The sequence below is a fragment of the Papio anubis genome, chromosome 7 (genome assembly GCF_008728515.1).
Source record: "Papio anubis isolate 15944 chromosome 7, Panubis1.0, whole genome shotgun sequence".
In the NCBI taxonomy this organism is placed as follows: domain Eukaryota; kingdom Metazoa; phylum Chordata; class Mammalia; order Primates; family Cercopithecidae; genus Papio; species Papio anubis.
The window spans coordinates 113296446-113368343 of NC_044982.1; the positions used below are offsets into that span (position 1 = coordinate 113296446).

The window sequence follows — 71898 nt, forward strand, 5'->3', positions numbered from 1 at the left end:
CATTTGGAGACAAAAACAGATGCTATTGTTCTCCCTTAGAGAATGTGGCCAGTGGAAACAGGGCACACTGGGAATCAGAGTGAATGTCCTTGCAAGAGGGCCATAGGTCAACAAGTCCAAGCCAAAAGATGCAGAATGCTTTTCCTTAGAAATCTTTGGAAGTGAAGCAGGTTTCAGACACTCCCGTCCCTGCCCCTGCAGCCAGCCCTACTACATTGGTTTAGATCTGGTAGGGTGGGGTGGGGGTGTGGGCGTGGTGGGGGTGGAAGAAAACATCAGATTGCCCATGGTCCCCAGGCTCTTGTCCTGGTCCAGGCCTGGGTGCCATTCTTACACACTCACACTCGTGTGCAAGCTCCCCCCCTCACATCACACACCTTGATGGTCGCACAGTCACAGCCTGGTCTCTCCTCCTGTGGGCCAGTGGCTGGACACCCCTTGGAATGGCTCAAAGGAGTCAGGACTTAGAAGTGGGGACATCAGGGTAGCTGAAGGAAATCCACACACCCAGAGCAGATCGGGGTTCAGACTCTCTGACCTGAGATAGGCTCCCCAGGGGCTGGGAGAGGAGGTGGAGGGAATGGAGGATGGAGCACAGACAGAAGAAAGAAGGAGGAATGCAACGTGCGGGGCGGCCGCCAAGAGTGAATATGGAGGGAAGTGCCATGCAAGTGCTGGAAACAAGCGGGCAGGTGAGAGGAGCCCCATAGCCCCCTCCCTAAAAACGACCACCTCCGGGACTCAGTACTCCTTTGGGGGCAGGCTCCGTCAGCCCTCGGCCACTCAGGGCTCCAGGACCCACGGTCCGAGTGCCTGGGATACACACGGCCGGTTCTGCCACAAGGTCCGATACTCTGGAATCCAGCCCCATTTCCCTCCTGGCCACGTCCGTCCGGCGGCCTCTCACGCCCTATTCAGCTCCTACTCACCTGGGGACCCCGGGCGGAGCGCGAGGGCACCTGCCAGGGGAGGGCCAAAGGGGTCGGGGAAGCCCCCTGATGCCTGCGTCAGGCCAGGACGCTCCGCACCTGCGGCCAGGAGTCATCCACGGGCGCCCGTGGGCGTGCTGACAGTGGTCGTGTTGATGTCACCGATAGTGCTGGGCGCCTCCCTCAGCACATGGTGCATGCGCAGCTTCTGGTCTCCCCGCTGTGCCTGCTCTGTCCACTCCTCCATCAGCATGTTCTGGTTCCCACTCGAGTACAGGCTGGCCAGCAGCTCCAAGAAGATGAACTCCTTGGTCTGAGAGTGGGTAAAGGGGGAAGGAGGTTGGAACCTGATGCCTGTGCTGCTCTGGCCGCCCCACGGGGCCCTGCTGGGAATGTGTGCTGGACTTGGAGCCCCGAGTATGGCTTTTCAGGCGGCTTCTACACCGCTTAGATTGGAAGATCTGCCTGCCCACTGCCCTTTTCTCACTGAGATGAGGACACTGAGGTCCAGAGGAAGAGTCACCTGTCCAAAGTCACAGTTCTGGGAAGGGACTTAGGATCTATCATGCCACCAGGACACCTGTCTACTCAGTTTTTAATTTTTGGAGATAGGATCTCGCTCTGTCACGAGGCTGGAGTACAGTGGGCGAGATCATCGCTCACTGCAGCCTCAACCTCCTGGGGTCAAAGTGATCCTCCAACGTCAGCCTGTCGAGTAGCTAGGACTACAGGCACGTGCCACCACCAAGCCCAGCTATTTAAAAAAAGTTTTTATATAGAGATGAGGTCTTATTATGTTGCCCAGGCTGGTCTCGAACTCATGGGCTCAAGTGATCCTCCCACCTCGGCCTCCCAAAGTGCTGGGATTACAAGCATGAGCCACTGTAATCCCACGTTATATTTCTATGGGACAACTCTGGTCTGGACCGTGCCTCCCTTTCTGAGGTTGGTCCCACAAGGCTGGTCGGCATCTCCCCCAGGCCAACATGGCCACCTGGGTCCCCAGTGCCACAGGAATTCCCTACCCCCATGAGGCGGCACATGCATGTTGTTGATCATGAGGTGGATGATGGTCTTGGGCATGAGGTTCTGCGCGTTCTTGTTGACAATGGCCATGTTCTGAATGGTCTCCACTTGCTGCTCCAGCTGTGGTCCATGGAGTGCATGAAGCTATCGGAGCCATTCCCCTCGGTCTTGCTGGCCTGTCATGAAGAACACAGGGCATCAGGGTACACAGGCCATGTCGCCAGGCTCCAGGCATCTCCTGCAAGGGTACCTGGAACATTGATGCAGAGAGAGAAGCAACTGGCCTAAACAGACACCTAGATCCCCACATGCTCTAAAGGGTTTCAGGTCTCTGCCCATCCCTATATCTCTCAGGACCCCAGACTCCCCTGATTCAGCCTCATCTTGTTTCTGACTGTAGTACCCAGAGTTTGCCTCAATTTCCCAATCCAGAAATGAGAAAACAACATCTGCAGGTCCTTTGCTTAAAGATCTGACCAGAGCTGGTGCCAGGCTGCAGACGCCTGGCAGGAAGCAAGAGAAGGTCACACTCACTTTCTTCTCGTCCTGGGAGGCCCACACACCAACATTGCCACCACTGCTGGCACCAGGGAGCACAGCCAAAGTAGACACACACAGCGGGGAAAAGGGGAGAGGTTGAGTGAAGCTGGGACACTGCACCCCAACTCTAAGGCTCCTCTAGACAGTGCCACAGTGAAATAGGGGAGAAAAGAGAAGGCAGTCACAGGATGAAGGGGTGGCCTACCCCTCCACACCTGTGGGCGTTTCTCATTAGGTGGAACTAGAGACTTGAGAAAAGAAATGAGACACAGAGACAAAGTATAGAGAAAGAAAAAGTAAGGCCGGGCGCGGTGGCTCAAGCCTGTAATCCCAGCACTTTGGGAGGCCGAGACGGGCGGATCACGAGGTCAGGAGATCGAGACCATCCTGGCTAACACGGTGAAACCCCGTCTCTATTAAGAAATACAAAAAACTAGCCGGGCGAGGTGGCGGGCGCCTGTAGTCCCAGCTACTCGGGAGGCTGAGGCCGGAGAATGGCGTGAACCCGGGAGGCGGAGCTTGCAGTGAGCTGAGATCCGGCCACTGCAGTCCAGCCTGGGGGACAGAGCGAGACTCCAACTCAAAAAAAAAAAAAAGAAAAAAAAAAAGAAAAAGTAGGCCCAGGGGACTGGTGCTCAGCATAAGAGGGCACCGGTCTCTGAGTTCCCTAGTATTTATTGATAATTATCTTTACCATCTTAAAGATAAGGGAGTGGCAGGATAATAGGATCATTGTAGGGAGAAAATCAGCAGTAAGACATATGAATAAAGATCTCTGTGACATGAGTAAGTTTAAAGGAAAATGCTGTGCCTTGATATGCATATGCAAACATCTCCATAAACCTTTTAGCAGCATTGCGCCAGCAAGTCCCACCTTTTGCCGTAAGACGGTTTTCTCCTATCTCAGTAAACAGAGCATACAATCGGGTTTTACACCGAGATGTTCCATTGCCCAGGGACGGGCAGGAGACAGATGCTTTTCTCTATCTCAACTGTCAACAACTGCCAAGAGGCCTTCTCTCCTCTTGTACTAGTCCTCCTCAGCACAGACCCTTCACGGGTGTCAGGCTGGAGGACGATCAGGTCTTTCCCTTCCCATGAGGCCATATTTCAGACTATCACATGGGGAGAAACCTGGGACAATACCTAGCTTTCCTAGGCAGAGGTCCCTGTGACCTTTGGCAGTGTAAGTGTCCCTGGGCACTTGAGATTAAGAGAATGGTGATGACTTTTAACCAGCAAGCTGCCTTCAGACACTTGTTTAACAAGGCACATCCTGCACAGCCCAAAATCTATTAAACCTTGAGTCACCACAGCACATGTGTCTTGCAAGGACAAGGTTGGGGGTAGGGTCACAGATTAACAGCATCTCAAATACAGAACAAAATGGAGTCTCTTATGTCTACTTCTTTCTATATAGACACAGTAACAGTCTGATCTTTCTTTCTTTTCCCCACAACAAGAAACCAGTATCATAGAAAGGGCATGCAGGAAATGCCATCTGTGGCAGAGACGGAGACACAAAACTGCCACTGGAGAAGGATGGGAGGACCAGAAAACTTAACTCTGATCTCACCCCCAGAGTAGATAGTGGGGAGGATTCCTGGTTATTTCTGAGTCAAATAAGGGCTCAGAAACATGGCATGACTTGGCATCGCTGTGGATGGTGCCCCAGGGCCCCCTAGTATCAGCAGCTTGCCCCTCCTCTCCTTGCCCTGCTGCTCACCCCAACACACTCAAGGTACACGCCAGCCCTCAGAAAGGAGGACTTCCAGCTCTTCACCTCCTCCTGTGTCTCACGGGCCGGCTCCAGCTGCTGATAATCCTTGTAGAAATTCCTGCAAGACAGGGCAGGCAGTGAGGGCAGATGGGCAAAGCCCCACCCTCCCTGGGGGCTAAGGGTATGCCTGGACTTTGGGGTCATCATACCTGAGGCAAGTCCTGGCTTGCTCATTTCCCAGCTGTGTGATTCTGGGTAAATCCCTTCCTTTCAGCCTCAGTTCCCTTATTGGGAAGATGGGTTAATAATAATTCCTGCCTTGTTATGGTTTGGCTGTGTCCCCATCCAAATCTCAACTTGAATTGTATCTCCCAGAATTCCCACACGTTGTGGGAGGGACCCAAGGAGAGGTAATTGAATCAGGGGGGCTGGTCTTTCCTGTGCTATTCTCATGATAGTGAATAAGTCTCATGAGATATGATGGGTTTATCAGGGGTTTCTCCTTTTGCTTCTCTCATTTTCTTCTGCTGCTGCCAATGTAAGAAGTTCCTTTCACCTCTCGCCATGATTCTGAGGCCTCCCCAGCCATGTGGAGCTATAAGTCCAATTAAACCTCTTTTTCTTCCCAGTCTCAGGTATGTTTTTATCAGAAGTGTGAAAATGGACTAACACATTAAATTGGTACCCTTAGAGTAGGGCATTGCTGAAAAGATACCTGAAAATGTGGATGTGACTTTGGAACTAGGTAACAGGCAAAGGTTGGAACAATTTGGAGGGCTCGGAAGAAAGCAGAAAAATGTGGGAAAGTTTGGAACTTCCTAGAGACTTGTTGAATGGCTTTGCCCCAGAATGCTGATAGTGATATGGACAATAAAATCCAGGCTAAGGTGGTCTCAGATGGAGACAGGGAACTTGTTCGGAAGTGGAGCAAAGGTGACTCATGTTATGTCTTAGCAAAGAGACTGGTGGCATTTTGCCCCGCCCTAAAGATTTGCGGAACTTTGAACTTGAGGGAGAAGATGTAGGGTATCCGGCCGAAGAAATTTTTAAGTAGCAAAGCATTCAAGAGGTGACTTGGGTACTATTAAAGGTATTCAGTTTTATAAGGGAAGCAGAGCATAAGTTTGGAAAATTTGCAGCCTGACTATGCGATAGAAAAGAAAAACCCATTTTCTGGGGAGAAATTCAAGCCAGCTGCAGAAATTTGCATAAGTAGCAGGGAGCCTAATGCTAATCCCCAAGACCATGGGGAAAATGTCTCCAGGCCATGTCAGGGACCTTCATGGCAGACCCTCCCTCTTGGGCCCACAGGCCCAGGAGGAAAAAGTGGTTTTGTGGGTTGGGGCCAGGGACCCCGTGCTGTGTGCAGCCTAGGGTCTTAGTGCCCTATGTCCCAGCCACTTAGCTGTGGCTGAAAGGGGCAAACGTACAGCTCAGGCTGTGGCTTCAGAGGGTGGAAGCCCCAAGCCTTGGCAGCTTCCATGTGGTGTTGAGCCTGTGAGTGCACAGAAGTCAAGAATTGAGGTTTGGGAATCTCCACCTAGATTTCAGAAGATGTATGGAAATGCCTGGATGCCCAGGCAAAAGTTTGCTTTTGGGCCCTCATGGAGAACCTCTGCTAGGGCAGTGCAGAAGGGAAATGTGGGGTCAGAGCCCCCACACGGAGTCCCTCCTGGGGCACTGCCTACTGGAGCTGTGAGAAGAGGACAACTGTCCTCCAGACGCCAGAATGGTAGATCCACTGACAGCTTGCACCATGTGCCTGGAAAAGCTGCAGCACTCAATGGCCAGCCCATGAAAGCAGCTGGAATGGAGGTTGTAACCTGCAAAGCCACAGGGGTGGAGCTGCCCAAGACCATGGGAACCCAACTCTTGCATCAATATGACCTGGATGTGAAACATGGAGTCAAAGGAGATCATTTTGGAGCTTTAAAATTTGACTGTCCTACTGGATTTTGGACTTGCATGGGCCTTGTAACCCCTTTGTTTTGGTCGATTTCTCCCATTTGGAACAGCTGTATTTACCCGATACCTGTACCCTCATTGTATCTAGGAAGTAACTAGTTTGTTTTTGATTTTACAAGCTTATAGGTGAAAGAGACTTCCCTTGTCTCAGATGAGACTTTGGATTGCGGACTTTTTGGGTTAATGCTGAAATGAGTTAAGATTTTGGGGGACTCTTGGGAAGGCATGATTGGTTTTGAAATATGAGGGAGGACATGAGATTTGGAGAGGCCAGGGGTGGAATGATATGGTGTGGCTGTGTCCCCACCTAAATCTCAACTTGAATTGTATCTCCCAGAATTCCCACGTGTTGTGGGAGGGACCCAGGAAGTGGTAACGGAATTGTGGAAGCTGGTCTCTCCCGTACTATTATCATGATAGTCAATAATTCTCATGAGATCTGATGAGTTTATTGGGGTTTCTGCTTTTGCTTCTCTCTCATTTTCTCCTGGCACCACCATGTAAGAAGTGCCTTTTGCCTCCTGCCATGAGTCTGAGGCCTCCCCAGCCATGTGGAGCTATAAGTCCAATTAAACCCCTTTTTCTTCCCAGTCTCAGGTATGTTTTTATCAGCAGTGTGAAAACGGTCTAATACATCCCTCTTCAGATCACTGTGATGATTCAGCCAAACATTATCCTAAAAAAAATAAGTTAAAAGTCTTGCTTAAATATGACAAGCTTATAAAAATCAACAGAAACATTATATTAGAATTTCTAAAGTAATTTCCATTGAAATCAAGAATAAGAAAAACTGCTGCTTTCCCCAGTGTTAGTCAACATTATTTAAAATGTTTAGCTAATTAAACTGAAAAAAAAAACAATTGGTATGTATATTGTACAAAAAAGGTAAAATTGCATATTTTTGTATATAATAGAGAACAGAGAAAATCTAAGATTTTAATAAGATAAATACTACAATAAATAAAATATATGTCAAATATATATATATGTCAAATATATATATACAGCACATAAAAATTAGCCTTTCTCAGTAGGAAGAATAACTAGTCATGGATGTAAATTTATTTTTTAAATAACACATAAAAGCATTATATATTGCTTAGGAATACATATAAAACCATTATCTATTATTTAGAAATGCAAAAATACATTTAAAAAATGTTTAAATGTTTGGGAATTATAAACACTGGCTTCTAGACACTAGTCACATATCTAGAAAGGGGGAAGATGAAAGAATGTCATCACATTCAATAAATATGTCAAAATGTTAAAATCTAGTAAGTATGAGATGAGGGTGCATGTTGCCCGGAATATTATTTTTTATATTTCTCTGTATATTTGAAATATTTAATAACACAATTTTAAATTTGAAATATCTTCTTTAAAATCATGGTAAGGCCAGGCGTGGTGGCTCACGCCTGCAATCCCAGCACTTTGGGAGGCTGAGGTGTGTGGCTCACCTTAGGTCAGACGTTCGAGACCAGCTTGACCAATATGGTGAAACCCGTCTCTACTGAAACTATAAAAATTAGCCAGGCATGGTGGCATGCACCTATAGTCCCAGCTACTTGGGAGGCTGAGGCAGGAGAATTGCTTGAACTTGAGAGGCGGAGGTTGCAGTAAGTCGAGATTGTACCACTGCACTGCAGCCTGGGCAACAGAGCAAGACTCCATCTCAAAAATAAATAAATAAATAAATAAATGTCTGGGTGTGGTGGCTCACGCCTGTAATACCAGCACTTTGGGAGGCCTAGGCAGGCGGATCACGAGTCAGGAGTTTGGGACCATCCTGGCTAACACAGTGAAACCCCATCTCTACTGAAAATACAAAAAAAATTAGCCAGACATGGTGGCGGGTGCCTGTAGTCCCAGCTACTCGGGAGGCTGAGGCAGGAGAATGGCCGTGAACCTGGGAGGTGGAGCTTGCATTGAGCCAAGATTGTGCCACTGCACTCCAGCCTGGGTGACTCCATCTCAAGAAAAATAAAATAAAATAAAAATAAAAATAAAAATCATGATTAAAAACAACAATAGGCCGGGTGCGGTGACTCACACCTATAATCCTAGCACTTTGGGAGGCCAAGGCCGGTGGATTGCCTGAGCTCAGGAGTTTGAAACCAGCCTGGGCAACATGGTGAAACCCTGTCTCTACTAAAATACAAAAACAAAACAAAACACGAAAACAACAACAACAACAATAATGGCTAAGAACGTTTGTATATTAAGTAATTTTTAAAGACAGAAAACAAGATCTAAGCAAGTGGAGAGACATGCTGGTACTCCAGAAAGGATAGTGTTAACGTTAATTCCTAGAAAAATTAATGTATAACTATGATGCAATTCCCACTAGAATCACATTGAATTATGTCTTGGTCCATTTTGGCCACTGTAACAAAATACTATAGATTGGATAGCTACTAAACAACATAAATTGACTTTTCCTAGTTTTGAAGACTGGGAAGTCCAAGATCAAGGCACAGGCAGTTCAGTGTCTGGTGAGAGCCCATTTCATTGTTTATTTATGGTGCTTTTTTGTTATGCCCTCAGCGGGGGAAGGGACAAGCAAGCTCCCTTGGGCCTCTTTTACAAAGGGACTAATCCTGTTTATGGGAGCTCTGCCCTGACATCCTAGCTACCTCCCAAAAGCTCTACCTTTTAATACTGTCACCTTGGGGGTTAGGATTTCAACATAGGAATTTGGGGAGGGCACGAACATTCAAACCATAGCAAGTCATTTTACAAAAGTACATGAAATGAACGTAAAGTTCAAATGAAAAAATAAATGAATAGGCAAGAAAACTATGAAAATAAAAAATAGAAACAAGGAGAATTGCCCTACCAAATATTAACCTATATGATAAAGTCAGTATAATCAAAACAACATTAAAAGATGAATAAAAATGTATCCGTGGATCAGAAATTGATCCCCAAATCAATGTAAGTATATATAAGTATATATATATACTTAGTATATATAATATATAGTATATATAGTATATATAATATATAAAAGTATATATTATATGTAAGTATAATATATATAAGTAACTATATATAGTATATATAAGTATATATAATACATATAAGTATATATAATATATAAGTATATATGTAAGTATATATAAGAACATAAAATATAAAACATAAAGTATATATAAGGACAAAAAATATAAAAAATATTCAGTGGGAAAAGGTTAATTTTTTAAATATAAGCTGGCTATCAATCTGGAAGCAAACACGATCTCATGCCATTCATAAAAATAAGGTTCTGATGGTTTAGAAATTTAAATATAAGGAATAAAGAATATGAACATGGAATGCACGGAAGAGAAACATGTGTTTTATAATATTATGACAATACACTCAATGTCATTAGAACTCAGGAATAAGTGAACTGAATACTTTGTGGTTTTACCAATAACTTGGAATATGATGTAGTTTTTAAAAATATTGATCCAGAGTCTCACTTATTGAGACAGAGAGATGAAAAAACCACATTGCTTAAGTGTGATTTTTTTTTATCAATCATAAAACATACTATACTTGAATATACCACTTTTTATAGGTCTGTACAAGCATAAGGAAAGATATGGACCAAGGGACATCGAGCTGTTACTATTGCTTGTTTATGGGGTGAGGATGGAAGGGACTGCAAGAAGATTATTAACGTTATTCTTATATATATATATGTATATATTTTACTTTTTAAAATAAGTAGACTTGCTGATATAATTTAAAAATAATAATTTTAAATATTTAGGCATATTGAGAAAAGAAAACCAAGGAGGCTTTGCAGACGCCCCCGCCGTCGGGAGCCAGGTACTATCAGCCGTGGCTAACCCCACTGTGTTCTTTGACATCGCCATCGACGGCGAGCCCTTGGGCCATGTCTCCTTCAAGCTGTTTGCAGACAAGTTTCCAAAGACAGCAGAAAACTTTCATGCTCTGAGCACTGGAAAGATAGGATTTGGTTATAAGGGTTCCTGCTTTCACAGAATTATTCCAGGGTTTATGTGTCGGGTGGTGACTTCACATGCCATAATGGCACTGGTGGCAAGTCCATCTTCGGGGAGATATTTGATGATGAGAACTTCATCCTAAAGCCTACAGGTCCTGGCATCTTATCCATGGCAAATGCTGGATCCAACACAAATGGTTCCCAGTCTTTCGTCTGCACTGTCAAGACTGAGTGGTTGGTTGGCAAGCATGTGGTCTTTGGCAAGGTGAAAGAAGGTATGAATATTGTGGAGGCCATGGAGCGCTTTGGGTCCAGGAATGGCAAGACCAGGAAGAAGATCACCATTGCTGACTGTGGACAACTCTAATAAATTTGACTTAGGTTTTATCTTAACCACTAGACCATTCCTTCTGTAGCTCAGGAGAGCACCCTCCACCCCATTTGCTCACAGTATCCTAGAATCTTTGTGCTCTTGCTGCAGTTCCCTTCCATGTTTAGCTGGATTGCAGAGTTGAGTTTATGATTATGAAATAAAAACTAAATAACAACAACAAAAAAAAGAAAAACAAAGGAAAAAAATGAATTGGACTCAAGAGGTATAATGGCTATTATCCTAGAGTGGTGGTAGAAGAAAGGAAAGGATGGAGAGAGATTAAATAAATTAGTTGGTTATTGACACTTTTTTTTTTTTTGAGATGGAGTCTCACCCTGTCACCCAGGTTGGAGTGTAGTGGTATGATCTCGGCTCACTGCAAACTCCACCTCCCAGGTTCAAGCCATTCTCCTGCCTCAGCCTCCTGACTAGCTGGGACTACAGGTGCCTGCCACTAGGCCAAGCTACTTTTTTGTATTTTTAGTATAGACAGGGTTTCACCATGTTGGCCAGGCTGGTCTTGAACTCCTGACCTCAGGTGATCTGCCCACCTCGGCCTCCCAAAGTGCTGGGATTACAGGCCTGAGCCACTACACCCAGCCTGAAACTAGTTAAGCCCAGGCAGAGTTCCTGAGGCCCAGAGGGATACATGAAATATAAGGCACAGACCTTACTCTCTATTGGCATAAAGTCTGATCATGGATGAAATTAAAACACTTGAAACCATTTACATATAATGACACAAGCCCCTCCAAAACTGTCAGGTTATTCATGTTTTATATAATGGTAGTTTCCTTTTCAACAGGTGAAAAATTAAAATTTTATTAACATGTTATAGGGTTGAAAAATTGACATGTATGTTTTAGAATCAGGAGTTGTGGAAATAGGAAAACTTGACGAGACCTGAAGAAATAGATTAAAACCTGTTTGGGGATGTTTTGGAAAGTTCTAGAGCAGATGCTTTACATATGTACCCACTTCGTGGGACAGTGTTTTGCTAAAATATAAATGATTATATTTCTGTAAATGGACTTTTTCCCCGAATTTTAATAATTTAAGTGTTCTTGGCATGAAAATGTGGAGGAATATTAAACTTTGCTTTTAATTTTAGTAGCGTAATCAGAACCAACTCTACAGGAGAGAGGTGAGCTTTATTATGTGGCTGCTTGCATAGAAGCTGGGTTCCCATTGGGATCAGGTGTAAGAAAGGGTGATTGTCAGGATACTTCTCCCTCTGGGAAGCAGAGGTCCAGATAGAATTAGAAACACAGCAGATTTCTTGGGGGAAGTGCCTGTGAAAGATAAAGGACCAAGGGAGCAAAAGCAGGCAGGGAAACCCTTCGGACTGTAAGTCAGGTCTGACGCCTATGAAAGAAACAAGAGAGGGAAGGAGAGAAGGGTGAGAAGAGGCTACTCTCAACCTGTTTTCCTGTGCAGCTGTCAGAAAGTCAGCCTGTTCAAGAAGAAACCACAAAGCAAAGACTTGCCATGAGACGAGTCCTGCGTTAGGCAGGAATGGTCAGGCTCTAGTATCCCTGCCATGCTCAATCTTTTAAGACAGCATGGTTTCAGTGTGTGAGTGTGTGCATGTTGCACAGGATCCAGAAGGTTCTGCAGCTGGAGGCTGTCAGCTAACTACCCTCTATGCAACAGACTCTCTTGAAGGGAGATTTGAATGGCACAAATCCAAGACCACTGCAGTTCACCCCATGTGAACTACTTTCCCCTGCATGATCAGGGAGCTGCTCCTTCACAGTTACTGTGAGCTTTGCTTCCTGGGGAGAAGCTCAGAAGAGGGAGGTCAGATGAACCTCAACCCCCATCTCCTTGGTTAGTTTTGGAGTTGCAACTGGCACTCATTTCCTCTCTTCTCCACTATGTATTCTAACTGCCCTTTACCCTTGGCTATGACCTCTGCAAGTTTTGGATGCTTACTTGGTGACGTGTTCCAGACCACATTACTGCAGGGGCTCAGTCGTGAGTAATCTCTGGCCGAAGTTGCTATACAAAGGGGTCCCTTCACAGTACAGGTGGGTATGGGAATACTAAGAGGCACCCAAGTAGGTCACCTGAGTTCCATATGTACACCATGCCTCTGCCCATTGTATAAAAATGTTCTTACCTTCGCTTGCTGATCAAGATAAATTACTCCTGCCAGGATGGTGACTTCTCTTCTCACTTGCTGGTCTCTGGAGACAAAGAGCCCAAGGTGCCCTGGAAGGCTGCCTTAACCTTGTGTTCAATAGAACTCTGGATTTGCTCCCTGGCTAGAGTGCACCCACTTTGAGGACCAGGAGCTCTAACCCTACAGAGACCACAGTTGTGCAGCCAGGAAGTGAAATGTCCCCTTTGAGTCATTAGAAGGGATGAGAAGATGGTAGAAAGGAAGGCACTCCTGCTCCTGCCCCTTGGTTCCTGGGTCCATGCATTCTTCTCACTGGAGATACAGCTGCATGCGTGAGGACAGGCCTCCCCAGGTCTTTGATTCAGTGCATATGCTGCATCCTGGAATATTTACAGAATATTGTGTCTTTTACAGAATATTGTGTCTGGGCTGGCACTGAAGTTGGGCAGTAAGAAGGTTATTGCAGTGCTCTTTCAGTCTGGCTGCTTCTGGATGGTTGTGGTACAACAAGTTGGCCCTGTGGACATGGGCTTCCTTTAGTGTGAAGTGGGTCTCCTGTTGGATGTTATGTTGTGTGGGATTCTATGCCTATGGATCAGACATTCCATAAGCTTCCAAATAGGGAGCTTAGCAGGCTGAGGCTCCGTGGGCAAGAAATGCAGACTTTTACCAGTATAGCTATCTATTCCAATAAGAATTAATCACTGGCCCTCCAATGAGGAAAGGGAACCAATGTAGTCAATTTGTCACCAAGTGGCAATTTGGTCTCCTCAGGAGATAGCGCCATATTGGAGGGTCAGCGTTGGGATCTATTGCTGGAAGATTGGATGTTCAGAGGCAGCCATAGCTAGATCATGGGAGTTCATGCTGTTGGGCCCAGCTCTGCTTCTGTGGCAGCTTCATTCATGGGCAGGTCATGCTAATTCTGGGGCAACTAATGACAAAGGCTGGATAACACTGGCTGCCCAGGTCATTTTTGCCTACTTGCTTTTTCAGTGCTTCTTCCTTGGAGAATGCTTTCTGTAGGGTCATCACTTTCTTCGTGCTTCCAAGAACCACACAGACATGAATCTGCCTGTCTCCTAAGAGACACGGTGTTAAATCCAGTGTCCTAAGACAGTGTCCCAAGACTATGAAGTCTTGCTCATCTAGTCTTATATTCTGGCCTCTTTGATGTAACACCCTCAACATGAAATCCCAGGAGTTCTTCCCTTGGCTTCTGCCAGTCCATGGTGGCTAATTGTAGCTGTTTTGGGATGTGATCTTTTTCTTCCATCATTAGGCACAGCATGTCCTTAGAAGTGGTATGCTGGGGTTTAGGTCTGTTTATCCATCTGGCACCAGGAGAAGAGGTAGTATTCTGAGGGGACACTTGTTGTATTGAAGAAAAGAGGCCTCTGCAGTGTTCTCCTTCCTGGGCAAAGGTCTCAACTTGTTGTGGGGTGAGGCACTTCTGCAGCCTCTAAGGGCTTGAGAGTTTGCAGAGCCACAGTCTTCAGGGGTCCTTCACCCAGATGTCCTTATCCCATGTTTCAGGGTCCCAGCTTTTCTCAACTAGGGCCTTGACCTTAGCATAGCAGACCTGCCTTGCCTGACCACTCATTGACTTTGTAGTTCTGCAACTCTATGAAATGTTGACTTTATACCGCAGCTATGCCCACTTTGCACTGCTGAACACAAGAATGCTTTGTAAGCTACCAAAAAGGACCTTTGTCTATCATACTTACTTTTTAAATCCAGGTTGATGAAGGTAAAATCTACATAAAATTTAGATGTATACTTTGATCAGTTTTTGACAAATGTATTTATTTGTGTAAGAACCATCACAATTGAGATAGAGAACATAAGCGTCACCCCACAGAATTCCTTTAGGATGCCCCTTTGTAATTAATCTTCTTTCCAACCCCAGCGCTTGGCAACCACTGATCTGATTTCTGTAGCTGTGACTTTTTAGAGGTATCATATAAATGGAATCACTCATGAGGTCTTTTGCACCTTGCTTTCTTCATTTTAACACATTTGAGATTCATTCACGTTGTTGCACGTATCAGTACTTCATTCCCTTTTGTTGTAAATAGTATTCCATTGTATAGATGCATCACAATTTGTTTACCCATTTCCTATTAGGTGGGCATTTGGGTTGTTCCAGTTTTGGATAATTATGAATAAAACTTCTAAAAACTTTCACATTCAGGTCTTAGTGTGAAGCTATGCTTTCATTTATCCTGGGTAAATGGCCAGGAGTGAGATTGTCTTTTTTTTTTTTTTTTTTTTGACAGGGTCTCACTCTGTCACCCAGGCTGGAGTGCAGTGGCACAACCTCGGCTGACCGGGGCAATCTCTGCCTCGCAGGCTCAAGCAATTCTCCTGCCTCAGCCTCCCGCTTAGCCTTACTGCCTGGCTAATTTTTGTATTTTTAGTAGAGACGGAGTTTCGCCATGTTGGCCAGGCTGGTCTTGAACTCCTGACCTCAAACGATCCACCGGCCTCGGCCTCCAAAAGTGCTGGGATTACAGGTGTGAGTCACCGCGCCTAGCCAGACCTTGTCTTTATAAAAAAAGAAAACAAAAAAGAAAGAAAGAAAGACAGAAAGAAAAATGTAAGGTTAAAAAAAGTTAAAAGTTAAAGACAAAGAGGGAAGAGATGTGGCTATAAAAGAATGGCAAGAGGGAGACCCATGATGATGGTCCAGTTTGAGTATCTTGATTAAGGGGGTAGTTTCACAAGGCTACACATGTAATAAAATTGCATAGAACTACACACACATACACACACACATCACACAAATGAGTCTACACTGGTAAAATACGAATAAATTCTATGGCTTGTACCAATGTCAATGTTTTTTTTTCAGATGGAGTCTCACTCTGTCACCCAGGCAGAGTGCAGTGGCGCAATTTCAGTTCACTGCAACCTCTGCCTCCTGGGTTCAAACGACTCTCCTGCCTCAACCTCTTGAGTAGCTGGGATTACAGGCATGTGCCACCATGTCCCGCTAATTTTTCTTTTCCTTTTTTTTTTTTTTTTTTGAGACAGAGTCTTGGCACGATCTTGGCTCACTACAACCTCCACCTCCTGGGTTCAAGCAATTCCTCTGCCTCAGCCTCCCAAGTAGCTGAGACTACAGGTGCACGCCACCACACCCGACTAATTTTTTGTATTTTAGTAGAGACAAAGTTTCACCGTGTTGCCCAGGCTGGTCTTGAACTCCTGAGCTCAGACGATCCACCCACCTCGGCCTCCCAAAATGCTAGGATTACAGGTGTGAGCCACTGCACCCAAACTTTTTTCTTTTTCTTTTTTTTTTATTTTCTCCAGGTGGAGTTTTGCTGTTGTCGCCCAGGCTGGAGTGCAATGGTGTCAACTCGGCTCACTGCAACCTCTGCTTCCCAGTTCAAGGAATTCTGTCTCAGCCTCCCGAGCAGCTGGGATTACAGGCACCCGCCACCATGCCGGCTAATTTTTGTTTTTTCAGTAGAGACAGGGTTTCACCATGTTGGCCAGGCTGGTCTCAAACTCCTAACCTCAGGTGATCCACCTGCCTTGGCCTCCCAAAGTGCTGGGATTACAGGCATGAGCCATCATGCCCGGCCAATTGTCACTATTTTTCTAATTAAAAGTGGTACATCATTGTTTAACATGTGATTAGCAACCACAAAAACCCACTGAATGAATATCAAAGTGAAGGTCCTGCCTGTAGGGATTCAAACAACATAATTTTTTCTTTTTTTTTTTTTTTTGAGATGGAGTGTCGCTCTGTCACCCAGGCTGGAGTGCAGTGGCGCACGGTCTCTGCAAGCTCCGCCTCCCAGGTTCACATTATTCTCCTGCCTCAGCCTCCCAAGTAGCTGGGACTACAGGCGCCCGCCACCACGCCTGGCTAATTTTTTGTATTTTTTTTAGTAGAGATGGGGTTTCACCATGTTAGCCAGGATGGTCTCAATCTCCTGACCTCGTGATCTGCCCGCCTTGGCCTCCCAAAGTGCTGGGATTACAGGCGTGAGCCATGGCGCCCGGCCAATTTTTTCTTTTAATCAGTCTTGGAAGGATAAAGGGAATTTAAAATAAATAATATTTGCACTTAAAACATGGAAAAATCATACATTATTTGCTAAGAGGTTTGGCAATAACTTGACTGTCGTTTGCCTTAAAGGTGCTTGCCAGCCTGCTCTCAGCGGGAAGACCAGGTTAGACCCTTGTGTAGGACAATCAGATTATTTCCTGGGTCTATCTCCTGATCATTAACAATGATTGTTGAATAAGGACTACTCCTTTCCCTCATGATCAGGAAACCCTGAAGATAAATTTGTTCTGCTCTGTTTTCAAGGCTTTGTGCCCACCCAAGCCTTCAAAGAGACTGTGGCAGCCTCAGCTGATGGCTCTTTGCTTCGTATCATAAAATCCCAAGAGAAAGGTGGTGTATAAGCTTAACATTTGCTCATTTCCCTTAAGCAGGCATAATACTAATATTCATGGAGGCCTGCGAAGAGCCACTTGATGCAGAAGCCAGGTGACTATAAGTGATAGAGGAAATTTATCTGAATTGGTTCAAGATGTGTGTTGCTAGGAAACTATGTCCACAGGCGAATAATCATATTGATTCTAGGAAAATGGTGACACTAAGTAAGCAAACAGATAGGTGCAGCCACACAAACTCCATTTAGCCTTTTTATGCTCCTTAGATGAAAGGCTTGCTCTTGTTTTGTATTAAAGTCGATAGATGATCTTGAGGAAAGAGAAGAATAAGGAATGATTATTTTCTATGATCATCATATTATTAGTTAGGTATATTTACCAAGCCCTTTTGCAGACATTATTTCTAAATTTTAAAACAACTTTTCCCTTTTTGCATAGGGAGAGGTTAAGTATTTCCCCAAAGCCATAGGGCAGAGTTAGGATTTGGAAGCCAGGTCTGTCAGATTTCAGCCTGGACTCTTGTTACCACAGCTGCCAAATGATCACATCCTGTGGTCAGAGGAAAATATTAAAATAAAATAAATGGCTGAGAGTGATGGTTCACACCTGTAGTCCCAGCACTTTGAGAGGCTGAGTTGGGAGGATCTCTTGAGGCCAGAAGTTTGATACCAGCCTGGGCAATATAGTGAGACCCTGTCTCTATAAATATTAAATTTAAACAAATAACAAGAAATGTATTTGTGGGGAACAGAAGGATGCTGAACGTGGCCTTAGATTCCATTTTTCAGGAATTGGATTTATGTTTGCAGTGAAAATATTTTCTGGTGTTTTCCTAATACATAATAGAGGAAAATACTTGGCGTCCCAATTAGATTGGGATCACACCTCCCAAGCGTGTGGAGGGCAGAGCCGTATCTCTGTTGTGTCCGTGGTGCCCTATTGTAAAATGGGTATAACAAGGCTTCCAGGTTTGGAGCCAGCAGGCTGTCATTTGTTAATTATAATGACATTGGGGAAATCACTTAGGACATCTGAGCTTCATTGATATCTATATGGGGATCATGGCACCCATGTTGCAGACATGTTTAAGGGGTCTGAATTTTATTGCACAATCCTGGGGGTAAGACTCCCATTATTTTTCTAAATCAAATTTAACCTGACTTCAAACCCTGTATGTCAGGGTGGGGCAATCTTTCCTTTGGGGAGTTGGGGCGCTGCTTTTGGGATGTATGGAAAACAGAGAAAGATCTTTATTATTCAGTCCATCTGATTGCCACTGAGATGCTCGTTGTCTAAGCCAATGTTTACTGGAGTTGTCTCTCTGAAGTTCAGATTCTACTGTCTCACAGCTGCTCCCAAGGCCATGGCTCTTGGTGGCCAGTCCTCTGGTGGCCAGGAATAGCACTGCTCAGGAGTGGGCCAAGAGCTTCCACCACCCAAGGAAATTCCCTTTGAATCCCTTTTCCTCAGTTCAGGGCAACGTTTCCCAGTGTGTAGTTGCCCTGTTATTACTGCATCATAACATGGTTTCAGAGGTATGCTGAGGCAGAGACTTTTTAAATTTCAAGAGTTATATATTTAATGTGTATTAACAATTTGAGCTAATATATTAAACCCATGATCTAGAGCTTCCTTTTAAAATAACTTTAAAATGTCAGTCAATATAAAGTGAAAAATCATAATTTCATAATATTACCATCAGTAATAGCAGATATTGCAAAAATCTTGAAGAGTTACAGGGATTTCTGAGGTCTGGGAAACATTTGTTAGACACGGTGCTGTTCAATAGAAATATCACATGAACCACAAATGCAAACCACCTATGGATATGTACTTAAAAATTTTCTAGGAGCCACATACAAAAGAAACAAGTGATATTAATTTTGATAATATGTTTTATTTAACTTGATATATCCAAAATATTATCATTTAATATGTAACCAATATGAAAATTATTTGAGATATTTTACATTCTTTTTCCTTTAATGCAAAGTTGTTGTTGTTGTTGTTTTTGAGATGCATTCTTGCTCTTGTCACCCAGGCTGGAGTACAGTGGTGTGATCTCTGCTCACTGCAACCTCTGCCTCCTGGGTTCAAGCAATTCTCCTGCCTCAGCCTCCCGAGTAGCTGGGGTTACAGGCACCTGCCACCACGCCCGGCTAATTTTTGTATTTTCAGTAGAGACAGGGTTTCACCATGTTGGCCAGGCGGGTCTACGAACTCCTGGCCTCAGGTGATCCACCCGCCTCAGCCTCCCAAAGTGCTGGGATTATAGGCATGAGCCACCGCACCTGGCCAATGCAAAGTTTTTGAAACCTGGTATACATTTTATATACCTACTGCACATCTCCTTTACACTAATCGTGTCCCAGGCACTCAACAGCCACACATGGCTAGTGGCCACTGTACTGCAAGACGCAGGTTTAGGGAAGTGAGGATAGATTCTGCCACTTAAGCCTCCAAATCCCACAATGGCTGTTGCCAAACATTTTTTGGCTCGGGTACCTCCTAAAGAGTTTTAGAAACCTATGTGCCACCTCCCCACCTTCCTTTGCCTCACAGACACACATTGCTAGATTGATAACTATAAGTTCTATAAGATTAAGTAGTTGTTAAGGGTATAATTTGCAGTCTTGTAAATATTGATTTTAGGCCGGGCATGGTGGCTCATGCCTGTAATCCAAGCACCACTCCAGCCTGGATGACAGAGCAAGACTCTGACTCAAAAAAATAAAATAAATAAAAAATAAATATTGATTTTAAAACAAAACTATAACAGCATTTTTAGAATAGTCAATGGAATGTAAATATCATAGCACTCTGTTCTCTACCATCGTTCAGTTATAGAAATCATTGAGTAAAGTCTTGCTTTTCTTCATTCTTCTTCTTAAAGTTGTATTTCTATTTCTCTTTCCTCTACCTAACTTTATCTAAAGTTCTCTTATTGTCTCAAATGAGCCTCTCTGCAAAAGGAATTTATATATAAATTTAAATTTAAGAACGACTTCCTGTGACCATAAAGCTGTGTTATTTAAACAGTACAATTATATTGGAAACCCTTATCTAAACAACAGAACTGGTCTTGCCTCCCGCTTCGTTCACGTAGCCATGGATGAATATTTCAGGCGGTAACAAAGATCAGACCCTACTTTTACCCTGGGGTGTAAACTAAGCCCAATGAAGGTAATCTTCAGAACTTGTTTAAAGATGTGCTTCTGCTCCTTAATAACTATTTTTGTTCTCAATAGGTAAGGTTTTGGTTTACTCTTGACACATTAGAAGGAGTCAATCTGAGAAGCTTGGATGGGAGGGCAAGGACAGTTAAGAGTCTAGGATGAGTATGTTTCTGGGTAGTCTCTATCCCATTTTGTGAAATCCTCTAATTACTAACATCCCAATAAATGCACACTGAAATCAATAAAATCCTATGCCTAAACTGATTGGAAAGCAGGAACAATGAAAAAAAAAATATATATGTATAAACGAGGACTTCATTTTAAATATCTTCTTCCATGAGTTGCAAGAAGCAGGGCCACTAATCAGGATTTGATGAGATCAACAGGGCTTTGTGTGCCCCAGTTTTTCAATGGGGAAATTACATAGTGGGAATGCAATTTTATTTAAAATGGACACATACAGACCTAAATGGTGGGTGAATCACAGACTAGAGAAAAAAAAGATTTCAGGGCACCTCCAATGGGACACAGGAACTAGGAGGAGGGCTACATAACAGTAAACTTGAGCCTGTTCTCTGTGCCCTCAGATGTTAATCTTCACAGCTTCCAGTTACATCCCTCTCAGATGCGAATAACGGTATTTCTCAAATTCCCATGTGGGCTGTTAATGACATGTTATAGAAGCACAAACTATTGGAAATTTTTTGTTTTGTTTTGTTTTGTTTTGAGACAGAGACTCACTCTGTCACCCAGACTGGAGTGCAGTGGTGCAATCTTAGCACACTGCAACCTCTGCCTCCAAGGTTCAAGCAATTCTCCTGTCTCAGACTCCAGAGTAGCTGGGATTACATGCATGTGCCACCATGCCTGGCTAATTTTTGTATTTTTAGTAGAGAAGGAGGTTTCACCATGTTGGTCAGGCTGGTCTTGAACTCCTGACCTCATGTGATCCACCTGCCTTGGCCTCCTGAAGTGCTGGAATTATAGGTGTGAGCCACCGTGCCTGGCCTGAAAGTTTTAAAATTGGATTTCATTCTTACCGATTTCTCAATTACACATCTTTCAATAGGCTTTGGCATCTAGAGTTAATGACAAATAACAACCGTTATTCACCAAACACCTAGAATCTGTTGGGCACAGTGCTAAGCCATTATATGTGTTATTTCAGCCAGGAGTTTGGATATCAACACCTTGGAGAGAGTTTGGTGCTGAAAACTGGCTCCCACAACCTAAACGCACATGATACTGACTGAGTCTCAACTCAGTGGATTAAGTTTCAATGGGGAACATGCCCTCCCAGTGACGAGAAAAGGGTTGTCCATGAGCCATCCCTCCAACCTGGAGTAATAATCAGAAAGTAGCAGACTGAACATGGAGCCAGGAGAGAGAGGTGGCTGGTGCTGAAGGATCCTTCAACCAGACAGGAGGACAAGTCCCCAAATAGCCTTGTCTGACCCTCTCTTGTTTGCAATTCTTGGGCAGAATGTATGGAGAATGAAACGTGCTGAGATGAGGAGGAAATGCCCAGAATACTCCAGGCTTCGTCTCTGTCATTCCTAGAAGAGCCTGCACTGCTTGGCTCAGCAACCCAAGTGGCCTCTGAGGTATAAAACCAGAGCAGAATGCTTTCAGGGTGCCTCAGCTGTGGTGCTATATTAGTCCAGTTTGTGTTGCTATAAAGGAATATCTGGGTAATTTATACAGAAAAGAGGTTCATTTGTTTTATGGTTTTGCAGGCTGTGCAAGAAGCATGGCACCTGCATCTTCTCAGCTTCTGGTGAGGTCCTCAGGAAGCTTCCACTCATAGTAGAAGGCAAAAGGGGAGCCAGCATGTCACATGACATAAGAGGAGCAAGAGAGAAAGGAGAAGGCGCCAGGTTCTTTTAAACAACCAGATCTCATGTGAACTAATAGCGTGAGAACTCACTCATTACCACGGGGAGGACACGAAGCCATTCATGGGAGCTCTGCCCCCATGACCCTAACACCTCCCACTAGGCCCCACCTCCAACACTGGGGATCACATTTCAACATGAGATTTGGAGGGGACAAATATCCAAACTATATCAGGTGCAAAGTAGGGCACATACAGATAAGTCTGCATCTACCGTGGGCAGCCTCCCTGAGCCTTGGGGGCCAGCACATCATGGATCCTAGACTTGTTTTGGCCCTTGCTGCCTGTCTGGGAGTACTAAGTTGCTTTGCCTGACATGTTGCCCAAGTGCCGTGTCTCACCAACACTGCCAGCTGGGTTTGGGCAAAACCTCCTGCTAGATCTAGAAAACTGCTAGATCTAGGAACCTTAGTAGTAGTAGACGTTGGTGAGTGTTTAGAGTTCTCCCCTGGGATTAATAAGTACACAGAATTCCCCTGCAGGGATTGATACCCATACACAGTATTCTGCTTAACAGAGACCCTGGTGGTGCTGATGAGCACCTACTCCCCACGCTCCACCACACCTTCAGGGAGTCCAGAATATCCATGTCCATCAGAAAGTCAGGCTCTTCTTCGGGACAATATTAGACTCTAAAAATTATTATTATTTTTTCAGACACAGGGTCTCACTCTGTCACCCAGGCTGGAGCGCAGTGGCACAATCATAGCTCACTACGGCCTCCAACTCCTGGACTCAAGTCATCCTGCCTCCTCAGCCCGCTGAGTAGCTAGTACTACGAGTGTGCACCACCAAGCTCAGCTAATTTTTTTTTTTTTTTTGTAGAGAAAGGGCTTCACTATGTTGCCCAGGCTGGTCCCAAACTCCTAGCCTCAAGTGATCCTCCCACCTCAGCCTCCCAAACTGCTGGGATTCCAAGCATGAGCCACCACACCCAGCCCCCTGTAAATTCTTAACTCACAGTCATCTCCATCCTAAATTTGATGAGTTTAGATCTTCTTCCTTGTGTCTTAATCATTCCATCAATTTTTCAACATATTTTTCGTCTTTTCTAAACATGTAGACAGTGTTACGTCATGTACTGACAAATAAGGATTATCAACAGACACACGTAATGCCAAGGATCCCACGGCTTTCCTGGGAAGATGAGTCTCCTGCCCCTTCCTTTGCAATGTCTTCCAGATTTCATCTCCACTGTACTTATAGAAATGATGTTCTCAGCCCTCCACTCATGGCCTCCGACCGATTCTGGCAGTCAGGCCTGCCCCGGGATCCCCACAAATCTGACTGACAGAAATTTGTGTGACCTCTTTGCTAGGTCTCACTGGTTATTAGTGAATATGTGGTGTGTTATCTTCCCTTCTCTTAACTACCTTGTCTTTGGGGGCAAATGCAAAGCAATTCTGTACACCTCACCTCTCTCCATCCAAGTCAAGCCAAGGGCCAGAGTCCCCAGGTGACTATCCTGCCCTGTGGTCAGGCACACCTTCTGGCTCTGCTACAAGGCAAACTTGGTCTTTTTGTTTCTGCTAGCCTGCAAAAAAATTAACAATCAACCATTGCCGAGACCACCTCGGTTGGGGAGACCCTAACCCAGCAATGCTAGAGGAATTAAAGACACACACACAGAAATAACAGAGGTGTGAAGTGGGAAATCAGAGGTCTCGCAGCCTTCAGAGCTGACAGCCTCAAACAGAGATTTACCCATGTATTTATTGACAGCAAGCCAGTGATAAGCATTGTTTCTATAGATTATAGATTAACTAAAAGTATTCCTTACAGGAAACAAAGGGATGGGCCCATAATAAAGGGATGGGTCTGGCTAGTTATCTGCAGTAGGACCATGTCCTTCAGGCACAGAATGCTCATGCTATTGTTTGTGGTTTAAGAACGCCTTTAAGCGGTTTTCCATTTTCCGCCCTGGGTGGGCCAGGTGTTCCTTGCCCTCGTTCTGGTAAATTCACAGCCTTCTAGGGTGGGCGTCATGCCCATCACGAACATGTCACAGTGCTGCAGAGATTTTGTTTATGGCCAGATTTTGGGGGGTCTGTTCCCAACAAACTATCACAACCTTTATACCACATTTATCAATCTTAAAGGGATGCCTGGACTTTGAAAGCTTTTTAGCATGGTTGGCTGCCCAAGAAGTCAAAGACCAGACCAGCCAATTGTGTCAAAGTTGACCTCGTTCTTTAGAGCCATAACTAATACTTGTTTGTTTGTTTGTTTGTTTTGAGACAACATCTCGCTCTGTCACACAGGCTGGAGTGCAGTGGTGCAATCTCAGCTCACTGCTACCCCCGCCTCCGAGGTTTAAGCGATTTTCCTGCCTCAGCCTCCTGAGTAGCTGGGACTACAGGCACACGCCACCACACCTGACTAAATGTTTTGTATTTTTTTTAGTAAAGGCAGGGTTTTGTCATATTGGCCAGCCTGGTCTCGAACTCCTGACCTTAAGTGATCCACCTGCCTCAGCCTTTCAAAGTGCTAGGATTATAGGTGTGAGCCACTGTGCCCAGCCTACATTTTTATTTAATATATTTTAAGTCACTGTGCTCAAATAAGCAGTAAGATTTGGAATCTGATCGACAGTTCTTATTTTGGGGCATCAAGGAAAATTTCCAGCTCAGTGAACAAACAGGCAGTTTAATGTGGTATAGAACAGTGGCTTTCAAACTGGCTTCACGATAAGAAATCCATGTTAAATGATAACCCAGTGCACGCACGTGCACGCGCACGCGTGCGCACACACACACACACACACACACTCCTACATCACTGAAACTGAAGTATCTTCAAGCAGTGCTGCACTAGAGGAAAATGCACATGAAAGTGATTTCTTAGGAAATATTCCCAGGGAAAAGAGAGAAGTGAGAAAGTAGGAGTAGGGATGCCACGTAAGGGTACAACATCAAGTCAAGTCCTACGGAAGGGAATTTTGATTCATTCCCGCAGAGGGCCCAGGGAACATCATAGGTCACACCTCAAAGTCATCCCAGTGAGATGGCAAAAGAGCTGGAGTATGTCTGTCCCCACCCTCATCAGTCATTGGTTAAGGGCTGTGCCGGGAGGGAAGGGACACAAATTCTCAGGCGCTTCTGGCTCTCTTGCACCTTCCAACAGAATGCTGGCTTTTGTGAAAGAATGCACACTGGAATTCAGCTGGTCTACAAAGAGATGGCAGAGGGATCCCAGATGACATAGGTAGAGCAGGGACAGCTTCTGCTACAGCGCCCTATATTGCTTTTGTTTTCTGATATTTTTCACAGCTGCTCTGCTAACTTTGTTACCACTCACGCATCTGCCTTCCATCTTCCAGCATTTTGTTGCTAGTTCTTGTCTGTTGTTGCCTCTTCTGTTCTCTTTATCCTTCCAGTTTTTATAAGATTGTTTTTATTCCTTTTCAGTCATTTCAGAGAGGCTTCAGGATGGAGCTGTGATAAACACATGTGTTCAGTCCACGATGTTTAACAGGGACTGCCTCCTGATTTTTCCATATGAATTACTGAAGAGTAGGTAGCAGACTGTCTTGATGCCCTTCCCCATGTCCCCTGAACTGAGCTGACCTGACCTGCAGCTGCAGTGAACTTAGGAATCCTAAGCATGCTGACGGCTTGCCCACTCAAGCACCTGCCTCATTCTGCTTCTCTGACTGAGGATTTCCTCCAGTACAACAAAAGCTTGCCCAACCTTCACAAGGCATCCTAGAATTGCTGGGGACAGAACACCCCTCAACCCATGAAGGATGAGGATCAGTGGATTAATATCCAACCATCCCATACCTTGGTGGGAGGCATTCTGTGTGGTTCCTCAGAGGTCCCAAATGGGAATGAGCCCAAATTGCCCACAATAATAACCCATTCATCAATTCAGTTTTCTGTTTCACCTCTCTCACTTTCCACACTCACTCACTTGCTCTACCTGGGATCCTCTCCAAGAGAGACTCTTGTATCCAAAGCTTTGTCACAAGGTTTGATTTTGGAAGAACTCAAATTAAGGTAATGGGTACTGGAAGTGACTATAGAAAGTATATTCTCAATGGTATGGTGGCAACAAAAACCCCACTGGTGGTGGTGAGTAAGGTGGTGACAAACCCTGGCACTTCGAAGATTCCATACCTACACTTGACCCATGGTGTACTTGGATGAGGTAAAGGTGAAAGAGAAGCTTAGCTTATGCAGTAGGGCTCATCCTCCTGAAGGATGTGGGGTTGTGATAGTCACAGGAATTGAAGAGTTGTCTTGTTCTTGTTAACTGCCTTAGAAGAATTGGGAAAAAAGAAAGACAGGTTTATATCATCCAATTATCCACTCAGAGCATAGTAGTGAAAGCCAGAAGGCCTCCTTGGAAGGATCTAAAGTGATCTCCATGTCCTTAGCCAGGCGTGGTGGCTCACGCCTGTAATACCAGCACTTTGGGGGGCTGAGGCGGGTGGATCACTTGAGGTTGGGAGTTCACAACCAGCCTGGCCAACATGGTGAAACCCCGTCTCTACTAAAAATACAAAAATTAGCTGGGCATAGTGGTGCACGCCTGTAATCCCAGCTATTCGGGAGGCTGAGGCAGGAGAATTGCTTGAACCCAGGTGGCAGAGGTTGCAGTTGGCCGAGATCATGCCACTGCACTGCAGCCTGGGCAACAGAGAGCCAGATTCCATCTCAAAAAACAAACAAACAAAAAAACTCCATTTCCTACAACCAGGAAAAAATGTTCTAAAAAATGACACTCAGGGGTTCGTTGCAAGAGTAACAGAACTACAAAGCCGACTGAAGGCACAGTCCAAGCAGGCCTCTGATGTAAAAGTCAAAGCCCTAGAGGAAGGAAACGGTCCCTAGAACCACTGGGGTGCAGGCAGGCATCTGGGTAGACATGCTTGAGAACCTTGAACCCCTACATTCCCTGAACCCTCCAGTCTAGAAGTATCTTGCACCCCATTAGTTGAAGAGAACAGCTTCCCACTGCCTAGAGACTCTACACAGTCCTCCTCTGAAGCAGACACCTCCAAGATTGCTTCAAAGTCTGCCACCGCCTGCCCCCATTGCGTCTATTCCAAAAACTAGGAACAAGTCTCAGCAGGCCCCGAGCAGGGCAGCATAGTTCTTGCTGTGAGAGATGTGGCAGGTTGTATTTTCTAAAGAAGGCTGCAACAATATCTCTCATCCCATGGCCTGACAAGGGCAAGGTAATCAAGGCTCAACCACTCAGAATTGAAGGTGCGGTCATTCACTGAGCAAGCAACGATGACTAGTGGAAGTGCTAGCCAAGGATTCGGGAAATCTAGAAGAGGTGGTGGAGCAGAGGGATGATGAGTATAGATTATAGCCTTGGGACTAGTGGCAGCAGTGAAGATTGTAACTTGTTCCACATATTCTTCTATTTTCAATCATTTTTGGAGATTGCAGCCAGCTACAACCCTGAAATGTCAGTAACAAAGCAAACTCAGGGTGGGCATGAAAGGAATGAACATGGTAGTCACTATTGATACCCTGCCCACGGCCCACCTGTTAGTTCCCCTGCAGCTTGCAAACATGTCCATACACACTGACATCTTCATACCACGAGTGCCGTAACTCTGCTTCTCTGCTGAGGCCCTTCTCAGCCCGTGGTGAGAGTAGCCTGGAAGTGCTGAGGGCATAGTGCCCCCAAGGTCAACCTTTAATCAATAAGGTTCAAGAGTTAGAAGATAAACACTCCCAACTTCCCCATCCCTCAGTGAATTCCTCCTGAGGCGTATTCTACTCGGTTTCTCAGAGGCTCCCCAGTGGAAGTGAGCCCCAGTGGCTCAGGAAAATGGAACCTACTAATTAAGGCACCCCCTTCATACTTTTCTCCTTTCTTTCTCTCCCTTTCTTCACTCCATCCCATGAAGTTCCTGGGATCACCAAATAAACCATCTGTAATCAAGTCTTTATCTCAGTCTGCATTTTGGGGAACCCAAACAAAGATGTAAGTTTTCATCATAAGTTTGCCTGTCTACATTTATTTCTTATTTGCTACAAATATTATTGGTAATTTTCTTGACAAAAGTAATATGCTGTCAGTTGATAGGCTTAAATAATACATATTTGTAGTGATACCTGCAGTAAAAATGTGAAGAGCAATTTTAAAAAGTTATTTTCACTAGTTTATGAAAAACGAAGAAATTGAACTTTGAAAAAATGCAGCAGTACATCCTAACACTGTATAAAGAGGAATATTTTCATAACTGTAGAAATGGTTGGCAGGGCTGTCAACTATCCAGGGATGATTTTGAAATTGCTCTCATTGGCCAACTACTATGACCAACAAAATCAACATTTTCACAATGCAGGCAAAATAAACATCATAAGTCAAATTTAATAGGTGTATGTTTTTCCTTTAAAAGTTGTTGAACTATCTAGGATACTCAGCCCTTTATTTTTCATTTTACAGCAGAGTTTTTACATACTCAAATACACATACACACACATTTGCATTCAGACATACATGCACATGTCTTTTTGTATTTTAAATATTTTCAAAGTGTAGCTCTATAGACTCATGTATTTTAACTTTGGTAATGGATGCAGTATTCCCTTTGGAATCCAGCTTATGAAGAAATTCATGCTGAGGGCAAGTATATAGTAATTCTTTATCTCCTGCATATGCTAGGAAACCCTCTAGGAGGGATATTACTAAGACAAATTTAGAAAGACCTCCACATGCAGAGACAAAAATGTCAGTGGCATACTGAGAAAGCCAGTGAGTGGTCAAAAATCAGGAATAAACAAGCTTTGCTCATTTAAAACCATATAAATATTTGTTGATACATCTTGTTTTGTTTTCACTTTTAATGGTATGTTAGTTTGTGAAACCAAATGATATCCAGATTCTTTCTTCCCATAGGCTTATTAATACCAAAATATGGCATATTTGCCTCCATATACAGGCTTTGTTGAACATCAGTTGTTTCTCTCTACCTTTCTCCATTTCAAACATGTGATTCTAGTGCGAACTTCTAATTATGGACCCCTGATCTCTCTGTTCCAGTCATAGGGCAGGAACGTGGTTAATTACCTGCATCAAGCACTGTCTTTAGTGATTGTTCAAAGAGGCTATGACAGCTAAACCAATCAGAGGCCTTCCCCAGAATTCTGAAGTGGAGTTCCACAGGGAGGAAGAGCTTTCTATTCTAGTGATGATGTCTGGAAGCAGCCATGTACCTCCACCACATGGAGAAGGCTGGTATGAAAGAATGAAGTTGAATTGTACAGACACATGATACAAAGTGCCAAGTCCTCAGTTCTAGAGCTGGAGAATCCCACTGGCCAAATCTGTGCCCCCTGTCTTCTGGGGCTTGGTCCTTCTTTCCTCCCACTTTCTGGGAGTGCCTCTTGTATCTCTCCCTTTGTTCCTCTGTGGTGCTCAAAGTAAGCCAACGTGTGTTCCCACTGTTTACAAACGAGAGCTCTGATAAATGTGCTGCATTTACTTTTGTTATTTTTATCAAATAGTTATGAACTCAATTGCTTAATTAGGCAAAGCATTCTGCTGCTTTTCCTTTTTGATATCTCAGTAATTGATTTCTAAGGAATAGATGGCATCTCGCTGGAATTGCTTTCACCTGTTGCTCTTTCACCCAGCCTCACCCAGCTCTGGGGTAAGACATCTCTTTCCTCAAATCTCAACAAGTAGTCCTGCTGAAAAACAAAAAAGAGAACCACAATCACTAAGTAGACTGTCCTAAAGCAATCTAACTCACCAGAGCCAAGGTCAGACCACCAGGTGGTCCTTACATATGCAAACCAACAGATGCTTCCTGTCCCTCTTAAAGGAAAAATGACTTATTCCTGAAAACACCTCCCTCTGTGGTAAGAGAAGTTAAGAAGTATTACAAGTGGCCAGGTGTGGTGGCTCACACCTGTAATCCCAGCACTTTGAGGGGCCGAGGTGGGTAGATCATGAGGTCAGAAGTTCGATACCAGCCTGACCAACATGGCGAAACCCTGTCTCTACTAAAAATACAACAATTAGCTGGGTATGCACCTGTAGTCCCAGCTACTCAGGAGGCTAAGGCAGGAGAATCACTTGAACCTGGGAGGTGGACGTTGCAGTCAGCCAAGACCATGCCACTGTACTCCAGCTTGGTCAATAGAGTGAGACTCGACCTCAAAAAAAAAAAAAAAAAGAATCACAAGCACAAAATATATAGCATTGTTCCTTCCAAAACACCAGAGAAAGTATCAGAAATGCAAAGTCCCCAGAAACCCCGACTGAAATACTAAGGACTCTCCTAAGTCAGCTCCGACTTGCACTGTGTGACCTTGACCTAACATACAACTTAGTCACTCAATCTCAGTGACCACCGAATAAACAGAGATAGTAACACTCATCTTTATATTCTTACAGGGGCATCTTAAGGATTAGCAATGGAGCAGATGTCAAAGCACTTTGAGCTTCATTGGAAGAAAGACAATTATCTCAACTCCATTATTACCTATTTTATGAAGTTTCAGACATGCTCATACATCTCCAATCCAGTCTGGGCCCCTCAGTAATTTATCTTAAAAATGTTAGCTCTAAGTTCTAAATTTATCTTCAAAGAATCAATATGTCAGTATGTTCAATTCTTTGCCTTCTACTTTTAAACTTAACTTCCTTGTAAAGCAACTTTTTTGATTACCTACTCCACCCTGACTCATTCTGATCATCTGCTCCACCCTGACTCATTCAGATTACCTGCTACCTGCTCCACCCTGACTCATTCTCCACCTTGCATAACCATTTTTTTCCCACCAAAGCACTCACCCCCGTCACTCTCTTTAAATCAGCCAATCGGAATTAGTTTAGCCTGTGCGGTCTAACCCTAGCCAATGGGTGAACGACACAGCACCAGGGGCCATGTGTGTCACAGATAAGAACCCCTTCCCCTCCCTTGTCCAAGTGTGTGCTCACCATTGCTCCATCTGTAAGGGCGCACCCTTCTATAGAAGTAACTTGCCTTGCTGAGAATCAAAAAGAAAATTTTATATTCGAGTGCTATGTCTTTTGCGGCATGAAAACTTTATATATAACAACAACAAAAACCCATCTTTGCAAAAAGAAATTTATTTGCAAGGACACAAAACCACATTATTTCTAATTCCAAAAAATTGAGTCCTTAAGAATCCACCAGTAGGGGAATGGTTAATAAACTACGGCACATCCATATAGTAGCATGTATCAGAAACTGTGGTATAATAAAGGCTACCTTTGGGTGGTAATGACAGGGACGGGACTCAAAAGAGTCAACTGGGATGCTGGAAATTTTCGGTATCTTGATTTGGCAATGGTTGCATAAGAACAAACATGAAATTTAAGATCTGTGCATTATACTATATGTATTTTTAAATATTTTAAAAATTATACTCACAAAGATTAATCACTAATGATTTAAGATAATCCTTCTGATATGAAATGAAAATAATGTATAAACACAAAACCAGCAGGGCAGAAAAACCACAGACACAGCAAGTCCCCAATTCCCTTTAAAAATGGACTCACACAGGAAAAAAGAACCAGATGGCAGCTACAAAATACTGAGAGCAGTGGAATTGCAAACGACTTAAAATAAATATTATAAAAGCAATACAAAATTATTTTTAGGCCAGGCACTGTGGTTCATGCCTGTAATTCCAGCACTTTGGGAGGCTGAAGAGGGAAGATGGCTTGAGGCCAGTGTTACAAGAAAGGGGTCCGGATCCAGACCCCAAGAGAGGGTTCTTGAATATCACACAAGGAAGAATTCAGGAAGAGTCCGCAGTGCAAAGTGAAAGCAAGTTTATTAAGAAAGTAAAGGAATAAAATAATGGCTACTCCATAGACAGAGCAGTCCTGAGGGCTGCTGGTTGCCCAATTTTATGGTTATTTTTTGATATGCTAAACAAGGGGTGGATTATTCATGCCTCCCCCTTTCAAGACCACATAGGGTAACTTCCTGATGTTGCCATGGCATTTGTAAACTGTCATGGCACTGGTAGGAATGTAGCAGTGAGGATAACCAGAGGTCACTCTGGTCACCATTTTGGTTTTGGTGGATTTTGGCCGGCTTCTTCACTGCTATCAGGCCCTATCAGCCACTGTGACTGATAAGGCCATAAAGACCTTATCAGCAAGGTCTTTATGAGCCGTATTTTGTGCTGACCTCTTATCTCATCCTGTGACTTAGAATGTCTTAACCATCCGGGAATGCAGCCCAGTAGGTTTCAGCCTCTTTTTACCCAGCTCCTATTCAAGATGGAGTTGCTCTGGTTCACAAGCCTTTGACACCAGGAGTGCAAGACCCGCCTAGGCGACAGCTTGAGACCCTGTCTCTACAAAAAGGAAAAAACTTTTTACAAATTACTACATCATAAAGACTCAGATAACGACCCCCTCAATAAAAAGGGGGGAAAGGTAGGAAAAAAAGGTGAAAAAAAAAGAAAAAAGATGAAGAAAAAGCTAGTGGGAAAACCGAAGCTCTCAACATGTATTTTACTCAAATGACTAGAAGAAACAGTGGCATATGGTGTAAGAGAACCCTTCCTACTTGGGAGCCTAGGAAAACTGCCCGGTCAGCTAATTTGCCGTCTGACTTGGGGCATCACACATCCCTTTTTATTTTTATTTATTTTTATTTTTTTGAGACGGAGTCTCGCTCTGTCGCCCAGGCTGGAGTGCAGTGGCCGGATCTCAGCTCACTGCAAGCTCCGCCTCCTGGGTCTACGCCATTCTCCTGCCTCAGCCTCCCGAGCAGCTGGGACTACAGGCGCCCGCCACCTCGCCCGGCTAGTTTTTAATGTATTTTTAGTAGAGACGGAGTTTCACCGTGTTAGCCAGGATGGTCTCAATCTCCTGACCTTGTGATCCGCCCGTGTCGGCCTCCCAAAGTGCTGGGATTACAGGCTTGAGCCACCGCGCCCGGCCCACACGTCCCTTCTGAACCTCAGTTTCCCCATCTGTAAAACGCGTCGGTTGCGCGGGATGTCGTCGAATGTCCCTTCCCGTCCAAAGTCTGCGCTTCCAGGTAGGAGACGCAAGGAGCTCTCAACCAGGGAGAAGCGTCGGGGACTGTTCGCGGAGCGTAGCCGGGCGCGTAAATCGACGCTGCCCGGGCCCGCGGGACACGAAGTGCGACCCAGATGCCCCAGCCCAAGCAGGGCTGCCGGCAGCTGGCTCCAGGGCCGCTATTCCCTCGCCTCGGGCTACTGAACGGGGTCCGCGCTGCTCAAGGCCTGCCTCTCCGGCTCACCTCTAGGGAGACCACGTCCCGCAGTAGCGGATGCTCTGCGTGCAAAAGCAGCCCCGGCCTCGGCCCGCCCCAAGCATTGCCACTCAAGCCTGTGGGGTACCGAGAACCCTGCGCAGGAGAGGTCCGCCCACCGCCGCGCTCATTTTCTGCCTTTCTATTGGCGGAGACAGCCCCCCCCCCCCGGGGGGGGTGGGAAAGGAGTCTGGGCCCAAGGCATTGTGGGAGACGTAGTCCGCCCGGAGACAAACCCGACCGCGGTCCCCGGAGCGGTCCCCGGGGCAGATAGCCTGGGCAGTGCCCGCAGGCCAGAGGCAGGAAAATCCGCAAACTGGCCGTCAGGACCCCAGTGTTGGCCAGAGCTGTGACCCGAGACAAGCCATTTCACTTCTCTAAGGCCTCTGTATATTCGTCTATAAAAAGTGAAATGTGGAAGGACGGACTGGAAGGTCGTTTTCAGCTGCGAACCCGTGGCAAGGATTATTGTTTGGCGCCCCCGAGCAACTACAGAGGACCCTGGGCAGGAAGGGAATCCATGCAGGAAAAATCCCTCATCGCCCAAGCCCGGCGTCTCTTTTCCAGTTTGCAGCTGTACACATGCACCCGGCCTTCGCACACCGCTTTGTTTTCGCACGCGGTATACCTGCGTTTGGAGAAAAGCTCTGCCCACCTCCTCTGCCGCGGAACTCCCATTCTTTCAGCTCCTCCTTGGTGGAGCCTGCCCTGTCATCACCTCCCTAGGCAGAGACGCTGCTCCAGCACAGCTGTTGGACGTCTTCATTTTATTTAAAAAAAAAACAAAAAAAGAAAGAAATACACACACGCACACATACACACGGAGAGAGTGCGCGAGAGAAACAAGATCTCTCTCTCTATATATATATTTATATCTATCTATCTATCTATCTATCTATCTATCTATCTATCTATAGATATCTATATTTATCTCTCTCCTTGAACTCCTCGCTTGAGCCCAGGGTCTCCTCGAACTCCTGGGCTCAAGGGATCCTCCTTCCTCAGCCTCCCGAAGTGCTGGGATTACAGATTCACCTGGCTGACTCTCCATTTTAGTACCCACCACCATGTTGCTTACTTGTCAGTCTCAACATGGGGTGCCGGAGAGTGGGAGGTTGGCCTGTATCTTGGTGTTCCTAGGACTGGCGCTGTTGAAGAAATGGTTGCCCCAACCCTGCTTGAAAACAGGTGAGAAGCTGCCTAGAAACTCAAGTGGAAAATCTCAGAATGGAGAGAGGCACCCTTCATGGTCTGTGATGGAATAGTTGTATATTTTGCACAGAGCAATTACTGGAGGCACATGCAGTGAAATGACTGCCTTTTTTTTTTTTTTTTTTTTTTTTTTTTTGAGACAGAGTCTTGCTCTGTTGCCCAGGCTAGACTGCAGTGGTGCAATCTCGGCTCACTGCAACCTCCACCTCCCGGGTTCAAGTGATTCTTCTGCCTCAACCTCCCGAGTAGGTGCGATTACAGGCACGTACCACCACGCCCAGCTAATTTTTGTAGTTCAGTAGAGACAGGGTTTCACCATGTTGGCAAGGCTGGTTTCAAACTCCTGACCTCAAGTGATCCGCCCATCTTGGTCTCCCAAATTGCCAGGAGGCATGAGCCACAGTGCCCGGTCCTTTCCCATTTTTAATTGGATTTATTTGTAAGAGCTCTCTGTATATTAAGAAAATTATCTCTTTGTCACAACTGTTGCTACTATTTCTCAGTTTGCTGTTTGTTTTCTGCTATAGAAATTTGAAGTTTTTATGCAGTCAAATTTGTTAATCTTGTCTTTTTTTTTTTTTTTTTTTTTTTTTTTTTGAGACGGAGTCTCGCTCTGTCGCCCAGGCTGGAGTACAGTGGCCGGATCTCAGCTCACTGCAAGCTCCGCCTCCTGGGTTTATGCCATTCTCCTGCCTCAGCCTCCTGAGTAGCTGGGACTACAGGCGCCCGCCACCTCGCCCGGCTAGTTTTTTGTATTTTTTAGTAGAGACGGGGTTTCACCGTGTTAGCCAGGATGGTCTCGATCTCCTGACCTCGTGATCCGCCCGTCTCGGCCTCCCAAAGTGCTGGGATTACAGGCTTGAGCCACCGCGCCCGGCCTAATCTTGTCTTTTTATAGCGTCTGAGTTTTGTGTTAGAAAATCCTCTGCACCGGCCGGGCGCGGTGGCTCAAGCCTGTAATCCCAGCACTTTGGGAGGCCGAGACGGGCGGATCACGAGGTCAGGAGATCAAGACCAGCCTGGCTAACACGGTGAAACCCCGTCTCTACCAAAAAAATACAAAAAACTAGCCGGGCGAGGTGGCGGGCGCCTGTAGTCCCAGCTACTCGGGAGGCTGAGGCAGGAGAATGGCGTAGACCCAGGAGGCGGAGCTTGCAGTGAGCTGAGATCCGGCCACTGCACTCCAGCCTGGGCGACAGAGCGAGACTCTGACTCAAAAAAAAAAAAAAAAAAAAAAAGAAAAAAAAAGAAAATCCTCTGCACCACTCCAAAAGAAGTGGAATTCACCTGTTTTTCACTAATTAACTTCTTTAATCCAAAAAAGAGATGCAAAGTGAAGTTTAGCTAGTGAATCTTATCCACTACCCTGGTAGCATCTTTATTAGTCCAGACTGACCACATGCAAACAGCACCACCTCCAGGTCAGCCTAAGAAGTCTGCACTAAGCAGAACTCCAGGTCATAACCCCTCCAGTGATTTTCTGGGGGTGACATTTTATTAACAAAGATGGGTTTCCCCACATGTCCATCCTTACCAGTAATGGAAATTTACACAAAAGGGAAAAGATACTGGGGAGGTTGGGGATGCACAGCTGGAACTTTCCAGCAGCCCAAGAGTTCATTTACCTCTCTGTTCCTAACCCATGTCAACCCTTGACCACAAGAACTGGCACTAGCTTGTCACTGAAGGGTCCTAGAGAAGCCATCTCCTCTGTGTCTGATTCTGGGAGGTTAGTTCTTGCCAGTGTTAAGGACCTATCCTACATGAGACAGAGAGGAAGTCACACTTAAGATCAATATATGGCATAATGATCCTACTGAGAAGGGCCCTGGTAGCCGAGGCAGTACTCTAAGACCAGCCTGCCACAGTGAGGCAAGCCTGGAAACAAAGCCAAGTTCAAGGTTGCTCCCCCAAGACATTCCTTTCTCTATTGGCCAAACCACAGGGGTGAGAGAGGCTCAGTTCCACCAGGAAGCATTCTTGGTTAAAAGCTTGAGAACTAATCTGGCTAACTTAAGTAAAAGAGACTTATTGAAAGACTGTCAGGGAACTGACAGAATAGAAGGAAGCTGATGGATCAGGCTTGAGAACAGTTAAGAACCGAGAAACAAAGAGGAAGGCCCCAAGAACCACAACAACAGTCTCTTAACAGAAACGGTTCAGCCTGCCCACCCCACGACCTCTGGTGGTATTGCAGCCATCTGTGTTTCCCCGCCCTTCTCACCCAAATGTCCACGTACAAGGAAAGAGCATTTGGTTGGCTGAGTCTAAGTCACATACACACTCCCTGGCTGCAGCAGGGCGAGAGAGGATCTGATCTGGATCCTAGCTTTTCTTACTAAGACCCCACACAAAGGCAGATTCTCCACTCTGGAGACTGAAGGCCTATTAGGCAGAAACAGTGTCACTACTTGTTTTTAGACTCTGAGCAGGAAGGGACTTCACCCCAAAGAATGCTACGCCTAAGGCATCTGGGGGCCCTTACCTCATCTAGAGTTGATGAAAAATGGTGTGTGTGGGGACGGGGAGAACTGCTTCTCCTAACAGTTCTTTCCATAACAGTTTTGATTGTAAGTTTAGTCCATTAACATTCAAGGTTATTATTGATCTGTAAGGACTTACTCTTGCCATTTTGCTATTTGTTTTCTGGTGGTTGTGGTCTTCTCTTTCTTCTTTCCTTCCTTCCTGTCTTTCTTCTTGTGAAGGTGATTTTCTCTGGTGGTATGATTTAATTTGTTGCTTTTGTGTGTGTGTATTAATTGAGTGTGTGTGTTTTTTTTTATTTGAGGTTCCCACAAGGCTTGCAATACTATCTTATCGCCCAGTGTTTTAAACTGTTAACTTTACACTGCTTGCAATAAGGAACAAAGAAATAAACAAGCAAAAAGAAAACTAACCAAAACTCTACACTTTAAATTTGTCCCTCTGCTTTTTAACTTTTTGTTGTTTCTCATTGTACTGTGTCTTGAAAAGTTGTTGTAATTATTATTTTTGTTTGGTTCATCTTTTAGTTTTTGTTGTTGTTTTTTTGAGACAGAGCCTCACTCTGTCACCTAGGCTGGAGTGCAGTAGTGCCATCTCGGTTCGCTGCAACCTCCACCTCCTGGGTTCAAGTGATTCTCCTGCCTCAGCCTCCCAGGTAGGTGGGACTACAGGCACATGACACAACGCCCAGCTAATTTTTTTTTTTTTGTATTTTTAGTAGAGATGGGGTTTCACTGTATTAGCCAAGATGGTCTCAATCACCTGACCTCGTGATCTGCCCGCCTTGGCCTCCCAAAGTGCTGGGATTACCGGCGTGAGCCACTGTGCCCGGCCTCATCTTTTAGTCTTTCTACTTAAGATAAGAGTTGTTTGCACACCACAATTACAGTGTTATAATACTCTGTGTTTTTCTGTGTACTTACTATTACTCTAGTTTTGTACCTTCAGATGATGTCTTATTGCTCATTAATGTCCTTTTGTTTCTGATTGAAGACATTCCTTTAGCATTCCTTGTAGGATTGGTCTGGTGTTGGTGAAATCCCTCAGGTTTTGTTGTATGGGAAAGTCTTTATTTCTCCTTCATGTTTGAAGGATATTTTCACTGGAGATATTATTCTAGGGTAAAAGATTTTTCCTTCAGCACATAACATATATCATGGCACGCTCCCCTGGCCTGTAAGGTTTCCACTGAAAGTCTGCTGCCAGATGTATTGGAGCTCCATTGTATGTTATTTGTTCTTTTTCTCTTGCTGTTTAGGATCCTTTCTTTATCCTTGACCTTTGGAAGTTTGACTATTAAGTGCCTTCAGGTAGTCTTCTTTGGGTTAAATCTACTTGGTGTCCTATAACCTTCTTGTACTTGAATATTTATAGCTTTCTCTAGGTTTGGAAAGTTCTCTGTTATTATCGCTTTGAATAAACTCTCTACCTCTGTCTACTTCTCTACTTCCTCTTTAAGGCCAATAACTCTTGGCTTTGCCCTTTTGAGGCTATTTTCTAGATCTTGTGGGGATGCTTCATTCTTTTAAATTTTTTGTCTCCTCTAATTGTGTATTTTCAAATAGTTTGTCTTCAAGCTCACTAATTTTTTTCTTTTGCTTGATCGATTCCACTATTAAGAGACTCTGATGGATTCTTTATTATGTTAATTGCTTTTTTCATCTCCAGAGTTTCTGCTTGATTCTTTTTAGTTACTTCAATCTCATTGTTAAATTTATCTAATAGAAATCCAAATTCTTTCTCTGTGCTATCTTTAATTTCTTTGAGTTTCTCCGAAACCACTATTTTGAATTCTCTGTCTGGAAGGTCACATATCTCTGTTTTTCTCTGATTGGTCCCTGGTGCTTTAATTAGTTTGTTTGGTGAGGACATGTTTTCCTGGATGGTCTTGATGCTTATGGATATTCAATGCCTGAGCACTGAAGAGTTAGGAATTTATTGTAGTCTTCTCAGTCTGGCAGTGCATTACCCTCCTGGCTTTCCTATGTGCCAATACACATGGAGTATTCCCAGCCAGAGAGGCTCCCTCAAGCCTCAGTGTTCAGGGTTTTTACTGGAGCTTCATCACAGAGGCATGCTTGATTGTCCACATGGATCCTCTCAGTTTTGAGTTTCCAGTTCTTCCAGGGGTGGCCTAAAGTCCAGACTCTAAATCTCTTAGTCGGTTTTCCTGGCCTGGCTAAACCCCACACTAAATCTCATTATTAGACTATCCGTTATGACCCAAGACCCCCAGGCAAAGATACCCCTGTTAGGCATTACATGTTTCAACAGATTACCTCCCAGGAGTCTAGGACAAAGGCCAGACCTCTTTTTGGTCAAGGTTAATTTTTATTTGAAGCTATACAACATGCCACCACTCTGTTATCCTTTCTGTTTTATCTTCAAAATAACCCTAATTGATGGGCAAGGATGTTTATTATTATAAACAAGATCTCAAGAGGGAAGACACTTGGGCAAGGATGCACAGTTGATCCTGGACTCATGGTACAAGACTCTTTCACTCTTTGAGAGCCCCAAGTCCTGAGAGGAAGATGGAAACAAGGTGTGCATATGTGTGTGTGTGCGCATGTGTGTTTGTGTGTGTAAATGTGTATCTAATGAGTATGTGTGGATATGTGTATGTCTCTGTGTGTTTGTGTTTATATGTGGATGTTTGTGTGTCTATAAGTATCGTTATATATGTGTGTATCTGTCCAGTGGTGCACATCTGGAATGTCAGCTACTCAGGAGGCAGATGAAGGAGGATCACTTGAGCCCAGGAGTTTGAGACAGAGAAAATTTCAATGATCTTCTTGCAGTTAGGAAAAGAAACCTGGGACTGGACATAAAAAGACATAAAGCACAGCACAAAGAGGAAGAGAAATATCTAATGAAAAACAAGTGACCAAGAATTAATTAGTTCATCTACAAAGAAATATAGCACTTTAGCAGCAGAATGCAACTGGAAGATAATTTCTTTTAGAACCCTGATAATCTTTGTGAGAAAACTGTCGATCACATATATTAATTGCCAAAATGTGCAGGACTCTGTGCAACATAACTGGGTGGTAAAACCATCTTTCTAAAACTCATTATGCTACAAGTGGCATTCAACTCTTTCTCAACCAAGATTTCACAAACCTATCTCCAGCTTCCAGATGGTGAGGGAAAGTGTGATGAGATTTTATGATAAATTGTGCCTGTCTCTGAGCCCATCTCCTCCTATTGAAGAGAAGGAAAATGAGGCGAGCACATTACAGCCCTGCCGACAAAAGTCACAAGATAAGCAAATAATTATTATTTAAAACCAGAGAGTCCTATAATTTATTTACGAATGCCACACATTCTATATTAGATCATCCATTTCAATTTACTTGTATTCTTTGAAGCAAATTTGTAAGATTTGAATTATTCAGAAAATGCTCCCAAGCTAATAAAAGAAAACACTTTAACCACAGGAAGTATCATGCCTCACAATATGGTGTGGTGGTGAAGGGTGCAGGCTCTAAAACCAGAAAACACAGGTTCAAGTCCTGGCTCTATCACCTTGGCAAGGTTACATGGTCTTGTTGTGCCTCCATATCTCCATCTAAAATGTAGGGATGACAATAATAGTGTCTATTTCATAGAGTTGTTTTGAGGAAAATAATATATATAAAAAGCACTTTGAACAGCAGTTATTGCTATTTAAGTGTTTGCTATTGTTATTTTAACATTTCAGATTATAAATATCTACCCTGTTATTCAGATGACAAGCATCCCTAAGCTGATAACATGATGAAGAGCTTTTGGTTTTCTCTCTTATTTGTTTTTTGAGATGGAGTCTCGCTCTGTCACCAAGCTGGAGTGCAGTGGCGTTATCTCAGCTTACTGCAAACTCCACCTCCTGGGTTCTCACCATTCTACTGCCTCAGCCTCCTGAGTAGCTGTGACTACAGGCACCCACCACCACGCCTGGCTAATTTTTTGTATTTTTTTTTAGTAGAGATGGGGTTTCACCATGTTAGCCAGGATGGTCTCGATCTCCTGACCTTGTGATCCACCCGCCTGGGCCTCCCAAAGTTCTGGGATTACAGATGTGAGCCACCGTGCCCCACCACTTTTGGGTTTCTTAATTTCCATCAGCTTTGTGAGGGAAAAAAATACCACATGAAGAAGAGCAACTGAAGCAGGCGTGAGAAGGAAGCTTGGCTTAAGATTGGAGGGTTTGAATTTATTAGGCTTTTGTCTTCCAAAAATTTCCTAAGCTCCATCGATAAGAAGATGTTCAATAGCAATCTAGCTAAAAAGGACAACAGACCCCACAAGATACTGAGTAGACATAAAAATAGAAGGGTAATAAATGAAATATGGAAAACTACACAACAGAAAAATAAACAACTACCAGTACCCAAAACATGGCTAAATCTCACAGGATTATGTTGAATGAAAGAAGCCAGCCACAAACGCACACATACTGAATGGTTCCATTTATATGACATTCAAGAACAAGTGAAACTAATTTTGTCATGTTTTGGGTGCTGCCAAGATGGGACCTTGAACAGTGTGTCCTAACATGGTGGAAAGGACAGAAAAACAAAAGAAGAAAACCGAGCTAGGTAGCTCCCTCAAGCCCTTCATAAGGTCCCTAATCTCATTCATGAGGGGGCTCCTCCCTCATGACTTAATCATCTCCCAAAGACTCCACCTCTTGATGCTATCACATTGGGGTTTAAGTTCAACATGAATTTTGGAGGAGACATAATCATTCCAACCATAGCAAATATACTTTACTAAAAAAGAAGAAAAAAGAAAAATCTTGTCTCTAAACATAATATTTTAAGAGTTTATATATTTACACTCCAGTTTTCCACTTGCTTACATACATATTTTTGACTATGAGTGTCATTCTTAGCTGAGAAAAGTTTCAGTAAGTTAATTTGTTTTCTCACATTATCTATTAATATCTTATTCAGATAAAACCAAATTTCTAACCTAGATTTGAGGTTAAGACAGGAACCCACAGTCATTTGTTGCAATGTGAGAATGACATATTAACTAGCAGAATCCAACTATAAAAATAAATTTAAGAGCACATTTCTCTACTAATGACTCCCCCAGACAAATCATTACTTGGATAGCAATGAATCAACCAAAAATGGAAGTGAGAACAGTTTGAGTCCTTTTTGCGATGGATGGATGTTTATGAGACTATTAAGTGAAGAGGGTTCAGAAACAAGGGGATAAATGGCATGCTAATTTGGGGTTGAATGGGGTAATGAGATGATCTTGGAAATGTAAGAATCATGCTTAATGGTACTTGTCTACTTGCAATTCAATAAACCAATATAGTAAATTCAAAGAGACAAAGGACATGAGCACTCAGGATAAAATTACAGGAATAGTGCCGGGCGCAGTGGCTCACACCTGTAAACCCAACACTTAGGGAGGCTGAGGTGGGCAAATCACCTGAGGTCAGGAGTTTCTGATCAGCCTGGTCAGTGGGGTGAAACCCCATCTCTTCTAAAATACAAAAATTAGCCAGGCATGGTGGTGGGTGCCTACAGTGCCAGTTACTTGGGAGGCTGAGGCATGAGAATCACTCGAACCAGAAAGCAGAGGTTGCAGTGACCAGATTGCCCCACTGCACTCCAGCCTGGGCGACAGAGTGAGACTCCGCCTCAAAAAACAAACAAACAAACAAAAATTTACAGGAATAATTTTGGCAAAGAGGCACCAAAGTTGAGATAAGGGTCACTGTTCCACGTCTGACACCTTTAATTCTTGAGTCATGGGGATGGCAAGCCACGAACAGAGTCTTCTGACTGGAAACTAAAACCAGCCTTTAGGGTGGGTTCAGAGAGACTGTTCAGACTCAAGATGTGAAAGCAGATGTTGCCTGGTCGAAAATATCCCGAATGCAAGAGCATTTTCAAAAACAGTGGTGCTCGGGGAAAGAGAATGCTGTGTGTTTAAAAATAAATTTAAAAAAAAAAAAAAAAAAACAAACTTAAATGAATAGAAACAAGGAAGAAAAAGTGACTACACGGTAGGGTGACCATAAGGTTATGTTTGTTGTCCTGGTGCAATTATTATGGTGCCCCTTTCACTCTCTGAAGTGTCTGGATTTGGATGAAAAAGCATATGATCACCCTACTAAAGAGAGGAAATTAGCCAGAAGACCCATGTGTCTATTTTAAAAGATATGGACTGGCCCACAGCCAGGTACCGCTGCCCAGCTGAGCGGTGTGCACCACCTCTGCCTCGCCCCACCCCGCCCTGCCCGGGTCTCCAGGAAGGCTGGAGCGGAACCCTCCGCTCCCGCGCTGTTCTCGTGCCATCTGCAGGTTTTATGGGGAACTGCTTCTCTGCATACCACTATCCTCCACCCCGCCTCCCCATCCTGACCCTGGACAGCCTTGGACTTGGCCAAAAGACATTTAGAGCACGGGAATCCCTGGCTGGGGAGTGGGCTGGACCCGACAGTGAAGTCCACGTTACAGAATCAGGCGGGCCCAGCTTAAACCAACAAACCTAGCTGCTCCTCTTCCTACCCACTCCTGTCCTGTCTCATTTTGTAGACGGGAAACTGAAGCCTAATTCAGATTTTTCATTGGTAGGATTGTGAAGCATATAGCTGGAGCCTCCCAGGTGCTATTCCCCAAATCTCTGTCTTTCCCCTAATAAGAAACCAGTCAGGACTGCTGGTGGCATGTGCCTGTGGTCCCAGCTACTTGGAAGGCTGCCTGGAAGGATGGCTTGAGCCTGGGAGGTGGAGGTTGCAGTGAGCTGAGATCATGCCACTGCCCTCCAGCCCTCCAGCCTGGATAACAGAGTGAGATCTTGTCTAAAAAAAAAAAAAAAAAAAAAGGGGGTAGGCATGGTGGCTCACATCTGTAATCCCAGGACTTTAGGAGCCTGAAGTGGGTGGATCACCTGAGGTCAGGGGTTCAAGACCAGCCTGGTCAACATGGTGAAACCCCATCTCTACTAAAAATACAAAAATTAACTGGGTGTGGTAATGTGCACCGATAGTTCCATCTGCTCCAGAGGCTAAGGTAGGAGAATTGCTTGAACCTGGGAGGCAGAGGTTAGAGTGAGCTGAGAAGACACCATTGCACTCCAGCCTGGGCTACAAGAGAAAAACTCCATTACAAACGAACAAACAAACAAACAAACAAACCAGACCCATAAACGGCTCACACATTGGAATTAGCAGGGAAGAGCTTTAAAGCAACTATATACATACATTAAAGAAATATCAATACTTGCTGAAGATGGTTAAAAGATAATTTAAAGAAATAATTTTTAGTATAAGTATGTCCTAAATATGCATGGTACATGCATACTAAGTAATTATTTGTAATCAGAAAACTAAATTTAAGTGGGTGTCCTATATTTTATCTGGCATCTCTACCCCAAAGCCAAGCAGGAGAGAGTCCAGAGTGCTATCTTCCAGCAGATGACCTAGCCTACGACAGGGCCTGACCAGGGGCAATTGTGCATTGGATGGGTTAGAGATGTTAGTCATTCAGTGTGTCTAAGGTTTTGCCAGACCTGCATACAATCAATATTATTTTTATTTAATATTTTTGTCTAGAGCAACTTTAAAAATTTTAACCTTTTATTTGGAAATAGAGATTCAGAGGAAATTTCAAAGATGGTACAGAGAGGTTTCATGGACTCTTCACTCAGTTTCCTCCAAAGGTTCTATTTTGGATAAATGTAGGACAATATCTAACAATGTCACATGTCTAGGTCTATGCCATTTTATCACATATGTAGACTCCTTTAACCACTGCTACAGTCAAGATACAGAACTGTTCCACCACCACGAAAATCCCCCTCCTGCTATTCCTCTGCACTCATTCCAGGCTCTTTCCCTCTACTATTCCTACTCCTGGGAACCGCTAATCTGCTTTCTGTCTTTATAATCTTCCAACTTCAAGAATACTATAAAATTTTAAAATTAGCCAGGCATGGTGGCACGAGCTTGTAGTTCCAGCTATGTGGAGGCTGAGGCAGGAGAATCGCTTGAACCCAGGAGGTGGAGGCTACAGTGATCCTGCCACTGCAGTCCAGCCTGAGAGACAGGGTGAGACTCTGTCTCAATGAATGAATGAATGAATGAATGAATGAATGAATGAATGAAGGCCTGGCACAGTGGCTAACACCTATAATCCCAGCACTTTGGGAGGCCGAAGCAGGTGGATCAGTTGAGGCCAGGAGTTCAAGACCAGCGTGGCCAACATGGCAAAACCCTGTCTCTACTAAAGATACACTGACATCACGGTGTAAATACTCCACTAAAAATGACCAAGATCATGCCACTATCCTCCAGAAGGGCCAGAGTGAGACTTTGTCTCAAAAACAAAACAAAAATCAAACAAAAAAAGAACATTATACAAATGGAATCACAAAGTATGTGGCCTTTTGAGATTGGCTTTTTTTTTTCCTACTCAGCAAATGCTCTTTGAGATCCATCCAAGTTGTACATGTTCCTTTTTATTTATTTATTTATTTATTTTGAGAGGAAGTCTTGCTCTGTCACCCAGGCTAGAGTGCAGTGGCGCGATCTCAGCTCACTGCGACCTCCACCTCCTGGGTTCAAGTAATTATCCTGCCTCAGTCTCCCAAGTAGCTGGGATTATAGGCACCCACCAACGTGCCTGACTTTTTTTTTTTTTTTGAGACAAAGTTTTGCTCTTGTTGCCCAGGGTGGAGTGCAATGGCATGATCCCAGCTCACTGCAACCTCAACCTCCTGGGTTCAAGTGATTCTCCTGCCTTAGCCTCCCGAGTAGCTGGGACTACAGGTGCCTACGACCATGCCCAGCTAATTTTTTTTTGTATTTTTAGTAAAGACAGGGTTTCACCATGTTGGCCAGGATGGTCTTGATATCTTGACCTTGTGATCTATCCACCTTGGCCTCCCAAAGTGCTGGGATTACAGGTGTGAGCCACTGTGTTCAGCCACCATTTTATATTTCTACCAGCGATGTATGAGTTAGTTTTGTCTGCATCCTCGCCTCAATAATTTGATATTATCACTATGTTTGATTTGAGCTGTTCTAATAGACATCTAGTGATATCTTACTGTGGTTTTAATTTGCATTTCCCCAGTGGTTATTGTTGAAGATCTATTCATGTGCTTTAAGCCAACTCATTTTTAAAACCTAAATACATGTATTTAAAAAGGAAACTTTTGCTTTAGGAGGCCAAGGCAGGTGAATTGCTCAAGCCCAGGAGTTCACCACCAGCCTGAGCAACATGGTGAAACTCCATCTCTACAAAAAATACAAAAATTTCTGGGCATTGTGGTGTGCACCTATGGTTTCAGCTACTTGGGAAGTGAGACAGGAGGATTGCTTGAGCCTGGGAGGTCAAGGCACCGTGAGCCATGATTGCACCATTATACTCCAGCCCAGGTGACAGAGAAAAGCCCTGCCTTAAATAAATGAATAAAAGGAAATTTGTGATTAGTGGTTCTCAAAGTGTGGTCCCTGAGGCAGTAGCATCAGCATCACCATCACCTGAGAACTTGTTAGAAATGCAGATTCTCAGGTGCCACCCCAGACCTCCTGAATCAGAACCTCTGAGGAGTGGGTTCAGTGATCTGTGGGTTAACAAGCCCTCCTGGTGAGAATCGGTCTCATTTACTACAAATAGAAGGTAATGGTAAAAATAAATGCATCTGCATATCACCTGAAATCCTCTTGTGGGCACCAGGTTCACACACCACACTTTCGGACAGGAGTCCCACTCACAGAGGCTATGACAACAAGAATGCTCCTGTCCCTGGGGCTGTGCAGTGACAGCTCACGCAGCTCCACGTGGCAGTTCGGAGTTTGGGAAGCGCTGATGCAGTCCTACCACAGCCCTTCCTGCCCTTCAGTGGACTGAGAAAATCCAGGCTCTGAGGAGGGCGACACTTGCCCAAAGTCACCCAGCAACATGGTCAGTCTCCTTTCCCAGGGTCCTCACAATGCCTGGCCTGTTTAAAGCCTGCCTCTATTCACTGCTGGGTGAAAAATCCAGCTCCAAAACAGAATATGGGGAAGGATACTATCTTGTGCAGCTTATGTTTATAGCTGCAGACACATGGGAAAAAAAGTCAGAAAATACTGTCGAAGCAGCTATTTGGGAGAGAAGGGGTTTGCTGTTTTTTTTTGTGTGTGTTAATTTTTCTATATTTCATAATTTTTATCACAATAATCATGTTTAGTTACATAATCAAAACTTATTAAATATAATATTAAAAATTGACATGAAGCCTGATCCAGCCATGGCCTATTATTGGCAGAGTCAGGAAGCCTTCCAGATAGAGCAGCCCCGCACCTGCCGCAGGTCACACCCTGGGCCTGGGCACATGCTAGGCCCTACATCTGGACATTCTCACCCTGTGGTGGCCTCCACATCCGTACCCACCAGCACCTCCTGTGGGCGAGGCCCTCCCCTGCATCCAGCCCTGAGGACCCCCTAGCCCAGAGGGCACCTCATGGTGTGAGAGTCCGCCTGCCTGTCTCTAAAGAGAGGAAAGCTCCTTGGGACATGTGTTCCGCTTGACCATCACCCCGGCCTGGTACAGAAAGGTGGACAGTGGGTATTTGGTGAATAAATGATTGAATGATTGGAATGAATCCCCAAAATGGTAATTTCGTGAGGCCCTTCTCCAGCTGGCCCAGGTGGAACCAGTTCCACTTTTCACAGCAAAGCCAGGTGTGAGGAGCGGGGCAAGTATGTGTGAGGGGCCAGGTTCTCGAAGGCTGGATGGACACGGGGCTTGTGGCTGGTCTGGGGATGGCAGTGCTGCTGTGGGAGCCTCTAGGAGGGCTCATCCCTGGAATCCCCCCGGGTATCCGGGTGCCTCCAGCTGCTGTGTGGCATGAGAATTCCTGGCTGGTGGGGACAAACAGGGACTTGTTTGGATTGGCCACCTGGTCCAGCCCAAGGAGCTGCACCTCCAGCCCCTCAGGGAAAAACTCACTTCTGATGTGTGACAACAGCTGCAGGCAAGGGGAGGGAGAGGTGTGCTGGGCCTCAGCCTTAGAAGTCAGAAGCCAGTTCATGCCCCTATGTGGGAAAAGGATGATATACGTGGGAAAGGGATGTGGCCTCTGCTAGCTCTAGAGTCCTGGGTTATGGTCAGAACCATCCCTTATGGACTCAGTGACTTGGGCTGACCCAGCCCCTCCCTGAGCCTCATCGGTGAAACCAGGGCTGGGCCAGGGCTCTCAACAACTCCCAGCTCCAACCTCTGGCTTTGTCCCAGGAGGGCCGGAGATCAGACAGAGGTGACCTAGGCTCCCCTGTTTACCTCAGCCTCCTTGTGGAGCCTCCCTCTTTCTGCCAGTGAGGTGGGTGGGGCCAGAAGGAAGGGCATTCACCTGTGGGTCTCTGACTTCTCTGCCCAGGTGTGCCTGGAGAGCCTGGTCTATACCCAGTGCTCTGCTATACCCCATGGCCTGGTCGCAACCTCCCTGCCTCCAGAACAGCCCTGGCCCAGGGAAGAAGCTGGTCTCTGCATCAAATGATAGGTAGAAAATGGAAGTGGGGATGGTAGCTCTGGAAAGGAGTCAAGGAAGAGGTGTCGTCCCAAGGATGTGGAGGGTTTTTCCAGAATGGAGCTTGACTGGTGCGGGCAAACATCAGGAGTTGGGAAGGGTGGCTCCCTCTGTGGGAGCTGGGGCGACTTGCCTGAACCAAACGGTGGTAGGCTGTGGGTAGGGCAGGCAGAGCTGGGGTGCCTGGAGCCTGGGGTCCCTGTCCTTGCAGAGGACTGGAATGCAAAACAAGTGTCCCCTGCCCTCTGGCTGGGGGACATCCTCTACTTCCAAGCCCAAACACACACCAGCTGCCACAAGCCACTGGGGTTCTTCAGAGGACCAATGGGCAGCCACACCCATGCTGGGCCAGCCTTCTGGGCCCACCTGCACCCTGTTCGGAGCCCATGACTGAGGGACTCTCTAGGGACAATGGGGCAGTCTCATGCTGCCCTTTTACAGGTGGATCAGTCCCTGGGATGTGGTGTTGGGCTGGGGTGGGCTGAGGCTGTTCTCTGCCGGGGTGCCTGGTGGACAGCAGGTGGAACAACTACTTGGCTTTCCTGGACCCCAGGACACAGCTGAACACTGCACTTTGCCCTGGATGCCTTCGGATTCTCAGGGGACTCTGGGAAGGAAGAGGGGGATGCCCCAGCAGGAGGCCAGGGCCCTGGGCCAGGTTTGTTCCCCTTAGTCCCTCCAGCAGGCACCTCCTCTCCAGATCGACATCACCTGATTCCTGGAGGCCTGGGTTACTGACCAGAGCCCCAACTCCCTCACCACAGCCTGTTCTTACGTCAGACCAGCTAGTATGAGTTCGGAGCTGAAGCTGGTGGAGAGAGAACACAGGGCTCTGTAAGAGTTCTTGGCTCCCTGCTGCAGTGGGCCCCATAGAAGGCCCCCCAGAAATCTGCAGCTGCTGTAAGTCACTGGGAGGAAGCTGCGGCAGACATGTGTTTCCCAGCCTGGTAGATGCAGAGGGGTGTCCAGGCCCCCAGCGGGAGGCCCAAACATGGCCTTGGATGTGGCAGTGCAGGAATTCTAGCCAGCTCTGGGGCCCTGGGCAAGTCATTTAACCTCTCAGAACCCCATTCCTTGTCACCATAGGGCTCTTGTGTGGATGTAAAGGACCCCCAGGGCACTTATGTCCCATCAGTGGAAGCCTAGCATGGGTGGAGACCCCCAAGACTGAACTCAGTGGCGGGATCCAGCCTGCCCAGCTCTCCTACATAGAGCCCAGAGCCAGCAGGGTGGGCTTCCTGGAGACGCAGGTGCTCCTGCGGGCTGGGGAGCATGAGCAGGGGTCCCTTTGGGGGGGTGGAAGAGGCTGTGGTCAGTGGAGGCCATAATGAGGCAAAGCTTGGGCAGAAAAGGCATGATGATCGGGGGATCTGAGACCCGACAGAGCCTGGGCTGAGGACACTGTGGCCACCTCCTCCAGGTGCCGCTCAGGCTGTGGAAGCTGAGCTAGGGCTGGGCCCCCTTGTCCTGAGTAAGGCCTCAGCAGTCTTGGAAGCTATATCCAAGGTGACTTCATGTAAGGGAGCATCTGAGCATTTTTTTTTTTTTTTGAGACAGGGTCTTGCTCTGTCATCCAGGCTGCAATTCAGTGGCACTATCATAGCTCACTGCAGCCTCAAACTCCGGGGCTCAAGCAATCCTCCCATCGCAGCCTCACGAAGTATTGTAATTATAGGCCTGAGGTACGGAGCCTGGTTTTAAATCTTAATAAATATCTGCTCCTGGTCTGCTTCCCTGGCTGACACACATGCTGACATGTTGCGCCTAGACAGACATGTTTCTGGACTTGGTTCCATTTGTTCTGACAGGCTCCTCCCTCTCAATGACCACATGTTACAGTATGTGGCTATTCTTACACATTTCTGTATAGAACTGAGGGTTAATGTATTAATGTCAAAGTTCTACTGGTTTTCGAGGCTGGGTGGAATGTTTGGGTTAATTTAGTTGCGGGCATCTTGACAATATAGGCTTTCCCTCCGGGAACGGTGATTCTGGGACGCAGGTTTTGCACATTCTGGTTTATTGCTTGGCTCGCTGCCACAGAGGGATGGCACTGCTCCACACGCCATGCCCAAGAGATGTCCCACCTTATCTTTCTAAATCAAGCTGAATGTTCTCAGCTGACAGCATATCATCGGTGCTGCGGGGACTCACACCCCACAACCCGAGATGAAGTGAGGCGGAGACTGTGGAGCAGATCCGTGCTGAGTGCATTCGCCCTTCCTGACCCGCACTGCTGCTGGCTGGGGCTGTGTCTGAGCTGTTAGAGGACACTGATTTGGTGATGGGGTGGGGGGCAGTACTGGAGGGATGCCCCTAACCTTCCTCAGCTCCTCCTGTTCACCTAACACTTGGCCACCAAGGCCCCTGACTTCGAAGCCCCAGTAACCACTAACAGGGTGCTGCATGGGAACAAAGTGTAGGCACAGAACCTGGAGTTCAGGTCACTCCTCCTTCCAGTCAAAGCCTCTGCCCCTCCCAGGTGATTCCACCCTCATTCCTCCATGGGCCAAATATCCTAAACAAAGGCCTGGACAGGGGGTCTTTATCCAAATGCCCAGAAAACACATGCGGAAAGGCTCTGCATGCCCCCTGTGGCCTGCCAGAGGTAAGAGCCTGCCTGTCAGAATGCACAGTCCAGGTTCTTGCAGGGAGGTGAGGAGGGGAGGAAGAAAAGGTCCCCCTCATTCTTTCAGCAGGAACCTAAACTTGGGGAAGCCAGACCCAATACATTTCTTAATTCTGATACTTTTATAACTGGTTACAGCGGGGTCACACGCACAACTATTTTCCAACATCTTTCAATGGTCCACACAACATCCTGTACCTTCTTTGTTTTTTTTTTTTTATTTTGTAAAGCCAGGGGCAGTGGTTCATGCCTGTAATCTCAACACTTTCGGAGGCTGAGGCAGGAAGATTGCTTGAAGCCAGGAGTTTGAGACCAACCTGGGCAACACAGCAAGACCCTGTATGCAACAGAGAAAAACCCTGTCTCAAAAATTTTTTTTGTTAGTACAGTGGCATGATCACAGCTCACTATAGCCTCCAACTCCTGGGCTCAAGTGATACTCCCACCTCAGCAGCTGGGACTCTCAGGGCGCACTCACCACATCTGGCTGATGTTTTAATTTTTGGTAGAGATGCAGTCTCACTATGTTGCCCAGACTAGTCTTGAACTCCTGGCCTCAAGAGATCCTCCCAATGTGACCTCACAATGCACTGGGGTTACAGGCATGAGCCACCATGCAGCCCCTGCAAAATCTAACTGTTCTTCAGGTGCTTCTTTTGGGCCTCCTAGCTAGACTGTCATTGGCAAATACTAGTTTATTATTTTCCCACATTTATGTTAATGGATTTCCTATGTTTCCATTTCTCTAGACTAGGTTTCAGCAGCAGCACTATTGACGCTTTTGGGCTGGATAATTCCTTTGTTTTGGAGCTGTTTGTTCAAGAGGGATGTTTATCAGCATCCCCAGCCTCTGCCTGTTACATGCCAGTAGCACTTCTCAGTGTGACAGCCAGAATCACTTCAGATATTGTCAAATATCCCCTAGGGCAAATCACCTCCGGTTGAGAACTGCTGACCTAAAAACCTCTGGAACAATGTTAGATCATGGTAATGATAGCACATACTGCTCCTGACCTTAATGGGAATCCCTCTAGCATCAAAGTATAGCAGTACCTACATACTACTGTCTGGGCTGTTATTAGTACGCTGTATTAGTCCATTCTCATGCTGCTATGAAGAAATACCCAAAACTGGGTAATTTATAAAGAAAAGAGGTTTAAGTTGACTCACAGTTCTGCATGGATGGGGAGGCCTCAGGACACTTATAATTATGGCAGAAGACACCTCTTCACAGGGCAGCAGGAGAGAGGAGAGCTGAGCAAAGGGGAAAGCCCATAATAAAATCATCAGATCTCATGAGAACGAGAACAGCATGGGAGAAACCACCCCTATGATTCAATTATCTCCACCTGGTCCCACCCTTGACATGTGGGGATTATTGCAATTCAAGGTGCGATCTGGATGGGGACACAGAGCCAAGCCATATCATATCCTTTATATTAGCATACTATATCAAAGTATAATTTTCTTTTCTTTTTTTTCTTTGAGACAGAGTCTCAGTCTGGCTCTAGCTGGAGTGCAGTGGCATGATCTCAGCTCACGGCAACCTCCACCTCCCGGGTTCCAGCAATTCTTGTGCCTCAGCCTCCCAAGTAGCTGGAACTATAGGTGTGTGCCACCACGCCCAGCTAATTTTGATTATTTTTTTAGTACACATGGGGCTCGACTTGTGTCAAACAGGTGTCAAACTCTTGGCTTCAAGTGATCCCACCACTTCAGCCTCCCGAAGTATTGGGATTACAGGCATGAGCCACTGCACCCAACCTGAAGTATAATTTTCACAGTGTGAAAAGCTTGACTTTCATACAAATAATGAAGGAATAGGTATAAGATATTTTCTTTAATTTACAAGGGAGTCAGCAACATGGTGAAGCTAGTTCAAGGAGTGTTTTGAGAGACAGTGTCTCTAGTGCTCCAGGAAGGGCATTCTGAAATGCATTCTAAGATAGAGACAAAACTTGTTAATATCCTATAGGGAGGCTGGGCGTGGTGGCTCATGCCTGTAATCCCAGTACTTTGGGAGGCCGAGGTGGGCAGATCACCTGAGGTCAGGAGTTCAAGACTAGCCTGACCAACATGGTGAAACCTTGTCTCTACCAAAAATACAAAAATTAGCCAGGTACGGTGGTGGGTGCCTGTACTTGGGAGGCTGAGGTAGGAGAATCACTTGAACCCAGGAGGTGGACGCTGCAGTGAGGCGAGATCATGCCACTGCACTCCAGCCTGGGTGACAGAGCAAGACCCCTGAGACTGAACTCAGTGGCAGGATCCAGCCTGCCCAGCTCTCCTACATAGAGCCCAGAGCCAGCAGGGTGGGCTTCCTGGAGACGCAGGTGCTCCTGCAGGCTGGGGAGCATGAGCAGGGGTCCCTTTGGGAAGGTAGAAGAGGCTGTGGTCAGTGGAGGCCATTAATGAGGCAGAGCTTGGGCAGAAGGGGCACGATGGGGGGGATCTGAGACACGACAGAGCCTGGACTGAGGACACTGTGCCACTCAGGTGGTGGAAACTGAGCTACGACTGGTTCCCCTGGTCCTGAGTGAGGCTTTGCCAGTCTTGGAAGCTGTGCCAAAGGTGACTCCATGTAAGGGCACATCTGAGCACTTTTTTTTTTTTTTTTTTGAGACGGAGTCTTGCTCTGTCATCTAGGCTGGAATGCAGTGGCATGATCATAGCTTACTGCTGCCTCAAACTCCTGGGCTCAAGTGATTGTCCCACCTCAGCCTCCCAAAGTGCTGAAATTATAGGCCTGAGTTACAGAGCCCAGTTTTAAATCTTACTAAATATCTGCTCCTGGTCTGCTTCCCTGGCTGACACACATGCTGGCATCTTGCATCTAGACAGACATGTTTCTGGACTTGGTTCCATTTGTTCTGATGGGCTCCTCTCTCAGTGACCGCATGTTACAGTATGTGGCTATTCTTACAAATTTCTGTATAGACCTGAGGGTTAGTGTATTAATATCAAAGTTCTACTGGTTTTTTGAGGCTGGGTGGAATGTTTGGGTTAATTTAGCTGTGGGTATCTTGACCATATAGGCTTTTCCTCCAGGAATGGTGATTCTGGGACACAGGTTTTGCATATTCTGGTTTATTCCTTGGCTCATTGCCACAGAGGGATGGCATTTCTCCATGCGCCATGCCCAAGAGATGTCCCACCTTATTTTTCTAAATAAAGCTGAATGTTCTCAGCTGACAGGATATCATCAGTGCTGTGGGGACTCACTTCCCTCAACCTGAAATGAAGTGAGGCGGAGATTACAGAGCAGATCCGTGCTGAGCGCATTCGTCCTTCCTGACCCACACTCCTGCTGGCTGGGGCTGTGTCTGAGCTGACAGAGGGCATGATTTGGGGACAGGGCTGGGGGAAGTACTGGAGAGATGCCCCTCACCTCCCTTAGCTCTTCCTGTCCACCCAACACTTGGTCACGAACGTCCCTGACTTCCAGGCTCCAGTCACCACTAACAGGGTGCTGCATGGGATCAAAGTGTAGGGACAGAACCTGGAGTTCAGGTCACTCCTCCTTCCAGTCAAAGCCTCTGTCCCTCCCAGGTGATTCCAGTCTCATTCCTCCATGGGCCAAATATCCTAAACAAAGGCCTGGATAGGGAGGGGGTCTTTATCCAAGTGCCCAAAACACACATGCAGAAAGGTTCTGCATGCCCCCTGTGGCCTGCCAGAGGTAAGAGCCTGCCCATCGAAATGCACCATCCTGGTTCTTGCAGGGAGGTGAGGAGCGGAGGAAGAAAAGATCCATCTCATTCTTTCAGCAGGAACCTAAACTTGGGAAAGCTAGACCCAGTGCATTTCTTAATCCTGATACTTTTATAACTGGTTATAGCGGGGTCACATGCACAACTGTTTTTCAACATCTTTCAACTGGCCATATGACACCATGTAATTTATTTTTTTCTTTTTCTTTTTTAAGGCCGGGGGAATGGCTCACTCCTGTAATCTCAACACTTTCAGAGGCTGAGGCAGGAAGACTGCTTGAGGCCAGGAGTTCGAGACCAGCCTGGGCAACATAGCAAAACCCCACATGCAACAGAGAAAAACCCTGTCTCAAAAAAAAAAAATGTTTTTGAGTACAGTGGCATGATCACAGCTCACCATAGCCTCCAGCTCCTGGGCTCAAGCAATACTCCCATCTCAGCAGCTGGGACTCTCAGAGCACACAACCACATCTGGTTAATTTTTAAATTTTTGGTAGAGATGCAGTCTCACTATGTTGCCCAGGCTGGTCTTGAACTCCTGGCCTCAAGAGATCCTCCCAATGTGACCTCACAATGCACTGGGGTTACAGGCATGAGCCACCATGCATTTTACAAATCTAACTTCTGTTCTCCAGGTGCTTCTTTTTGGGCCTCCTAGCTAGACTGTCATTGGCAAATACTAGTTTATTATCTTTATTTATGTTAATGGATTTCCCATGTTTTATTTCTCTAGACTAGGGTTTCTCAGCAGCAGCACTATTGACGTTTTGGGCTGGATAATTCTTTGTTTTGGAGCTGTTTGTGCCTCACAGGATATTTAGCAGCATCCCCAGACTCTGCCTGCTACATGCCAGTAGCACTTCTCAGTGTGACAGCCAAAATGATTTCAGATATTGTCAAATATCCCCAGGGAGACAAAATCACCTCCAGTTGAGAACTGCTGACCTAAAAACCTCTGGAACAATGTTAGATCATGGTAATGATAGCACATACTGCTCCTGAGCTTAATGGGAATACCTCTGGCATCAAAGTATAGTAGCACCTGTATACTACTGTCTGGGCTGTTATTAGTACACTGTATTAGTCCATTCTCATGCTGCTATGAAGAAATACCCAAAACTGGGTAATTTATAAAGAAAAGAGGTTTAAGTTGACTCACAGTTCTGCATGGATGGGGAGGCCTCAGGAAACTTACAATTGTGGCAGAAGACACCTCTTCACAGGGCAGCAGCAGAGAGAAGGAGAGCAGAGCAAAGGGGAAAGCCTGTTATAAAACCATCAGTTCTCATGAGAACTCACTCACTATCATGAGAACAGCATGGGAGAAACAGCCCCCATGATTCAATTATCTCCACCTGGTCCCACACTCGATGCGTGGGGATTATTGCAATTCAAGGTGAGATTTGGATGGGGACACAGAGCCAAACCATATCATATCCTTTATATTAGCATACTGTATCAAAGTATAACTTTCTTTCCTTTTTATTTTTTTTCGTTTGAGACAGAGTCTTGCTCTGGCTCTGGCTGGAGTGCAGTGGCACAATCTCAGCTCACGGCAACCTCTGTCTCCTGGGTTCAAGCAATTATTGTGCCTCAGCCTCCCAAGTAGCAGGAACCACAAGTGTATGCCACCACACCCAGCTAATTTTGATTTTTTTTTTTTTTTTTTTTTTTTTTAGTACACATGGGGTTTGACAGCCTGAAGTATAATTTTCACAATATGAAAAGCTTGACTTTCATACAAATAATGAAGGAATATATATAAGATATTATCTTTAATTTACAAGGGAGTCAGCAACATGGTGAAGCTAGTTCAAGGAATATTTTGAGAGACAGTGTCTGTAGTGCTCCAGGAAGGGCATTCCAAAATGCATTCTGAGATAGAGACAAAACTTGTTAATATCCTATAGGGAGGCCAGGCATGGTGGCTCACGCCTGTAATCCCAGCACTTTGGGAGGCCGAGGCGGGTGGATCACCTGAGGTCAGGAGTTCAAGACCAGCCTGACCAACATGGTGAAACCCTGTCTCTATTAAAAATACAGAAATTAGCCAAGTGTGGTAGCAGGTGCCTGTAGTCCCAGCTACTCAAGAGGCTGAGGCAGTAGAATCGCTTGAACATGGGACACAGAGGCTGCAGTGAGCCGAGATCATGCCACTGCATTCCAGCCTGGGCAACAGGGCAAGATTCTGTCTCAAAAAAATAAAAAATAAAAAAATAAAAAAAATAAAAATTGGAAAATGAAACTGTCCTCTTTGGGAGTTATCTTTTCTACTGGACAGAAATCTGTAAGTTAACTTATATACATATTGTCCAGTATATTCATAACATATTCTCTAGTTTATTTCCCTACACTAGTGGTTTTCAAAGCATGGTCTCAAATTGGAAGCACCAGCGTCACCTGGGAACATAGACATGCAATGCTCAGGCCCCACCTCAGTCCTATTGGTGTGGGGCCCAGCAGTCGGTTTCACAAGCTTTGCAGGTGATGATGATGCACTCTAATGTTTGAGAACTACTGCTCTAAATAGTCAATCTTTTTTTTTTTTTTTTGAGACAGAGTCTCCTTCTGTCACCCAGGTTGGAGTGCAGTGGTGTGATCTCAGCTCACTGCAAGCTCCGCCTCCTAGGTTCACGCCATTCTCCTGCCTCAGCCTCCCATGTAGCTGGGACTACAGGCGCCCACCACCACCCCAGCTAATTTTTTAAAATTTTTAGTAGAGACAGGGTTTCACCATGTTAGCCAGGATAGTCTCAATCTCCTGACCTCATGATCCACCCGCCTTGGCCTCCCAAAGGGCTGGGATTATGGGCATGAGCCACTGCACTCAGCCTAAATAGTCAATCTTTATTTGTAAAACAAGTATCTGTGAAACAATGCTCCAGTATGACATTAAAAGGGCACACCACCCACCTTTTAACTTTATTTCTGAATTTAAATATTCTGTCCATCTGATGTTAAATTTGCTGTTTTGGTTTTCAAATACTCTTAAGACAGTTTTCATCTGTTCCTAATTTTATCTTTTTAAATAAAAAATGGTTTTCCTAATCTATCCATTTTTCTCTTCTTTAAGCTATTGACAGGTAGAAACAAAAGTTGAGCCATTCTTACATGTATTTTCTTTTTTTTTTTTTAGTAAAGACAGATTTTTCCATGTTGGCCAGGCTGGTCTCCAACTCCTGCCCTCAGGTGATCTGCCTGCCTTGGCCTCCCAAAGTGCTAGGATTCCAGGCATAAGCCACTGCGCCCGGCCTTTTAAAAATTTTTTATTATTTTTTGTTTATTTATTATTTATTTATTTTTTGAGATGGTCTCCTTCTGTTGCTCAGGCTGGATGGAGTACAGTGGTGCCATGATGGCTCACTGCAGCCTCCACCTCCCAGGCTCAAGAAATCCTCTCACCTCAGCCTCTTAGATAGCTAGGACAACACATGTGCACCAACACAAGTGGCTAATTTTTTGTAGAGACTGGGGTCTCCCTATGTTGCCCAACCAGGTCCAGAATTCCTGTGCTCAAGCGCTCCACCGGCCTTGGCCTCCCAAAGTGCTATGATTACAGGTCTTATGTTCTTAAAATTTTTTTTCGACATGGTATAGGATAGTCTAGTAACTTGACATATTGTTGTTTTCAACAGGCTAGTGCTTATGATTTGTAAAATAACTCTTCAGAAATGAGTTCAATTTTACCATGAATTGGGACACTTTCCATTTCTTTCTATTCTATAGAACAGTTTACTTGTCATGAGCTCTGTCTTTTGAAAACTTGAAAGCCTGCAACAATAAAACCAGCTGCACCTGGTGCATGGGATGGGCATGGATTTGAGGAGAGAGTTCAAACTACGGTCAGCCCTCTGTATCCTCGGGTTCTGGATCCTTGGATTTAACCGACTGTGCATCAAAAATATTTGGAAAAAGTAAAACAATAAAAAACAAAAATTTATAAATACTTTATAACAGGTATTTACAAAGCATTTATGTTGTATTAGGTATTATAGTAATCTAGAAATCATTTAAAGTCTATGGAAGGATGTGCATAGGTTATTAGCAAATACTATGCCATATTATATTAGGGACTTGAGCATCGGTGAATTTTGGTATCTCTGGGGTCCTGGAACCAATATCCTGAGGTTACCAAGGGACGACTGTATTCAATTTCTTCTCTGGTTATTAGTGCATTCTCTAATCTATTTTTTTTGTTTTGTTTTGTCTTTTTGTTTTTGCCTCTTCAAGTCAATGTCGGAAACTTACTTGTTCTAGACTACTCATTAGCTCAAAGCTACCAGTAAGCTGACTACCAATGCAATCTAGGCAACCGATTTTTTCCCCATCAGATTGGCAAAAATTAAGATAAGCATCTATTGATGTTGAAGCTGTAGGGAGTTTTCCTGAGCATATTAATTATGACAGCCCTTTTAGTTAGGCACCTAGACGATTCATCAAAATGAAATAAAATACCCCTGCACTTGAAGAAGTTATCTGGTTATTTCCTTACCTGGGTGCTGGTTATGTGAGGTCTACAGTTGATGAAAACTTATTAAGCTTTATATTTATAATAGGTACAATTTTCTGTATGTGTAGTATGTTTCAATAGTTTTTAAAATGTCTTTTGCCACAGCCTGCAGCTGTGTATAATGCTATTCGCTTAACAGTGGAAAACATGGCAATGACCTGAATCCCACTGGCTCCCAAGATCCTACCACCTTAAGTTAAACAAATGAAATAACTCCCACTGTCAGTTAAACTGGCGGTTGGCGCTGTTTTTTTTCCAGGGAAGGATTCTGGGAGAGGGAGGAGGAGACTGCCAGCATTTAGACCCGGGCATTTCCAGGGGGCTGCGGTCCGCTCTCAACCTCACTGGAGCAGCCCCCGCCCTCCCAGAGTCCGTTAGTCAAGGTTACCTGATCCTGGAATCAGCTGACCAGGCGCCACCGGAAAAAGAAATTCCCGGGCCCTGGCTTCCTGGCCTGATGATGAGGCACCAGGGGTGAAGCGAGGGGGCGGCTGCTGGAGCGGGAATGAGGGGGCGCCAGTGGCTCCGGCAAAGCGGGGAGGTCTGCCCTGGCCTCTCCGCAAACACAGTGTGTGCGGGCGTGAGGGCTGCTGGTCCGGTAGAGAAAAGTCCACCGCCATCCGGCTCCGGAGACGGGGTGGGGGGGCGGGTAAGACAGAGCGGCCCCCGTGCTCAGAGTTCCCGCGCTTCCCTGGCGGAAGGAAGGGCCCCCACCTTCCTGGGCAGGAAGTGGGGCTTGTCTGGAGCTGGGAGGCCTGTCAGGTCTTCCCCAGCCCCGAGAGGACCTCCCAAGGGCACCACCTTCCCCAGTCCCTGCTGTGGGACTTGGACACCTGTTTAGAATCAGTCTCACTCTTCCACACTGTTAGGAAGCCCCTCTGCTCTTTCCAGACCCAGAAAGTAGTAGTGTTGGGGTTGAGACTTATCCATCCATCCATCCAATCCGTGCATCCATACGTTCTAAGTGCCTAGTCTATACCACGAAGTGTGCTAGGCACTGGGAGGACTTGAGCTGATGAGGGAAGGGGAAATCAGAGGTTTGAATTGGCAGTCATAGTTTTAAGGCTCCAGGGACAGAGACCTAACTGCACTTTGCATGTAGTGCTAAAGATGCCATCAACTTTAAAGGCGGATGGCAGGAGCTGGCTGGCTGAAGTACAGTTTGTGTGTAGCAGGACAAGCCGCAGACAAAACTCAGACACCGAGTTAAAGAAGGAAGGGGTTTATTTGGCCGGGGGCACTGGTAAGACTCCTGTCTCAAGAGCCGAGTTCCCCGAGTGAGCCATTCCTGTCCCTTTTAAGGGCTCATAACTCTAAGGGGGTGCGTGTGAGAGGGTTGTGATTGATTGAGCAAGCAGAGGGTACATGACTGGGGGTTGCATGCTCCAGTAATTAGATCAGAACAAAACAGGATAGGGATTTTCACAGTGCATTCCTATACAATGTTTGTAATCTATAGATAACATAACTGATGAAGTCAGGGGTTGACCTTTAACTACCAGGCCCAGGGTGCGGTGCCAATCTGTCTGCCTGTGGCTTTCATTTCTGCCTTTTAGTTTTTACTTCTTTCTTTGGAGGCAGAAACTGTGCATAAGACAATGTGAGGGGTGGTCTCCTCCCTTATTCCCCCCTTTTGAGACTCTCACTCATTTTATTAGTGGGAGTTTTCACTTTCATTTTCACTACCTATATCTTCTTACAAGACAGATCGATAGTGATTCATATAGTACACTTGTGCTGAAGCATTTTGGTGAACTAAGGTAGCGATGAAGCTTTTTATCATTTGAAGAAGTACAGGTAGCAAACAAGGGAGGAGTAGGCAGGTTCCTATTATTATTATAACTCCTATTATAAGAGTTTTAAATCCTACTAGCACTGGGAACCATTTTCTAAACATGGCCCCAGGATCAAATCCATGCCACACTTGCACGGGCACAGGTGCCAGTTTTGTCTTATCTCTAACTATGTCTTCAACTAGTTGCCCTTGATCATCTATGTGTAGACAGCAATTAGTAAGGTTAAATTTCCCACAGACCCCTCCTTCAAATGCTAGCAAGTAGTCGAGAGCCAATCTATTTTGATAGATAGCATTTCTCATCTGAGTTTCTTGCCGGGCCAGAATAGTCAAAGCTCTGCTGGTTTTATTAGTGATTATTTCTAAGCCAGCTTGTAACTGTATGATTTGGTTGATCATGTAAATGGGGGTCTGGTATCCCCACGAGCCATCTTGTGCCCAGGTAGCAGACCCATAATATTGTATAATTGTCTCAGGGGGCCATTCATCATCTTTCCAATTTCCTATAGCTATGCTTCTCTTTTCATGGAAAGCATAGACAGGGAAACCCAGGAGTTCGCCTGTTTTTCTGGGCAGTAGGAAGAAAGATGGTTTAATAGTGCCAATAACACAACTACCTGCCCACTGGTCAGGTAATTTGGCATAAGCTCTATGCCCACATATCCAGTATAATCCAGTGGGGGCTGTCCAGTCCTGGTGGGACTCTGGGTGGGTCCACACAATTTGCAACTTTGGGAATTTGCTAAATGGATTCCTCTCTGATTCGAACTCCCCAAGTGACTGTTTTTGTGTTACCATTATACAGTTTCTGTCCCAGAAAACTAAGTCATCCTACAGGGTGAGTGAATTATTTTCCTTCTCTAACTATGCACTACTGTCCAATAATTGAGGCTTTTAGGACCCAGAAATTATCAGGGTGATTCTTTTGAGCCAAGAATTCGTCAGGAACTGGGTCTGTAGGTATTAATTCTCTGACTTCCCATGGCCATTGATCTCCCATTACAGTTCCTCCACATACATAACATGAAGTGACATTGAGACACTGGGCTACATGCTTGGCTAATTGCAAAAACAAATTTCTTGTTTTTCCTGGAATTTCTTGTACTCGTACATCTAGTTCATCATAGAAAGTTTGAAACACTGGCTCAGGAGAGCGTTTGCAAACTTCTCCTCGAACCAAGATATGTACTCGAGGATCCAGTCTGGCCCCATCGATTCCTAGGGTCACATGCTCCCCTTTTTTTCCAGCGAGTATCAAGGGGATTGGTTATTACTAGCTCTAAGGGGTTACATTGTCCCTTAGTACAGGAAGGGCCATTTTTTCCTTTCTGAAGGTGGACTAGATCCTTTTCATTTTTTATCCAAGTGGCCTAAATGACACAAGACCAGTATCCACATTCATTTCCACACAGTCCTAATTCATGACAAATGTACTTATTTTCGGTCATATAGCCTTCTTCCCAACTAAAAAAGCCACATCCCCTTCCTAACTTACTGCTATTAATGATGGCGCAGGCATCAAATTTCAAGATTGTGCATTTGGGCACCGCTTTTTCTTGTGTTCTGGCTAATACTTTACTTGTATCATTTATGAGTCCTCACCCGTCTTCAGTCCTTAATCTTATTTCAAAAACTGTGGCCATGGGAGGCTCAGAGGGGTCATAACACACATCTGGTTGGTCGTTTCCTGGGCTACATACCTTGTACTGAGTGTCATTATATAAACATGTTCCTTTTAAAGTTCCTAGGCATTAATAGTAACTATAGAACAGAAAGATTGTTTTAACTTGTTGCCCTACCTCGGTAACCTGATGTATACCCTGAGAGCAGTCCTCTATGCAGGGAAAATCAGTGGAAGTTTTTACTACACAAGTCCAAATTATAAGGAAAATGAGTCCCACAATTATTCTCCTCATGCTTCGGCCGTGCGTAGACCAGTCAGCTTCTTGGTGTTACTGGAGCAGGGCTTGTCGTCTTCCTCAGGGTCACTTCGCAGGGGTTGTCTGGGCTCAGTTTTACCTCCCAAGTTTTATTGGTTGCAGGCTTCACACAGCTGTGGTGGATCCAGGCTGGGATTCCTTCTACCTTTACAGCCATGGGGGTGGTCAGGATGATGGTCTGAGGTCCTTTCCACCGTGGCCACAAAGGGGATACATTCCAGTCCTTGATCCACACGTGATCACCTGGAGAGAAAGGGTGAACTGGGGAGAATAAGATGATGGGACATCTCTCATTTACCTAAATTGAGATTGTTTGTGTAATTTTATCTAAAGCCTGTAGCTGTCGCTGTAATTCAATTTCACCTAACTCTGGGGGAGTGCCTGGAAGCTCCCGTAGTATAGGAGGAGGCCTATGATACAGTATTTCGTAAGGGGAGCAGCCTGTTTTCTTAGAAGGAGTGCATCTAATTTTAAACAATACCATAGGCAGGGCCTGTATCCACTTTAATCCTGTTTGCTGACATACTTTCCCCAAACTATTTTTGATAGCCTGATTCATTCGCTCCACCTTTCCGGAACTCTGAGGTCAGTAGGCAGCACGTAGCTTTCAAGTGATTCCTAATGCCTTTGCTGTCTTCTTTACCAAGTCAGCCACAAACGCTGGCCTGTTATCTGAGCCGATTCATAAGGGCAGTCCAAACCTAGGAATAAGATCTCGGAGAAGCACACAGAACCTCGTATGACTTTTCAGTTCGTGTTGGATAAGCCTCCACCCACCCAGAGTAAGTACACACAAGAACCAGCAAATACTTGTTACCTCCACATTTTGGCATTTCTGTGAAATCCACCTGAAGATCCTCAAAAGGAGCTGCTCCATAAGCTTGTTTGCTGGGTGGAACAGTGGGGCCTTGTCTTGCATTGTGCTGTCGGCAAGTAGTGCACCATTGTGCTACTTCTTTGGCAAGGACTGGCAAGTGTGAGATGTAGAAGTGCTGGCCTAACAATTTTTCAAGTGACTCTTGACCTAGATGAGTGGTTTTGGTCACAGCCAATACGATTGTGGCTCCCAGCAACTGCGGCACAGCTACTCTCCCATCTGGCAGTCTGATCCATCCTCCTTTTATTACTTGCCCCTCTTCTGTGTGGAAGAAGTATTTTTCTTCCTTAGAATAGGTAGGTACCAGGTCAGGTGTTTGAGGGAGTAAGGGGGCTACTACTGATACCCGGTAAGGGGTAGATGCTGCTTTTCAAGCTTCTGAATCAGCTCAAGAGTTTCCTAAGGCCACTGAAGTGGAGGCTTGCTGGTGTCCCCTGCAGTGCATGACTGCCACCTTCTGAGGTTTCCACACTGTCTCTATTAATTATAGAATTTCTTGTTGATATTTTATGTTCTTTCCCCCAGAGTTTAACAGACCCTTTTCCTTATATAATGTTCCATGCACTTGGAGGGTTAGAAAGATATATCGAGAGTCAGTGTAGATGTTTACAGTCTTACCTTCACTGAATTCTAGAGCCCAGTTAAAACAATGAGCTCAGCCTTCTGGGCTGAAGTGCCCTGTGGCAACGGTTTGGCTTCAACTACAGCATCCAAAGTTACCACTGCATATCCTGCACATCTTTCTCCTTGTGGGTTAATGAAGCTGCTCCTGTCCACGTGTAATTCCCAGTCTACTGATGCCCATGGCTGGTCCCGAAGGTCAGGTCTGCTAGAATAGACTGAGTCCAACACCTCTACACAGTTATGCTCAACTGGGTCTTTGATATTGGAAGCAGGCTGGCGGGATTTAGGTGTTACAGACTTCAATAGTTATGTGGAGATTTTCACATAGCAAGCTTTGGTACTTGGCTAATGTAGCATTTGTTAGCCAATGATGTCCTTTTGTATTCATCAAAGTTACCACAGCATGGGAGGCCTTTATATTCAGGTTTTGCCCAAGGGTTAGTTTATCTGCTTCTTGTGCTAACTGGGCTGTTGCTGCCAGGGCCCTTAGACATGGAGGCCAGCCTTTGGAAACCCCATCTAGTTGTTTTGAGAGATAGGTCACTGGCCTTGGCCAGGGCCCCACAGTCTGGGTTAAAACTCCAACTGCCAGTTTTTCTCTTTCTGACACATAGAGTGTAAAGGGCTTTATCAAATCTGGTAGTTCTAGGGCTGGGGCTGACATAAGTTTTTCCTTTAACTTACAAAAGGCTTGCTGTTGTAGAGGCCCCCGTTCAAAAGGCTCCCAGTCACCGCCCTTTGTAAACCTGTATAGGGTCCAGCCCCACAGGGTGGGTGAGTTTTTCTCCCCGTGTGCGGAGACGAGAGATTATAGAAATAAAGACACAAGACAAAGAGATAAAAAAAAAAAAAAAAAAAGCAGCTGGGCCTGGGGGACCACTACCACAAAGACGTGGAGACCGGTAGTGGCCCTGAATGTGAGGCTGCACTGATATTTATTGGATACAAGACAAAGGGGAAGGGTAAGGGGTGAGAGCCATCTCCAATGATAGGTAAAGTCACGTGGGTCACGTGTCCACTGGACAGGGGGCCCTTCCCTGCCTGGTAGCTGAGGCAGAGAGAAAGAGAAAGAGAGAGAGAGACAGCTTACACCATTATTTCTGCATATCAGAGACTTTTTAGTACTTTCACTAATTTGCTACTGTTATCTAAAAGGCAGAGCCAGGTGTACAGGATGGAACATGAAGGCGGACTAGGAGTGTGACCACTGAAGCACAGCATCACAGGGAGATGGTTAGGCCTCCAGATAACTGCACATGGGCCTGACTGATGTCAGGTCCTCCACAAGAGGTGGAGGAGTAGAGTCTTCTCTGAACTCCTCCAGGGAAAGGGAGACTCCCTTTCCCGATCTGCTAAGTAGTGGATTTTTTCCTTGACACTGACACTACTGCTAGACCATGGTCCGCTTGGCAACGGGCATCTTCCCAGACGCTGGCATTACCGCTAGACCAAGGAGCCCTCTGGTGGCCCTGCCTGGGCATAATAGAAGGCTCACACTTGTATCTTCTGGTCACTTCTCACTACGTCCCCTCAGCTCCTATCTCTGTTTGGCCTGGTTTTTGCTAGGTTATAATTATAGAGCAAGGATTATTATAATATTGGAATAAATAGTAATTGTTACAAACTAATGATTAATGATATTCATACATAATCATATCTATTATCTGTATTTTATATGACTATTCTTATTTTATATATTTTATTATACTGGAACAGCTTGTGCCCTTGGTCTCTTGCTTCAGCACCTGGGTGGCTTGCCGCCCACAACCCTGTACAAAGGTTTGGCTAGTACTGCAAAGTTTGGAATCCATAATCTGCAAAACCCCACAGCTCCTAGGAATTCTCTTACTTGCCTTCTGGTTTTTGGTTCCGGCAGGCTGCAGATGACCTGCCTTCTTTCTGACCCCAGGCTGCCCTCCCCTTTCCGAATAGTGAATCCCAGGTAGTGTACCTGCTGTCTTCAGATCTGAGCTTTCTTCTTGGACACCTTATACCCACAGTCCTCCGGGTGCCAAAGCAGGGCATCAGTCCCTTTTGCGCACCCAACTGCCATGGAGTGTCCCAGCAGCAGGTCGTCCACGTACAGAAGCAAGATGCAGCCTAGGTCTTTAGCAGGAAACTTTTGCAGGCCTTGAGCCAGGGCCTCCCCAAAGATAGTAGGGGAGTTCTTGAAACCTTGGGGAAGCCGGGTCCAAGTGTACTGAGTAGTGACACCTGACTCTGGATCTTCCCACTGAAACGCAAACTGCTTCTGGCTCTCAGGAGCTATTCTGACGATAAAGAAGGCGTCTTTTAAGTCCACACAGGTAAACCAGCTGTCCTCAGCCGGCAGCAGCCCTAACAGTGTGTAAGGGTTAGGAATTGTTGGGTGCAGAGTCACTGTAGCTTGGTTGAGCAAGCACAAGTCCTGTACTGGCTGGTAGTCCTTGGTCTCTGGCTTAGGGACAGGCAGGAGGGGGGTGTTCCATGGAGACTGGCAAGGAACTATAATTCCATAGGCTTTCAAGCACCTTAGATGAACCTGGATTCCTCTGAGAGCTTCTCTGGGAAGTGGATACTGCTTTTGTCTTATTTGTTTGGGTCCCAGGCTTAACTTCTATGAGTACGGGGGTTCGGTTGACCACCAGTCCTGGAGGATTATCCTTTGCCTATACTCGGAGCCATTGCTTAGCTAGAGCTGGTTTTATCTCTTGGCCTGGCACAGTTAGAAAAAGTCTCCATTCTTCTTCCTGGGAGACTGTAAGGGCCATGATAACTCCTGTGCCTTTAGCCGTAAAGAGCCCTGTTTTGTAAAGGAGATGATGGCTCTCAGCTTGCTAAGCAAGTCTCTTCTGAGCAAGGGCAAAGGACAAGCCAGGCATGTACAAGAACTGGTGAACTATCTCATGTCCCCCCACTGAGCAGATCCATGGTAGACAGAAAGCCTGCTTAGTGGAAACTCCTGTTGCTGTGATTATATCAATGGTTTTCTTGGATAAGGGGGTAACCGGGGTGGTCGCTACTGAATGTTCAGCACCAGTATCAACCAAAAACTTAATGTCCTTGCCCCCAACTGTAATCCTGAATGCGGGCTCCTTGTGGGCACTTCAGCCCAGTCCCCTTCAGTCCAATAACCCTTCAGCCAGATTGAACAAAGCTCCATCGTCTTTATCTAAGGTCTCTTGTTGCAAACCACCTTGCTTTTCCTTCAGTTGGGGACACTTATCTTTCCAATGTCCTATTTCCTTACAATAGGAGCACTGGTTATGTTGCAAGTGTGGGCGATTAGTGGGTATTCTTCCTGGAACCCCCCTTTCCCTCTCCTTTCAGGGGAATTCCCTTAATGGCCATGGCCAGTAAGTTGGCATTTTGCCTAGCCTGGTGTTCGCCTTCCTTACAGCTTTCTCTATGGCTTGTTGCATCTCTATTCACAAGTACTTGAGTGGCTATTTCCAGTAACTGTGAGGTATTCATACCCACAAACCCAGCCTGTTTCTGCAATTTTCTCCTGATATCTTCCATGCTTTGACTAACTAAGGTCATGTTAATCATGCGCTGATTTTCGGGGCTATCTGCATAAAAAGGAGTGTACATATGGTAAGCCTCCCACAGTCTTTCATAGAATTGCGCTGGACTCTCCTTTATTCCTTGGATGACCTCAGAGACCTTATATACATTTGTAGCCTTTTGAGCCCCTTTCTTTAGACCTTCTATTAATGCCTCACGGTACCATCTTAGCCTCTCCATGTCTGGTCCCTTGTTTGGGTCCCATTGGGGGTCTGTTCCTGGCAGTTGAATTCTTATATATTCTTGGGGGTTTTGGTAATCGGCTGGGATGTGCTCCTCTAGCCACTTAGTTGCCACCTGGGGCAACCTTCGTGTTTCATCTGTATTAAAGAGGTACGTGAGCAGCTTGTGGCAATCAGCCCAAGTAGGATTATGAGTCTATATAATTGTTTGGAGCAAGTCAATTAAAGCTTGAGGTTTTCAGTGTAAGATGGAGTATTACTTTTCCAATTGAGGAGGTCAGCAGAGGTGAAAGGTTGATACACAAAGTCACGCCTTTCCACCATGTGTCCATCCTCATCTACCCCAGTATATCACTGCTCTCTCAGGGACATTTGGATTGCAGTCTTGGGCCATAAGTGAGCTGCCAAGGGAGGAGTTTCTCCCGCACCTTCACTTCCTCTGTTTTCTACTCTGGGTGGTCTAGGGGTGTGGTTATCTGGTGGAGGTGGAGGTGCTGTGGGCTCAGGGGTGGGGAGTCCTTCCTCCCGATAAGGAGGGGGTATTCCTCGCACGAATTCCTGCCATGATTCTTCTGGTGTTGGGTCGGACAGGACTTTTGGTGCCGACTTCCCTTGGCAGGTGGAGCGAGAACCTTCCTTAACTAACTGTCCCTTTGCTACTAGTACTGCTGCTGCCTGTCCTCTTAACCACTGTGGGGGGTCCAAAACTAGCTGTAACCATGAATCTATATATGGGAACTGATATAGGTACCCTGGCTTACAGGTTACCCTGTGCCATACCTTTGAGACAAGGGTCCTGTCCAGGCTTCCTTCTGATGGCCAACCCACCTCTAATGCTGGCCAGACTATCTCACACAAAGTTCTAAGTTTTCCTGGTGTCATGGTGACTCCATAGTCTCCTTTAAATCCCTTTTTGAAATTTTTCAACATAGCTCTTAGTGGGGTGGGCTTACTTTGTGCCTGACCCATGTTTCCTCAAGACAAAACACCACAGTCACACCACACACACACACCACAAAACAAAGAATGGGTAAAAAGGGCACATACACACTTTTACAGTTTATGCCAAACCAGAATCAAAACCAAAATCAGAGTATCAAGAAATCTAAGCCAGGTCAAAACCAAAACCAAAGTATCAAGCAATCCAAGTCAAGTCAAAAACAAAAACCAAAGGCACACCGTGGGTGATCAGGCCATGCTTCCACTCAAATGGAGTAGGCAAGTTCCCAAGACCAATCCTGTCAAGCAATTCAAACCAAGTCAAAACCAAAACACCAAAGTGCCGATAAAGTCATGCTGTGGGTGATCAGGCCACACTTCCACTCAAATGGAGTGGGCAAGTTCCTAAGACCAATCCTATCAAGCAATTCAAACCAAGTCAAAACCAAAACCAAAGTGCCAATGAAGGCATGCCATGGGTGATCAGGCCATGCTTCCACTCAAACGGAGTGGGCAAGTTTCAGAGACTAGTCTTACCAAGTTTTAGATGTCCAGACTCCAAGTGCCCGTTCCTTCCCATTGTTCAGCCACTGCGTTGATCCTCCACGGGGACCTGCCACACACTGCTCTGGCGAGGTGTCCCATGGGGGCAAATGCCTACCCGGGAGTGCTCTCAGGATCCACATGGCTGGGTCTGGTTGGAGTCCCCTGCAGGGATGTTCCACAGGGCAGGCTTAAGCCGCCTAAGGAGCTGCCTCGACCATCTGCCAATCACCTTGATTCCTGGTCAGGGAACCAAGAAATGTAGCAGGACAAGCCGCAGACAAAACTCCTCAGACACTGAGTTAAAGAAGGAAGGGGTTTATTCGGCCAGGGGCATTGGCAAGACTCCTGTCTGAAGAACCGAGTTCCCTGAGTGAACAATTCCTGTCCCTTTTAAGGGCTCACAACTCTGCATGTGAGAGGGTTGTGATTGATTGAGCAAGCAGAGGGTACGTGACTGAGGCTGCATGCACCGGTAATTAGATCGGAACAAAACAGGATAGGGATTTTCATGGTGCATTTCTATACAATGTATGTAATCTATAGATAACATAACTGTTTAGGTCAGGGGTTGATCTTTAACTACCAGGCCCAGGGTGTGGCGCCAGGCTGTGTGCCTGTGGATTTCATTTCTGCCTTTTAGTTTTTACTTCTTCTTTCTTTGGAGGCAGAAATTGGGCATAAGACGATATGAGGGGTGGTTTCCTCCCTTATGTGTGCCAGGAGTTGGGAGGCAAAGGTGGAGGCGTGTGTCTTCAGACAGGGAACAGCATGTGCAGAAACTTCAGGTGAGAGAGAGCATGGCTCCCCAGGAATGAATGCATTTCCCGTAGCTGGGAGAGTATCACCTGGAGGTTAGGGAAAGATGAGGCTGAACAAGTAAAGACCGAATATTCCTGGCTCTTGGATCACCACAATCAAGATAATGAACACATCCACCCGCCCCCAAAATTTCCATGTGTGAGGGGCTATTTCAGGAAGTATGATCAAGAAGGGCCAGCCTGCCAGGGTGCAATGGCTCATGCCTATAATCCCAGCACTTTGGGCAGGCTGAGTTGTGCGGATGACCTGAGATCAGGAGTTCGAGGTCAAGATGGCCAATGTGGAGAAACCCTGTTTCTACTAAAAATACAAAAATGCCAGACATGATTGCACATGCCTGTAGTCCCAGCTACTTGGGAGGCTGAGACAGGAGAATCGCTTGAACCCAGGAGGCGGAGGTTGCAGTGAGTCAAGATTGTACCATTGCACTTCAGCCTGGGCAACAGAGTGAGACTCCATCTTTATAAATAAATAAGTAAATAAATAAATAAATAGGACTGGTCTGATGAGGTGTGACTTGAGCAGAGAGTGGAATGAAATCAAAGATAGCAAGCCACACAGAGAGTGCAGCAGGCATGGCAGCGGGAGCAAGGCTGGTGTCCCTGAACAGCAGCAGGGAAGCCGGAGTGGCTGGACTTGTGTGGATATGGGGAAGAGGAGAGAGGTCACTCGTCTCTGTGAGGCCCGGGACTTTGTTTTATCCCCTGCTGTACCCCAACACTTACAGTGGGAGCTAGCACAGAGAAGGCACTCAATTGATGTTTGCTGAGCAGATGAATGCCTGGAGTAGACCTCAGAGCAGGGTTTGGTGGCAGGGTGGATCAGGAGAGAGTTCACTCAACAGCCTGGTGATAGGGGAGAACAAGTGGCCAGAGGGCATCCATCTATGATGGGGACCAGGGGTTCCTGCTGGACAGAAGTGTGGGAGACACGGATCCTGGCCACACCTCAGCCCTCCCTCCAGCCTGATTACCTGCCTCCCTCCCTTGCAGAGGTTCCGGTTCTGTGGTGATCTGGACTGTCCCGACTGGGTCCTGGCAGAGATCAGCACGCTGGCCAAGATGGTTGAGTGCACAGGGTCTAGTCTGGGTGGAGGAGGGGCACTGGACTGGGGATTGTGGGTGTAGATGATGGTGAGTTTTCTCTGGGGTTAGGGCTTCAGTGCTCTCAGCCTGTGCTACCATGCTTTGTGACCGTGAT

At 45.6% G+C, this 71898-nt stretch overlaps 4 long non-coding RNA genes and 1 pseudogene across 4 annotated transcripts in view; 2 read left to right on the plus strand and 3 right to left on the minus strand.

The window, feature by feature from the left end:
• Nucleotides 1-318: 318 nt before the first annotated feature.
• LOC101010383 lies at nt 319-4603 on the minus strand. Its single transcript, XR_002519850.2, has 3 exons — nt 4222-4603; nt 1955-2131; nt 319-1242 (listed from the first exon to the last, which is right to left on the minus strand). It is a non-coding gene; the product is annotated as an uncharacterized LOC101010383 (long non-coding RNA).
• Nucleotides 4604-9936: 5333 nt separating this feature from the next.
• On the plus strand, nt 9937-10773 carry LOC116275905 (annotated as a pseudogene).
• A 13830-nt stretch (nt 10774-24603) lies between these two features.
• LOC116275787 lies at nt 24604-52418 on the minus strand. Its single transcript, XR_004185091.1, has 3 exons — nt 52381-52418; nt 27624-27775; nt 24604-26380 (listed from the first exon to the last, which is right to left on the minus strand). It is a non-coding gene; the product is annotated as an uncharacterized LOC116275787 (long non-coding RNA).
• Nucleotides 52419-71110: 18692 nt separating this feature from the next.
• LOC116275786 overlaps nt 71111-71898 on the plus strand; it is a 5106-nt gene continuing 4318 nt past the window's right edge. Inside the window, exon 1 of the long non-coding RNA XR_004185090.1 lies at nt 71111-71898. This exon is cut by the window's right edge and continues 149 nt beyond it. This is a non-coding gene — a long non-coding RNA (uncharacterized LOC116275786).
• Nucleotides 71141-71898, minus strand: part of LOC101026501 — a 9910-nt gene continuing 9152 nt past the window's right edge. The window contains exon 4 of the long non-coding RNA XR_004185089.1: nt 71141-71151. This is a non-coding gene — a long non-coding RNA (uncharacterized LOC101026501). The remainder of the gene's footprint in view (nt 71152-71898) is intronic.